Raw genomic sequence first — 72,089 nt, 5'->3', positions numbered from 1 at the left:
ATAGTGGAGAATGCGAACACCAACGCGGAGGGAAAGGAGACATAGGGAGAGTGAGAGGGAGGGAGGGTTAGGGAGAGAGGAAGGGAGGGAGAGAGCGTGAGAGAGAGTGGAAAGGATAGAGTGAGGAAGAGAGAAAAAAGGGGTAAAAAGAAGGGGGTGGGATGGATGAAAGGCAGGAAGAGTGAGGGATTTTTACAATGTGATTAGGAAGTAATGGGCTCAAAGTAATGCCTCCGCAGCTCATGGGAACTGTGGAAAAGGAAAAAATGGAGAATTTCCACGAAGGGAGATTCTTCATTCTCCTTTCCCTTTTTAGTGAAGGTCAGACGCTCAAGTTAGTGCTCAGATACCATAATTGCACTGCTGAGTGGTCGTGGTGGCCCACCACTGAAATGCATGAAGCTTGATTTGGTGCCTAGCACTCACTACAACAATAAGTCTTCTGTCTTCCCTTGCGATAAATACTGCATACAAATACACACACACACACACACACACACACACACACACCGACTTAATCAATTGCCGGCAGGTCCAGGTGGAAACGCTTCAGCATGTAATGGCCATGTGGAATGCAGAAGAGTGACCCCTGTCGGTTGGGGCGCTTCACTCAGCCACAAGAGAGAGAGAAGCACACAGCCCCAGCACTCAAAAGAGCATTTTACTCCCAGCTCAACTTAATGAGAGCCCTGGACAGAGGGTTTAGGTTTACACTGGGTTATTAAAGAAACATAACCAGGGCTCTCAAAGACAAATTGAACCAGCATGCTAATACATGCTAATACAGTTCAGCCCTGTCTTAAAAAGACTCTCACTTACCTTAATGCTTCATAGCAGAAACATGAAGTCCTGTAATTCCTCTGTGTTGACAGAGAGGAACTATAGTTCGGAATACATCACTACTAAGGTAGTTTACAGTGATGGCATGAGCAATTTCTGGACAAGTGGTCATGTAGCCTTCTAAACCTTCAGGAACGTTTTGGCAAACAAACATACTCTGCTGCAAACTAAACTGTTTTAAACTAGAATCAGTGTTCTCATTTGGAAAAATATAGCATTTGCGTGCCTTCTGATCTCTCCTTCGGGCTTTGGTTGCTATCTTCTGGTTTCTAAAACACATGCAGTATATTTGTCCAGCAGACTTTGCACTAAATTTAAATGTTAAAAGAAAATAAAACTTAAAATAATAAGAAAAAAGCTTAATTATTAGTATAAAAATAAACTTAACAATTACTATTCCAATTTTTATATAGCACATTTAAGAAATAAACTTCATTTATGATGTTTCATGATAGATTCCATATGTAGTTCTGGAGAGCAGTGTGATACACTGAAGGGGTTGTGTTCTCTGGGTCGCAGATATAATTAAAAAAATGGAAATAAAGCTTGAAAGAAAAATTAGGTGTTTGTGGAAAGAGATGAAAAACCAAACAGGCGCTGTAAACATACGATCATTTATTCAGACAGATCAAAGCCTGTAAGTGCTGTCATAGTTTTTGTGTCCTTTCTTCTAACAGCTCAGCGTGCTACGGTCAGCATGTGTTCACGCAGACTTCAGGATTACGCAAGGCTCAATGACTTATGGGGTGAAGTAGTTCACATAATGACTGTTTGTGGCCTGTTTGTGTAGTGGGTGTTTTGATTTTAAATAGGCATTGCTGATCTGAGCCAATAACATTGGCCTAGACTGTGGTATAGAAAATAAATGATGAGCACATAATGGCAGAAAGATTTCTGGAAGTACAACTTCATATCAATATTCATCACATACTAAGTCAGACCTGTACATGTGGAGGCAAACTCATTATCCTTGACCTACATATAGCTGCATTACATATATATTGTGTTGACTACAATCTAGGTTAAAAAATAAAACTAGGGGGTGCTTCTGCGATATCAAAATAATCACCAAAGCAACCTTACATTACCTCAAAAACAACTAGAATCAAAGGCCAGACATTCCAACAAGAAACTCATACTTACTTTTTTTTCCAGTGCGCTTGACTACTGTAATGTAATGTTAAGGTTACAATTACAATTAAGATTTAGGATTAGGGTTAGGGTTAAAGTAAAAGTCAGAAATTAGGATTAGGGTTAGACTAAGGTTAGATTAGGGTTAGGACTATGGTTAGAGTAAAGATTAAGGCAAAGGTTAGGATTAGGGTTAGGGTAAAGGTCAGATTAGGGTTAGGACTAAGGATTTGGGTTAAGGTTATGTAAAGTCATCTTGCTAGTGCTCTAGTTCAAAGGAGAGCAGAGCACATTACTGTAAAATCCCCACAAATGCTCGTTTTCTTATAGAAATAGATTTTAGGATTAAGACCAGAATAATAACTAATTATTCTTAAAAGAGAATAAATTCAGCAGAGTTTCATGGAAGCATTAATGTACATCAACTAGAAAAGTCTAAACTAAAGATTCTGGAAAATGGGCATTTAACCAGCGTCAAGAAGAACCCTGTGTCCCCCAAAGTTGCTATTTTTAAAATCAAGTTTGTGTCTGTAATTAACAACAACAGTTCAGTTTATATAGTATCTTCCACAAACACAGGATGATTAATGAATCACATCTTCATTCAATCACCACAGAATGCATTCCTTGATAGTACAGAATTCAAGATGCCTTTGAACCAGACTACCACTAAACTTCAGGAATCAATGCTAATGCCAGTATTGCAGCTAACATATACCTACAAGTAAAACTGTAACAATTGTGGAATTTATTTAAATAATTAAAGTGAGACACTGAACATGAACGGATAACTTAGGTAAACTTAGGTAAACAACAACCTAAACCAGACAAAAGACAAAGAGCAGACAAAGCAGAGCTGTGCAGGGCAACAGAAGAACTTACGAACACAATGACTGACAATGAAGGGTAGAACAGAGAGGTTTAAATATACTGAAACATGGAGGTGAAACGAGACGCAGGTGGAAACATTGAGGACAGGGGCGTGGCAGACAGAAGGGAAACCAAGGAGACAGGGAAACAAGGCGGGGCTAGGGCAGATGACATGGGACTGGGAAGGAGGGCGGAGCTGGACATGACAAAAACATAAACACAGACATAAATAAACATACAATGTAAAGTACAACAACAATATATTTCAAACTGCCTTGTGTATGAAATATGCCATATAAATACATTTCCCATGCCTACACTTTAGTGTTCACTGCAAAGCAAATAATTTTCATAACGTGTAACTGTGTTACATTCAGCTACATAATCTACAGGTAAGATAATACTGTTAATCTAATGGGTGTCCAGATGCATGGACTTTTAAAAGAGTTTTATATCTAAAATCACTTTTGCTTTTTCTGGAATAAAAAATTAAGGTACAAGTCTAATGTTTCCTTGGAAATGTCTCGCATCACTGTCTGGATTACACTCATCCAATGAAAAAAGTGTATGATTAGGTAGTGGAACCTAGGGGGAAAAATGACAAATATTCTCAAGATAAGTTCCTGACATAGGTTGTTATCTCATAGATAAAGATGACCATTATCATACTTTCTCCACTGTAAGGCATGACTTTCTTTGTGTAGTTCTCTGCATAGATACTAGTATCTTTGACTAAATTCTCTTTTGACTAACCGTAAACTTTAGGGTTGAAGCCAGTAACCTGGTGGACGAGTACATGGACATTACAGTATCCCGTGGAAGCCTGCATCTGCCACATTTATTATGACCAGCATACCGAGCATTCCTCTGCATGACACTCCGGTTCGACTCTGTTTCGTCTATTTATGCTGCATCTGGTTTAGTCCCTATCGGTGCTTTCGCCTACATGCCTACACCTCTTTCTTTCACTCAAATGTGCTTCTTGACCACACCCCTCAGTGTTACCTTCCCAGCTATTCCATGTTAGTTTGTCTATGTTATGTGTATATATACAGGTGCCAGTCATAAAATTTGAATCATGAAAAAGTTAATTCCATTCAAAAAGTGAAACTTGTATATCACACTCATTCATTACATACAGAATGAAGTGTTTATTTCTTTTAATTTGGTAATTATAACTCAGAACTAATGACAACCCTAATGACAAAATTCAGTATTTGTCACATATGGCCTCGCCTCCTCCCTTGGCTGTCACTCCGGGTTCCCTTGTGTCTGTGTCCCGTGCCTGTTTATCCCGCCCCGCTCGTTTGTCTCCGTGACTCCTTGTTGGTTACCACGCCCCCGTGTCATTGCCGTCACCTGTCCCTAGTTAAATGTCATTGTATAAAAGTCCCAGTATTTCCCCAGTCTGGTATCCGTGGTTTTGTCTACTCTGTCGGTTTGTGTTGTTCACGCTGTTCATTGTACTCTTAGTCCTGATCGCCCGTTGTTCTCTGTTCGCTGTTCTGTGTTACCCTGCCTTGATTGTGTTTTACCTGGTTCGATATGTCCCTGTATTTGTCCCACCTTGATGGCTCTCCCGTTACGACCCCTGCTTGTTTCAACGACTCTGCATACGGTATGTCCTTTATTAAATCTCGTTCGCCTCAGCGTTTGTGTCCGTCTCCTCGCTCCGCTGCACATGCAGCGTTACATAACCACAGATCATACAAGGACACAGCGAGGGAGCGAGACTCCGGTGAGTTTGGTCGCTGTAACGAGTTGTTGGCTGCTTCAGTACGGTTTAACTCATGTGTTACAGCGCAAACGAGCCGGAGACAGGAATACCCCTGGCGCTGTGGGAACAAGGAAGTCTCGTCGCAGACCGAAGAAAGCGCAGTCTCTCACAACTGGCTTTCGCGACGAGACTCCTATTGAGCGCTGTGAGTCTGCCCCGCTTGGCGAACACCACAGGGGTGAGCAACCTGTGGTGCAAGCAGCGGGCAGACGGAACGAGCGCACAGACGAGCTTTGGCTTAACCCTCGGTTGGCTCTCGATAACCACTGCCAGCTCCCGACGCCTCAGAGGAGGCGGAGCCATCATAGAGAGAGCCACTGAGGGGCGTGTGTGTCTGTGTTCTTCCAGGCTCAACCCGGACCCCGTGGAAGAGGACCTCCCTCCGCTGATCCCAGAAGCTGCTCCCCGAAGGCCCCCCAAGAATTTTTTGGGGGGACGCAGTAGCCACTCGCCCCAGGAGTGGCCGGCTCGGAACCCGGAGGACGTCAGCTTGGCGGACACGCCCCCCGATGACGTCAGTATGGCGGACACGCCTCCCGATGACGTCAGTATGGTGGACACGCCTCCCGATGACGTCAGTATGGCGGACACGCCCCCCGATGACATCGGTGCGGCGACTCCGCCCCCTGAGGACGTCGGTGCGGCGACTCCGCCCCCCGAGGACGTTGGTGCGGCGGCTCTGCCCCCCGAGGACGTCTTCTCACGTCTGCGGCCTGTTCCCGTGATTCAGAGGAGGTCGTCCACGCCAGTTCCCGTTCCCGCTGCCCGTCGGCAATCCACGCCAGTTCCGGTTCCCGCTGCCCGTCGGCAGTCCACGCCAGTTCTCGTTCCCGCTGCCCGTCGGCAGTCCACGCCAGTTCCCGTTCCCGCTGCCCATCGGCAGTCCACGCCGGCTGCTGTCCCCGCGACCCAGGAGGGGTCGTCCACGCCGGTTCCTGTACCCGCGACCCAGGAGAGGTCATCCACGCCGGCGCCTGTACCCGCTGCCCGCCGCCCAGCCGCGCCTGTTCCCGCTGCCCGCCGCCCGGCCGGCCTGTTCCCGCTGCCCGCCAGCGGACCCCGCCTGTTCCCCTTGAGACTGTGCTGCCCCCTGTTGGGCATGGACTTTGTGTGCCCCCTGCTCTGCCCTGTACTCCTGCCTCTATGCCCGTGTTCCCCTTGCTCCCGTGTTCTGTCCCTGGCTTTGTGTTGGTCCCTGTCCCCGTGGTGGTGTCTGTTCGTGTCCTTGTGCCCGTTCCTGTGCCTGTGTCTGGTGGTGTCATCTCTGTCCCGGTCCCCGTGTCTGTTCCCAGAGTTGTCACTCACCTTGTTCCTGTCCCTGTCACAGTCGTCCAAGCCATGTTTGCCTCTGTGTTTGCCCCGGCCCTGTCCCCTGGCCCCGCTCCCGTGTCTGTTCCCAGTCCTGTCTCGTCCGGCCCTGCTCCCGTGTCTCCCCCTGGCCCTGCCCGTACTACCGTGCCCCGACCCAGCTCCTGGCCAGTCTCTGCTTCCCTGTCTCCGGTCCCTGCCGTGCCCCAGGTCCCTCGCCCTGTCTTGTCTGGTCCTGTCCCTCTGGTCCGTCCTGTGTCTGCTGTCCCTGTCCCTCGCCACGTCCTGTGATTCCCTGTCCAGTCTGCCCTTGCGTGCCCCGGAGTGGCACGCCTTGAGGGGGAGTAATGTCACGTATGGCCTCGCCCCCTCCCTTGGCTGTCACTCCGGGTTCCCTTGTGTCTGTGTCCCGTGCCTGTTTATCCCGCCCCGCTCGTTTGTCTCCGTGATTCCTTGTTTGTTACCACGCCCCAGTGTCATTGCCGTCACCTGTCCCATGTCATTGTATAAAAGTCCCAGTATTTCCCCAGTCTGGTATCCGTGGTTTTGAATAATACTATATATATATATATATATATATATATATATATATATATATATATATATATATATATATATATATATATATATATATAAATATATATATATATATATATGTGTGTGTGTGTGTGACGTTCGGCGAGGGACGAAGGGCGAGACACGAAATCCTCCTTTTCCACAGACGTCACGTTTATTTTACAAATATTACGCAATAGCGCATGGAGAACAAATGACACAACGTGTAGACTTTAGACAACGACGAGCACAGGACACTGCGCGAGCGCACATTAAATAGACAAACCACATTAGCCCCAAGTGATTACGAGACAAGCCACAGGTGCACGTGGACTACGTAAACACACGACCAAAAGGGAGGGGCCGGGGTCCTCAACGTGACTATATATATATATATATATATATATATATATATATATATAATCTTATTTTAAATAATAATATATATCTTAATAGTTATAGTTAATTAACTCAAAACACCTGAAAAGGCCTTTAAATGGTCTCTTGGTCTAGTTCTGTAGACTATACAATAATGGGGAAGACTGCTGACTTGACAGATGTCCAAAAGATGACCATTGACACCTTATTAGCAGGGCAAGACACAAAAGGTCATTGCTAAAGAGGCTGGCTGTTCACAGAGATTAATAGAGAGGCGAAGGGAAGGAAAAGATGTGGTAGAAAAAAGTTTACAAGCAATAGGGATAACCGCACCCTGGAGAGGATTGTGTAACAAAACCCATTTAAATATGCAGAGGACATTCACAAAAAATGTACTGCAGCTGGAGTCAGTGCTTCAAGAACCACCACGCACAGACATATGCAAGACATGAACAAGAAACGTCTTGGCCTGGGCTAAAGACAAAAAGGACTGGGGTAACGTTCTGCGTGACTCAAAGCATGGAGGCGGACACAAACGCTGAGGAGAGCGAGATTTATTGAATGGAATTCCAAGTCGTAATAATGGGCAGGGGTCATATTAGACAGGCAGTCCAGACGTGAAATACAAACAGGCATACTAACAGGGAACGAAAACAACAAGGCAGGCTAACTAAGGAAGGACAGGCAAAACGTACGGATAACGGAAAAAAACACAAAAGAGTGAATTCACGAACAGCAGTAATCACAAAGAACAGGAATCCAGAAACGGCAGCGATAACAAAGAACAGGCATGAACTAAATAATCGACAGAGGGAGACACAGGGACTATAAATACATAGAACTTAAACAGACACAGCTGGAAACACTGACGACAAGGGTGTGGCAGACAATTGGAAACCAGGGCAACAGACAAGCAGGGCGGGACTGAGAGAAGAGAGGAGAGGCACAGAATCCATGTTGCTTGAGATCCAGTCATGGTTTGGGGTGCCATGTCATCTGCTGGTGTTGCTCCACTGTGTTTTCTGAGGTCCAAAGTCAACGCAGCCATCTACCAGGAAGTTTTAGAGCACTTCATGCTTCCGGCAGCTGACCAACTTTATGGAGATGCAGATTTCATTTTCCAACACGACTTGGCACCTGCACACACAGCCAAAGCTACCACTACTGAATCATGGTATTGTGAAGAGGAGGATGCAATATGCCAGTCCCAACAAGAAGAGCTGAAGAAGAGCTGAAGGCCATATATATATATATATATATATATATATATATATATATATATATATGTGTGTGTGTGTGTGTGTGTGTGTGTGTGTGTGTGTGTGTGTGTGTGTGTGTGTGTGTGTGCCACAGACTGATTGACTCCATGCCACACCGCATTGCTGCAGTAGTTCAGGAAGTAGGAGCCCTAACTAAGTATTGAGTGCAGTACATGCTCATACTTTCATGTTCATACTTTTCAGTTGACCAGCATTTATATTTTTTTGTAACATAAGTATTATTCTAATTTTCTGAGATAGTGAATTTGGGGGTTTCGTTAGTTATGATAATCGAATGAATGAATGAATGAATGAATAGCCAAGGTCACTTTATTAACACAATTTTAATACACAGGTGTTACAGGACCAATCATACACACGGGAGAGAAGCGGCAGCCAATTGCATACAGCATACTCTCTACTGGAATCCACAGCTCCCTGGGGAACTGAATCAGGTGCAGGAAGGGGAGAGTGGACAGACCCTAGTGACAGAGCACCAACTACCACTGGGCATACAAGCACACACACATTCATGCACAGACACTCAGGCAACTGTTTTATTGAACATGAAGGGACACACAGTCACACACTTAGGGAGAATTTGTCAGGGACTGCCAATTTACCTCACCTCCATGTTTTTGGACTGTGGGAGGAAACAGGAGACCCCAGAGGAAACCCACACAAACACATGGAGAACATGGAAACTCCACTCAGATAGGGACTTGAACCCAAGACCCCAGTGCTGAGAGGCAAATTGTAGGAAGACAACTCGACACAGAGGGATCCAGTTGCAGAGAGATGTGTTTATTTACACCAATTAGGACAGGATGGTTTGAACTGGGAAAGAGCAGCGAAGACAACTGGTGAGGTGACCCAGAGAATAAAGCAGGCGAGTGTCAGTCCAGGAGAGCAGAACTCAAGATCCGTGAGGGGGACAGGCTGGATGCGTAGTCTATACACAGGTCAATACATAGACAAATCACACAGAGAAAGAAACGCTCGGTATGCGACATGGTCAGCAATACTTTGCAAAGAGGAAGTGCAAGTTTAAGACTTCCATAGAGCAGGAGTGATGGTAATGAGGTCCAGGTGTGTGTCTAATACTCCGGTGACAGAGATCTGACACCACATGTTGGTGCTGCTCCTCTAGAGGAGACGATGGAGCTAGAATGGTGAAGGTCTGAGGAGCAAGTCGTACTAACCACCAATCATGTTAGCCAAATCTAAAGAAATAATGAATGTGTATAACAAATGAGTACAATATACTTTCACTTTTGGAATAGAATTACTGAAATAAGTATGTATGTATGTATTATTATTATTATTATTATTTATATTTTTACATGTCTTTTTCATGATATAAAAATTTTAGGGTTAGGGTTAAATCTAAGTTTATGGTGTCTGTGGTTGTTGTAAGTCTGTGTTTATGGTGTTTTACAATTTGAGATACATATGTGTGTTGCTTGAGAGTTTGTTGTGAATGGATGGGTGAGTTTGTGTCTTCATATATTTTGGTAAGTGTAATTCGTGTACTGTGGTAAGGGGTGTCACTGTATATTTCTACCTCTAACCCTGAACCCTAACCCCTAGCCCTAGGGTTTTATCACTGGCCTGTTTAACTGCACTGTGGCCCAGTGAGTTGAAAAAATAATTTTTCCCTTCCTGATGTTCTGTGGCACACAGTTTAAAACTCATTCAAGCTGCTCGGATTCCACATGCATTGTGTTCTCCCCTAACAGAGATTTCTGGAAGATCTGGAGTGCCTAAATCTCTCCCAAACCACTGAGCAAACAAAGGCTAAGTAATAAATCCTAAATCTGATTTTGGTATCTGCAGTGGGCAGCACATACTCTCTACCCTAGTCCACACAGAGCTGTACTGTGCACTAGCTTTTTTTTCTGTCAGTCAGTCTGAATCTAAGAAACCATGGACCAGTGTCTGTTTAGAATGGCTCAATTTTACTAAGACTTCCTGACAAAACTGCTTACAACTATCTTATATGATCTAAAAAATCACAACTCCTTCCCCATCCTTACAGAATACCAAAGCTTCTGTAATCATAATCCAACAGTATCCTTGCTGGTCACAGAATGAATGGTTTGAAAACAAAGGCTAGAATACATACGGTGTACTATTCATTAAGGGCAACACATCTTAAATGAAACTGACTTCAACTGAGTGTGCCACATTAACACTGGGTTAAGGACATACTATTTTCTATGGTGAAATGTGATTTAGAAGACATTTCCAGTCCAGTAAAAGCTGAGAGGCAATATAGCTTTATAAGTTTGTGCTCTACACCAAACACTCCTATCGAACACTCCTACAGAATACTCCTGAAACATGACAGAAGGCTGGGGTGTGGTGTAGTATGTGTGCGGGAATAGTGTGTATGTGTGGGGTAGTGTGTATGTGTGGGGTAGTGGAGGTGTGTGTGTGTGTTTGTGGGGTAGTGGAGGTGTGTGTGTGGTAGTGGAGGTGTGTGTGTGTTTGTGGGGTAGTGGAGGTGTGTGTGTGGTAGTGGAGGTGTGGGTGGGTGTGTGGGGTAGTGGAAGTATGTGTGTGTGTGTGTGGGGTAGTGGGTGTGTGTGTGTGGGGTAGTGGAGGTGTGTGTGTGGGGTAGTGGAGGTGTGTGTGTGGGGGTAGTGGGTGTGTGTGTGTGTGGGGGGGTAGTGGGTGTGTGTGTGTGGAGAAGGCTGAGAGGAATGGTAGAGCAAGTCAAACACATGATGGAGAGGGTAGAGTTTGCATTGCCCATACCAACCAGGCCTCTATCTCATTAACACACCGCTGAAATAAAACAGACCCTTTTTGGCTCACAGCTATGAAGAAAAAAAATTATCATAGTGATGATGTTCCTCAGCCGTCAACAGAGCTGCGATAACGTTGTTTGATGATGACTTTCCCATGAATGTTAAGCAGGAGCATGTAGCAGTGGAAAGGAGCTTATCAGAGACTAATGCCCATCTCTAATTCCTGCCCTTCTTGAACTAGCCATTTTCTAACAGCGTTAACTGTCAAATTTACATCCCGTCTTAATGCCAGTAAAGAGGGCGAGGGATGAAGAGTAAATGACAGCAATGTAATGAGGAAGGCATCTCTCTCTCTCTTTCTCCCTTCTTCACTCTCCCTTTCTTTCTCTCCCTTCCTCTCTATCCCTTTCTCTCTCTGTCCCTTTTTCTCTTTCTCTCACCCTCCTGTATCTCTAGGCATGACATTTTGCACAATATGGCCTCCTCTTTTTCTCTCTGTTTCTGAACTAAAACGTAGAGTTTACCTGGTCATTGTGCAATAGAGATAAACTACCTAAATCTTTCATGATACAAAATAGTGAACTGACTCAGTTGCTGCAACAGACCTAATGAGAGTTACAGTCATTAGTTAAATTTTTTTTTATGTTATAGTGTGAATAGCCTGATGTGTGTTACGGTTCAACAATTTTACAGTTTAATGAGCCGCAATAGGCAAATGAAGAATCACACTAATGATGAAATTTGTATCTGTTATTTGACCATTAATTATTCCTTGACACTGAGATAACTATGTGTTTATGCTACATGTATATGCTACTATCTGACATATGTTGTCTTTATTAACAAACAATACCAAAGAATTTGGTCTGTCTTTTTTATGCCTACTAGTTATATTTGAGTTAATTTGAAATACGTTAATCTTAATCTAGGCCTGTTCCTGCTTCCTGTTCACAACTGGATCATTTCTACGTGCAATTATAAAATATCTTGCAATATATTGGTAAAACTTTCATGGGACATGTTTAAATACACGGTTATAAACACGATTAAAGACACGGTTACAAATACATGCTTCTAAACATTGTTAAAACACAGTTAAAGATATTGTTAGAAACAACAATAAAGACATGGTTACAAACATTGATTAAAAAACATGATTCACACAGGGTTAAAGACATTTACAAACCAAGGAAATGGTTAGACAAACAATTAAGACATGGTTAAAACTATGGTTAGAGCGACACAAATAAAAAATTACCTGCTTTATTTATGTATTTGTATATATTTGTGAATGCTGTCATTCTTCTGAACACACTGTTCTACCATTTGTTACACTGCGGATAATGTCTGACGTTGGTTAACCAAGAATGAGCAGGAACAGATGTTAGCGCTAGACCTGAATTACTGTTTATGATAACGTGTTCACATTATCGTTAGGGTTAGGTTTTGAGTTAGGCTTAAAATTAAACTAGGAGTAGAATTCGAATTGTTGTTTAGATCTGAAATAAAATTAGATTTTCTGACACTATTCCAACAAATGACAGAAACCACAGAAGAAGTGATTCCTGAACTTGGACAGAGAAGGAATAAATTACACCAGTCAAATTAATTATGCTAGTTGCATAAATTACACCAGTCTTTAGGTAACTAGCAATGGAAGGTGTTTTGGTGCCTGTCAGTCATCAAGAGTAGAAGCGATAAAATATGCGCACAACAGCCCCATTAGTCAATTCATTTTGTTTCCTGACACTAATTATTGGATTGGGCTTGAATCCAATTAAAACATTTTAATGAAGCCCATTATTGTGACTTACTCATTTGACTCTTTTAAAAATTCAATGTTTTGACTCTGCTGCTAACAAACAAACAAACTTATAAGAGTTTCCATTTTATTCACCATCAAAGGCATTTGGATGCTGACAGAGGAGACAATTAAAACAACAGCTGATGCAACATTACAAACTGCTTAATGGCAAAGTAGGTGCATTTTTACAACCAGAACAACAAAATACTCAATATTAAACAAACCATCCAAATTAAATTAATACCAAGAAATCAATTTGACTAAATATAAAAAACATGAAATCTAAGTGTGTTTAAAGGTCTATTTCTCACTGAGTTGTGTCCTCTAGAGGCAGTCAGAGGCTACACTGAGTTGCCTTTTTTGAAGTTCTCTTCAGGATTTGCCTGGGCTGGGATCATACAAAATGCTGTATGCATCATGCCGAATTATTGCATTGTGCAGTTGTGACCTGCTACGCCAACATCTTGGAAGTAGCAAATAGGGACAATATAGTAACTAAAAATATAGAAATATAGTAACTACATAGGGACAAATGGTATGTATGAAGAGATGAACTTGTCCAGAAACATATAAACACAGGTGGCAGAACTGTACTGATGACATCATAGTGCCACTACTGGAAAAATACTCATGACATCACATTGCCACTACTGGCCTGTACTGATGAATTGCGTTTTCCCCACTCAATTCTAGCTTTGATGTACCTTCACCCACTGGAGGTGTGCTTTCTTGTTCTTCTTTGACATCATCAGCATGTGGCATTTTCTTCAGCTGTTGTAGCCTTTTCATGACACAAATAATGACAGTAAATGAAGATTCTCACAACATTCATGCACAGCAGCATTTTCAGTGTCATCTCAGTTTGCTTGCACAGTTCTTACCTTTGTTTACCCCTCTGAACCACCTCATGCTTTTTCACAGTATATTAATGGCCACAGGTATTTCTTTCCACACCATTCTCAGTAAACCTTTGAAACTTTTGTAATTGTAAAACCCAGGATGACAGACACTGGGAGCATGCCTCATTTTGTGCCCTCTACTGAACACTAACTTAGCTAGAAATACTGATCTAATCATTTTACATGTCATGTGACATATGATATAGCAGTGATGTGACGTGTGCCATGTTCATCAGTTCATCACTTCATCAGTGGCTCTTTATGTCTGATTGGACTCCCATTCTCTATGTTCTGAATGTTCTTTATAAAACACCCCTATGAACACAGTTCCAGACATGGTTATACCCCTTATATATAATAAAGATGACTGTATGTACTAGTTCAAGAGATTCAAAGAAGCCTTTCTATGTTACTGGTAGGAATATATTTGCTGTGAGCAAAACACTATTCCATTCTATCTACAATGATCCCTGTTTCATTTCAAAGGGTTTGTTCTATTTTAGATCATAATGAATTATTGGTAGAACAGCACTGGATTAAGGAAGCAAATAGTTCAATCCAAAGAGTTCAATCCAAGTATATCAAAAGTGAAGTGTTGTTGTTAAGGATTAACCCACTTGTGCTTTACTTCAGTCACGGATGAACGTGGGTTAGAGTTAGGGATAGGGTTAGGGTTAGAAAACAGAAGTGATCTTATTTATTTCTTTATTTGCAAAGCAGGATGTGAAATGCCTTCTAATTGTATCACTTGTGAGGTGACAATTACTGTGTCAGTCTTCAGTTAGAACATGTACAGTTCTTGCAGAAAATGTCATGCTCTGCTCATGCAAATGAGACAAGGTGAACATTTCTCCATGTAATTTAAGATGGCATTTAAGCCTGTTATTCCTGATATTATCTCCAAAATGGATCCATCAGGTAATATTTCCCATTATTCAAAGGCATTATTTTATATCAGAAAAAAGTAATGGAATGATTACAGGCCCTTGCACACAAATTAACAGCAAAACGTGAACATTTACCCTCTCAAAATGACAGCATGAACAGTTTGAAATTAATGCAAGAAGATTTTTTTTACTCCCTTTAAACTCTTGAAATAGGGTAGTGTGGAATTTGATACTATATATACTAACATGGCCAAGACTTGGAGGCCAATTCAATTTGCAATTCTCTTTCATCTTTAATGATACATATCTCCTCCTGTTCATATTTTGATTTCCAGTCCACGAAAGGGCAGGGATGCTATTAATAGGATATTTTTTCAGGAAACTAAGGTAGAGAAATACAGGTGCAATGGTTACCTGCTCTCACCTGGTTTAAAATCAGGCATGTAAGTGGAGTTGGGGAGAGGAAGGATGTTTCATCCAGACTGCCCCCTAGGGGCCATTACGGCACTCTGATTAAATCTGCTCTCCTCTGATCAGAGTGTGAAGAGATTCAGACTGAGCTACATTTCACACTAATCTATGAGCCTCCAGTAATGGACTGAAAGGCAAAATGTGAGCGATTAAAATAAAGAAACACCAGAGAGATAACTGTGGACGATGAAGCTGAACACCAAACACAGAATGAACTGTTTTTATTTAAATGAATTGTATCAGAATACGTTCAAGCTCTTACTCAATGCCAGCAAACGTGGCCAATATAACATCCACAAATGTCATACCAGATGCAGCTTAATACAAAATGTACTACACTGGTTTGGCAGACAAAAACATTTATTATTGTAATACAGTCATTGTTGGACTGTATTTCCAGCTACTTGCTAGATGCACGATAGAAATCATTTTGTGTTGTACATTTTAATCATTATGTGTTGTAACAGTCCCAGACACCTAAATAATATACCATGACACCTATACATAATATACAATGACACCTATACATAATATACCATGACACCTATACATAATATACAATGACACCTATACATAATATACCATGACACCTATACATAATATACAATGACACCTATACATAATATACAATGACACATAATATACCATCAGTACAGTGTCAGTAGTTCCAGATGTTTTATTTATGATGTTGTTGGACAACACTGACATGTTGGCTGTTATATCTGTGATGTACTGCATTGATGCATTCCCTCCTGTGTGAGGAAAAATATCTCCTTCATGTGATCTTAATCCCATGCAGATCATTTATTAGACATAGGTGAAATACAGTAGTTCAAAAAAATGCCACACATAAGATGTTGTTGGGACACTCAGATGGTGAGTGCCATGTTTGTGCAGAATGATATCTGAACACAAAGCCCGGTTCTGTATGAGTGTGCAGAATGATAACTGAACACAAAGCCTGGTTCTGGTACTGTGTCAGTGTGCTGCAGATCTGTCCGGCCACATGTCTGGCATTGGGATTTACCCATGGGCACTGTGGATTTGACACTAGAGTGCTGATGAATCTCATCTGTTTAATGTGTTTATGGTTCTGCTAAGCCCACAAAGCTTATTGCTGTTCAATGGACTGTCTCAAATTTAGCCGCCGCCCCCTTCCCTCTCTCTCTCTCTTCACTGTTTGCTTGTGAGTGTAACAGGGTTTTTGCATTTTAGATATAGATTTGTTTTTTACTTGAAAGTGTAGACATTGTAAAAATATGACACAGTGACATCACAACTAAAATAAGCAGACACTGGCATAAAGCCTCCTGCTTAATATCATTAAAACATGAAACAGAATGAGATAGGACACATGGATAACAGATGGACAGACTGAACTACATTACTGAGTGCTGGAACATCATACATGAAGTGGGCTTGCGATTACCTCTCATAGCCACTCCTTCTTTCCTACCAGTTGGATTGGTTGGTGTTAGGGTTGGGGTTAGTGTTAGTGATGGGGTTATTGTTAGTTTGCCTGTACCTTCAACTCGCCTGCTTATTCTTACACCACCAGCAGGGACTTCATATAACATGAATGAATTAAATCGTTGGGTGAGCAAATCATTAAGTATAATGGATCGAGAACTAGTAGTTTTGTTTGAAACTGTGACTTTAGAAAATGTATAAATGCAGTGGCTGGGTGGAATTATCCAATGAGAACATGTACCATTAAAATGAACAACCCCACATAAGATGTTTCCTCTCACACAATTCCAAATTATACTCACTGTCAAGATTAATGCTGCACCCAGTGCTGAGGTAGGGGTAGACCCAGCCAACAGAGTTAGGAGTAAGGGTAGACCCAGCCATTAGAGACACAGTTGAGTGCTCTTATACCAAACATCTTTAGTAGGAGGTGCAGATTGAGAGGGACTGTGTGAACTCTCATTTGCACCAAGAAAAGTACCAATTTCCTCATAATTAATCCCATTTCACATCAAAATTATCATCCTTTGTTTATTTTAACAAAATATCTATTTGTAGCTGGTGTCCAGAGGATGTTAATGATCTGATTACTAAAACATCTAGTATTTACTCTACACATACTCTGGTTTAATAAGTCACCTTTTCATAATCTGATCTGTACATGTAGGTGGCACAAAGCCCTACTTTTTTTTTATTTTTTTGCTTAAAAATGCAAACAAAAATGCCACCACTAATCATCATTAAAGGTGCCGCTCTGGACGACGGCTACAATGTGACATTCTGTCAGAGTAAATATGGTTTAATAAATGAATTAGCTTCATAAATAATGGCTGTAATGACATTTTAAGGGACAATAAGTCTGAGCGTTGTCAGGAAACAGTTGATGTATGAGTTTCATGCCTCAGCAATTCCTCAAAATGAATAGGCTCTGGGAGATAGCAGGGCCATTGCAACTTGCCTATTTCCCAGAATTATCTACTTGTTGTCAATTTGCACAGTGGAATTACACATGCAAATTGCGCTGCCTGCACAAACACCACTTGGAGATGATAAAAACAAATTAACAAAGGCTATAGAAGGAGGATTTATTTCACTCGCTCACCCAGGTCAAGCAATACATGTATTTGACGATTGTGTGTACCCAATTTTGGTGTAATTATATCTGCAAATTATTCTTTGTAATCTTATTATTCTTTCCCCAACCTTCTCCTTACACTCATAATTAGCTTTCTTTGCTTTTCCCACAAAAACAGTCCAGCCGGCTGTTCTGTCAGTGTGGGGCTGACCCAGACGGATGCCCCGTCAGACTGGTGCTGATCTGATGAGAGCGGTGTTCCCTCTGCACTGCTGCGTGATGACGGTAAGGCTCACATACACAGGGGGGTCAAGGGTCAACAATTATTAAACAACTGAGAACAACAGCATTGCAAATGCATAACGAGGAACTGCACATGGCTGGTCAACAAAGTCAAACCATATACAGTCACCCCCTAATACGGTTCATCGTATTCTGAACTAAATGAGAAATCCAGAGACCTCCAAGTTGGCCATTAGATATCTCATTTACTTTGTACACACTCAGTTAATCTGCTGTAATGAATTCTGCCCCCCCGAGCCAGATCCAGATGACTTAAAATTATTACCATTTCCTCAGATGTGCTGTTTCTCATTTGAGGCTCAACTCCGCTGGCTGGCACAACCCAGCCTGTCACACTAAGATACTAATAATTAGGGTTTTAAGATGATTAGTTTATCTCACTGCACTTTACTGCCTCTTATCCGCCATAGCCAAAACTTAATAAGGGGCTGCGAGTTTTAAACAGCCAACTTGAAATTACCAAGAAATGACAGAAATAATGAACTGGATCCCCAGTCAATGAAAAGTGCCACTGTGAGACAACAATAATTCAACTGTGAAATAGAAGCACGATGTGTGGTAATCAATAAAAAAAATAATTTAGAATTGCCATAAAAGCGACAGTAGTTCATGTAGCACGCACATCATAGGTGACCACATTACCTTAAAAGTTCATTATGCCATCCCATGTCACAAATGTAATGAGTGTAGAAGGAAGCATCAATTTGCAAAGGTCACATGATGAGAAAGTCATAATATACTTGGGTGACTTAAGCACATAAACTGTAGTTTGGGTCAAGCAATCTAATAATTTAAGAATGTAATATATGTAAGTCTAAATAAGGTCAAGTGAAGAGATTCTTCTGGGCTACCTTAGTGGGTATGGCTGCACTATACATGCAGGGGGCGTGGCTATGGTCTTTATTAGAGAAAAAAATCATGACATTTGAAAGATCTAAGACTAAGAATAACTAAATATAAAACCTTATTTGCACAATGTGCATATTATGCAAAGAGTAGACTGCTGTCAAATGCAACTGGAACTATACCTTAAACCCTGGTCTTCCTATAATGCTTTTCTGTGTTGTGTGTGTATATACACACACACACACACACACACACACACACGCACACACACACACACACACACACACTATTTCATGTACACTTTGCTTGCACAGCTGATGAAGGACTTCTGACCGAAATGTTCTGTTTCTCTGGAAACTTTGTGGACCTTACTACAATTTCTCTCTCTCTCTCTCTCTCTCTCTCTCTCTCTCTAATATATATATTTCCCCTTTTCCCCCAGTGCAATGCAATTAAAACGTGACAAGCCTTGAGGCATTATTCAGCACATGGAAATTATATTACGATAGATTGTATTTATTACTTTAAGACAATACACACGAGCTTTCCCCCCTCTGTAACAGGGCAAGGTAAACAAATCGTTTAAGTAAATAGGTTTTGCAATTAGGCACAAAGCTCACCCCCCATTTAGCGACAAAAAGAACACTGATGTCATTTGATATAAATAAGCAGTTTAAGAATCGGTGTTTCCAGCCTCCAGTGCCACAGGCTAGACAAGATTTGCATGCTAATCATTTAAATGATAATGTGACGCCCTCAGCTGTTTGAATAAATTTAACCAATCATTTCTTAAAAACGCTTATCAACACGAGGAAACATTCTAAGTTTTATTTCATAGTTTATTTCTATTATGAATGAAAAACATCAAGAAACATCGTTCGACACTTAAAAAAAACCTTGAGCGACATCAACTTTCATCGGTCTCATTCAGTATGACTTATACAGGCTCAAACGTGTGACCAGTTTAATGTATTCATAGTAAGAGAAAATAGATTATTGTACAGATGTGATGAGGGTGTCGTTTCAGGTGGCTCTCAACACCTGGAGCCCTTTAGGAGCACCTGGGGTTCATGCGTAGATTCAGCCTACCTTTATAACACAGTCCCACTATCAGTGGCGCTGCAGAAATGATCTTGCGTAATATAAGGTGTTAATGTTTAATAATATCTCCTTCCTATGCTATTCTATGAGAGGTTCTCACACTCGCTAACATATATTACAAGAACGAGCTGTCGGATTCGCTTTATATAACTACGAAGGATTTAAAGACGGACAGAATATAACAGCTGTATCGACGAATCGGTTTGGTTGTTACTACAGATTGGCGGAGCCCTTTCATCCAATAGCATCACTCCTTATTAAAATACGGAAGCCATCGACAATAACAAGTGTTACAAAATGATGGCCCGTGGTGTTATTGTAGATTGAGGATTACGTATCAGTGGGCTGAAACTACACATTCTTCCAGCTAACATTCAAAACAATCAGTCTAACTATAGCTATACTTGTATAGCTGGCTTCTCAATGCAACTAGGAACAGAATTACAGAGGTTTCTTCACTAGCTGCTACAACATGTACAGCGGACTACTGCCGAAGGGTCTGGATGAGACGGAATTAAGTGCCGATGAAGACGATGATGGCGGCCAAAACACTCAACGTGAAACTGACAGACAGGCCGAGACGACTGACCAAATTACCGGTTGCGCATCGTTGTGTGAGTGTGTAGTGTCTGAGCGTGAAGAGCGGTGCAGTAGGGGGCACGCGCAGGAGCACGCGCATCTGAACGCCTGTGCACCCGCAGTACGTCCAGATTTGTGGCAGGTGGGTAGATCCGTTTTACCATGTATGAACGTTTGTGTGTGTCGTCGGGGGCGACAGTGCAACAGGCGTAACATGCAAGCTTTGAGTAGTGCAGCTAGTGAAATGACATGGTCCAGTTATTTTTTTTCCATGTTTCAGTGTAACAGTCAACAGAACCGAGATTAAAATATGCATTAAAACATGCACACGTTTTACACAATAGGGTTAGGATTACTGAATTTTAGCTAATTTACATCTTCTTTAATGTCTAATCATCTTTCCAGTAGCCTAATGCAGACAAACGTACAATCCTAGTTACTTTTAGTTGGATAACATCCAAATTGTCATTGTAGAAATTTAAAGCCATTCAGAAGGAAAAGGAGGTCCAGAAGATGAAACGGCCTCAACGAAAAACAAAGAGGAAAATACATAAACAAAAAGGTAAATGATGTGTGTCTAGAAGAAAACAGGTATATATCTTTTATGTGATGTTTGCAATTGCTATTTTTCAGATTTATCAAAATATTATGGCTAATTATAGTCTGTAGAGATATCCTATGGCTTCAGGTTCCTTTTCCTCTTGCACACAGGTGGGACAGAACAGGATGATTCTGAAGAGAAGAGGTACAGTGAGGACATGTTTGTGCAGAACCAGATCCTGAGTAATAGCGTTAATGTAAATGTGAGATATTTTAAACAGGTATCATGGTTCAGTCTAGATTCAGTCTTTGCCCATCATTACCGTTCTCTGAGAGAAGTTGTAGCCACATTGTGAACAAGAGAATAAGGTATGGATCTAACACACCAGCCAGGCAATGGGTCTTCCCATTTGACATCAGGCTACTGTCGCAAATTCATCTCTGGTCTGATAGTTCTTGCACCTCACAATACTGATCTGATTTTAGTATCCCTTTAAATGTTTGAAATATGGATGGATGAAGCAAATAACTGAAGGCATGAGTTTGTGTTACACTTAATATATCTGTCATAAGCACTTATGGAGCATGTAAACAGAGTGCACGAGGCTTGTGACTCAACTGATAACTTTAAGAAGAAATTGTGCGTATGACCACTCATTTTAAATCTAAATAAACAGGCTTCTAAAGCTAAAGAAGTAGTTCAGTTAGGTTTTGGACAAAATTTATGTGCATTGATCAGGTTTAAGAATGGAAACGAGGTATTAACTAAACCAGACCTCGGCATTGTATGGCCCACTATCTCTGACCGGCCCTCATGAGATCGTGCTAGAAATCAAAAGTAAATGTGTGACACATACTAAACTGTGATAAGTGCATGAAATAAAACTTCAGCTTTCAAGAAATCAGCTCTTAGCTCTATATGTCAGCTGACAGTAACAAAGAATGATTGATACATAATGCAGTTTTTAACAAGGAATGGACTTCTAAAAATTCACTTACAGAAGTAAAATTTAAAGCTGTGTGCTTAGTTTGCAGAGAACAATTAGCTGTGTTTAAGGATTACAGTTTGAATCACCATTACGAGAGTAAACATGTAGAGACGTACAAGAACTTGTCTGATGAAGAACGGGGCACGGGTGTCTGAAAATTTGCTGCAAAGGTAGCAAAGATTTCTTACAGTGCTGCACGTGTCCAGGGATGTAGCAGTCAGGACCAGCTTTGTGATCCCACAACACTGCATGAAACCATCAGGCATTCTATAATGCGGAGTTTGTCCAAGGATGTTTGGTGGTCTTTGCAGTGCTAAATTGTCCTGAGAAAAAGAAAGCGTTTGCAAATGTATCCTTCTTCAGGTCAACCGCAACAAAACAGAATGAGGGGAATTTGGATATTCAGCTGCAAAACAAAGCAGATAAATACTTTTTTGTCTTGGTTCTGGATGAGAGCTGTGGTGATACAGCTCAAATACTGATCTTTATACATGGAGCTGTGGTGATACAGTTCAGTTACTGATCTATATACATGGAACTGCGGTGATACAGCTCAGTTACTGATCTATATACATGGAGTTGTGGTGATACAGCCCAGTTACTGATCTTTATACACTATATTTCCAAAAGTATTCGCTCACCCATCCAAATTATTGGAATCAGATGTTCCAATCACTACCAACTTTCTGTAGAGTCAATCACTGCAGACATTAAAACTGCATGTGGCCTTCAGATTAGAATGGGTTTCCATGGTTGAGCAGCTGCATCCAAGCCATACATCACCAACTGCAATGCAGAGCCTTGGATGCAGTGGTGTAAAGCACGCCACCACTGGACTATAGAGCAGTGGAGGTGCGTTCTCAGGAGTGATGAATCATGCTTCTCCATCTGGCAATCTGGTGGATGAGTCTGGGTTTGGTGATTGCTAGGAGAACGGTACTTGTCTGACTGCATTGTGCCAAGTGTAAAGTTTGGTGGAGAGGGGATTATGGTATGGAGTTGTTTTTCAGGAGTGGGGCTTGGTCCCTTAGTTCCAGTGAAAGGAACTCTCAATGCTTCAGCATACCAAGACATTTTGGACAATTCCATGCTCCCAACTTGGGGAACAGTTTGGAGCTGGCCTCTTCCTCTTCCAACATGACTGTGTGTCAGTGCACAAAGCAAGGTTCATAAAGACATGGATGGCAGAGTCTGGTGTGGATGAACTTTACTGTCCTGACCTCAACCCGATAGAACATCTTTGGGATGAATTAGACCTGAGACTGAGAGCCAGACCTTCTCAGAGCTGTGGTGATACAGCCCAGTTACTGATCTATATATGTGGAGCTGTGGTGATACAGCCCAGTTACTGATCTATATATGTGGAGAGTGGTGATCATGCATGTTTGCATTATGCATGTCTGCATTATGCAGACACTTTTACCCTAACCCTAACAAAAGTGCTTTGTCTTGTATTCATGGAATGCATCCTAGCCAGTACAGTAGGTTAAAAATACTGTTGAACTAGAATACTGCTTATAGAACAGGCATCAATGCTTATACCTAGAAGTGCAAAATAAGGTCTATATGAGACAATGATACGTGCTTTGACCGTTGTCATCATGTCATCATGCTGCTCCATTTTTGGCTTTGTATGCAGGCATCAGGGTTTTAAATTACTAGAAGCCAGTGAAGGGAATGCAGTCGTGAAGTAACATGAACTTTGGGAGATTGCTGATGTGTGACAGACAGATGAAGAGTGCTTAGTGAAGGAAGCACAGGATTACAAATGAAACATCTACCCAGCTTTTCAGTGGGTCCTCCAAAAGAGAACAAATACATAAATGTTATAAAAAATAATTTAACAAAGTGTTCAAAGTGGTCTGTCACAACTGGTTGCTACCGTTGTCTCCTTTTGCAGGCAAAAGGCTCATGTGAAACACTGGAAGGAACTAACACAGTATTTTGGTGCCAATGACAGATTTCAGCCCCCTGCCTGTAGTAGGCCTCCTCTCAAGGTAATGCTGCTTTTTGCCATCTTAATGTGTCACAGCTTTGGATGTCCGAATTCTGCACCAAAGCCAAAACCATTTTTATGTACCTTCTTTCCTCTGGAGCTTGCAGTGATGTCATTGTTCTCCGCATGAAGCATGAGTGACAGTTTGAAGACTCGTCCTTTCTTCTATGTGGCACTGAGAAGACCCGGATAGAAATAATTCTCTTTAATGATGAGATTACCTTAATGATGAGATTACCTTAATCTCGTGGGGATGTTGCGATGGAGTCTGTTCTCTCAGTTTGAAGATTTTGAATGTGAGGTGGATTTTCTATTTATTTATTTTTACAATGAAATATCTGTAGTCAAACCCTCCTGCACACTGAAGTCAATAACAATTGTAAGATGTTCTAATTTAATGCTGAGAATGAGAATCGAATGCCCATCCATTTGTATTTTGAGTACTAGTCAGAGAAAGTGTTAGTATGAACTAAGCATAGGCAAGACTGTCTAGAATTAACTGTGTGGGGCTACCCGGGGAATACAATTTGGAAGCATTGATTTAAGATTTGTAGGTGACATGATGATTTCAACATTTCAAAAATCTCAGTGCTCAGTGTTACCTACCCCTCAGTATCTTACTAAAGTACCCTAACCCTAACCCCTCAGTATCTTACTAAAGTACCCTAACCCTAACTCTAACCCTTCAGTATCTCACTGAAGTACCCTAACCCTAACTCTAACCCCTCAGTATTTTACTAAAGTACCTTAACTCTAACCCCTCAGTATCTTACTAAAGTACCCTAATGTTGTATTTAGTCACCTGCATGCAATATTCTTCACCTACACACACACACACACACACACACACACACACACACACACACAGACACACAGCCTAGTTAGAAGGGAGGAAAACGGGTATAGACAGGGAGCATTTGGCCAACTTTGGTTACTTAATCATAATCAATTACTGGCATTGGAGCATCTTTACCATAGTGAGGACATATACAATAAGACACACAAACAGAGCGGCAGTCTCTCAATGTGAAACGAAGTCACAGCGCAAAGCGCATTAAGTAAAGTCCTGACAACTGTGCTCCACTCAATATGGCTCAGTGTGCAGCACTGGTGCTCTGGACATGTGGGTTTAGTGCTAGCAGAGATTAGAGAAAGGAATACGAGTCAGATGTGTGGGGCGTGTCAGTAGGAGGGTGATTGGGAGTGACTGAGGGTGTGTGCATGAGGGAGTGGCCGAGCGCGTGTGCCTGAGGAAGTGGGAGTGACTGAGGGTGTGTGCGTGAGGAAGTGGGAGTGACTGAGGGCATGTGCGAAGGAGTGGGAGTGGCTGAGGGCATATGTGTGAGGGAGTGGGAGTTGCCGGGGGGGTGTGTGCATGAGGGAGTGGGAGTGGCTGAGGGCGTGTTCATGAGGGAGTGGGAGTGGCCGGGGGCTGTGTGCATGAGGGAGTGGGAGTGGCTGAGGGCGTGTTCATGAGGAAGTGGGCGTCTCCCTTGGTTTGGAGGGACTGGCTCACCGTGACAGTTCCAAAAAAACTCCCCAAAAACATCTACCATCAATTTTGTACGTAAGCATGTTGGTATAAACAGAGGTTCACATTCATATAAAATAAAATATTCTTAAACATGTTATGTTAATTAATAATATAATTAGATATATGCCCTATATGAGAGTGAGCCCTATATGTATTAATGTTAAAGAAAATGTCCTGGAAATAATAGCACAGTTTAGCAATTCAAGCTAAACAAACCAGGAAGATAAATAAAAAATCTGGGAAATAGAAATTGAAATATTAATACAGTCGGGCCTACTAGGGTGTAGCATATGCCTTCTCTGAATGCCTGATTTGACTTTAGAAATGAGCTATATAATATTTGCCATGTGAACCAAAAAAACTTTAAGAGATGTTCTAAATATGTGAAATCAGTTTTAGACAGACGAAACTTGCTAATCTCGGTAATCTGTATGGCTAGGCTGTTAAGAGGGAAACATTCATGATCATTAATATCCAGAAATGATCTTGACAGTATCAGGAACACATAATACTGTCTGACAGTTGCAATAAGAGGCCATCTGCATGGGAACCTTGTTCTGAGTTTGAAGTTCAGAGATTACAGCATGAGAGAAAAGATGATTTGCTTTGTGCCTCATGAGAGTGGAAAATGCTGTGAATATAATTTCTTGGTTACTGATACTTTGGGTCAGGATTATGTCAGACAAATCCAGGAGATGTTTCAGGACAAAGCCAATATTTCCTAATATCATAAATGCTCCATGCAGCTTTTTCAAATGCTTTTACTGTGTCCAGGGAACACGCTACTTCTGGATTTCCTTAGCCACAGGATAGTATATGAGATTAATGAACCAAGGACATTGGTGACATTCTCAAACATATTTTGAGTATTGAAAAGCAACAGGCATAAGTAACATAAGTAGTTGGACGTAGTAACATAAGTAGTTAGACTCCTGCCGGTTTTGCTTTGTGGCTAGTCTCCCATCCCCTGTGTTTTATGCTCCATAGTATGACTGCCACAAGCTGAGCAGATGAGTCAAGCTTAGTGTGGCATGTTGCTAACTTGCTAATGACTTACAGCTTAAGGTTTCCAAGTGGAACTCGTGCTTGTGAAATTTGATTTCGCATTACATTCATCAGTCTTGTGGAAATCAGGGCCAGAATGTATTTGTGTCACTGATGGGTTCTCTTCAAAACTATAAGACAGTTGTTGCTTAGAAACTCTGACAAAATCAGAACTTTGAATAGTTTGAACTGCTGTTTGTTTGTTTTAACAGGACATATTACAGTTCTGGAATTGGCCACAAGGGAACAAAGTCATTCCATTGAACAGTTATGCAATTCTAACCAGGCAGACATATATGTGCCAAGTTCCGTGCTGAACGGTGTCCATGTGGAGATGCGATTTGAGTGGTTACTGTCTGTCCTCAGAATTGTCTGGCCATTTACTTATCATTACTTAAGATTGCCTACTTATGATGTAGCTGTTGGCACTGGTCTGTAGTTAATATAAAACTGGATAACAAACTATTTAAATGTAAATGTAAATATTAAGAAATGCTATTTTCCACCATATTGGTATGTACCAACATTTTTACATTGATTCTCAGCCTTTTTGTGCAAATTAACCTTTTTGAGGTACATCCAAAACAGTGCACAGCTAGGAGGCGCTTTAACTATGTCTGATTATAATGGCCTTATATAGCTATATTTAGGGGGCGCTGTAAGTTGTAATTATGTTTTATCATAACGGCCATATACAGCTGTATGTAGGGGGCGCTATAATTATGTTTGTTCGTAATGGCCTTATAAAAACCAGATACCAGATAAAAACATACTTATTTGAACTGGCTTTTGGTTAGTGTAGGTACCATAAATCTAGCCTATTTTTTTTTTTTTTACTTATCCTTTACTTATTCTAATTTTCTTATTTATTTTCTTTGTTTCCAGTTTTATTGGTTTTTTATTATTATCTTCTTTAACTTTTATCTATTAATAATTTTATCTTCTTTATTTATCTTTATATTGTAATAATTTTAATTTCTATTTGATTTCATTATTTAATTTCTATTTTAATTCCTTTAAAATTTTATTTTTAATTTTTATGTATTATATTTTGTGTGCAATGACCTTCCCAAAGTGATAGACCTCGGGTCGTAATAAGCTTCTTCTTTTCTTGTGTAAAGCACTCTGAATTGCGTGTGTAAGAAAGGTGCTATATAAATACACTTGCCTTACTTTGCCTTGCCTTATATGGCTGTCTGATCATAATGGCCTAATAGAACTGCATGTAGGGGGCACTACAATTATGTCTGGTCATTTCAGTTTTTCCCAGCCACCTTTCCCCATCTTCAGAGAACAATAAGAACTTTATTGACACTGTATGCAGTGAAATCAGAGTTGAATATATTTTTAAGATATTTATTTTATGTTTCTTTCAATTTTGTGATTTTTGATCTGTAAGCTCTTCTAGGTTCAAGCAAACAATCAGAAGGTTAAGCCAATGCTTTGTGTTTTTTTCCTAATTTCCTGTAGCCTTCCTGAAAGATTATTTTTGCTGTAATATTCAATCAAATAATGTTTTCATTTGTGAGAAAAAAATCTACATCTTTGGTGTAATGGCAGTCACTTTAAAAACGAAGGCCTCAGGGACTTTTAAAGTTGCTCTTTGATTTTTTTCTTCTTTCTCCCCTTCTATTTCTGTTTGAAAATCACTTCATTTTATGTCTCCCTCTCTCATCTCCAGTCAGGCCTGGAAAGGAGCATAGAGAACGCCATCGCTGAGGGGGACTACAGGGAAGCTGAAGAGTTGAGTGACAGGCTGGCTTCTCGCGAGGTATGTCACGCTGATCAGCCATCTTGGAGGTGGTTGGGGAAGCTCTGACTGTGACAAATCAGTCTAATGGGTCCATAGCCGCGTTGCCCTGCAAAGACACAGACGCGGCTAACTTGAACATGCAGCACGCAAACAGCCCTGTGCGCCCCACGCCTGCCCCATCCAGCAGGGGCGGAACCTCTCCAAGCCCTTTTTGGTGGGAGTTAATGGAAGCCCCTCCCTTGCACACCCGCTACAACACTTCTGGCTCTTCTTTTAATGATGGGCACAAAGCTCTCAAGCCAAGATCCAAAAAAGCTTTCAAGGCGTGAGTTTGGGCCTTTGAAGTGTACTTGTGACTAAATGTGAGGCCTCCAGTTTTAAAGTGGCACATCTTAGAAAGGTACCTGGGATCAAGCAGTTCAGCTAATTTGGCTGAAAATGTAACACTTGCACATGTGTGATTGCTGTGAGAAAGACATTCCTGGAGTTGAGGCCGTTATAGCAACCGGAGCTTTCATGTCTCCAAACTTCAAGCTTCAGTGATCGCTAAAAACATAAATTGTCAAGTTAGCTATAGGGTTAAGGTTTTGATGCTGTCATATCATTTGTGCCAGTGACGTTCATCATCACTTGTAGTAAACTGAACTGAGCAAAAAAGGACTGCAAAGAAACTAGCCTTATTTTATAACTAGCCTTATTTTAACATATAAATATTAACTAGCCTTATTTATATTTAGCCTGATTTTACCATATCTACATTAGCAGTCACTCACATATTTCATATACAGTTTTCATACACAGTTTAATTTTGTGAACACTTAGGAGCTCTGACATAATGTGCACAGTACAGATTAAATGGTTAGGGTTAAGAATGCCACAGGGATAGGATTAGGGTTGAAAATGCCACAGGGTTAGGGTTAGGGTTGAGAATGCCACAGGGTTAGGATTGAGAATGCCACAGGGTTAGGGTTGAGAATGCCCCAGGGTTAAGGTTAGGGTTAATAATGTCCCAGGGTTAGGGTTAAGAATGCCCCAGGGTTAGGGTTAGGGTTAATAATGTCCCAGGTTTAGGGTTAATAATGTCCCAGAGTTAGGGTTAAGAATGCCCCAGGGTTAGGGTTAGGGTTAATAATGTCCCAGAGTTAGGGTTAAGAATGCCCCAGGGTTAAGGTTAGGGTTAATAATGTCCCAGAGTTAGGGTCAAGAATATCACAAGTGATTGACCAGTCTGAACTGGTGAAACCACACTGGAATCATGTCTTATATGTAGTCCTGCCTCTTCCCATAAGTAAACAGCTAGCAGTTCTGTTGTTTCCAGCTGTATCTTGCTCCATTGTAAATTTTGTGCAAAAGAGAGGGAGTAGTCATTGCATATAAAGTGGGCATATTTGTATAAAACATATAAAACGTATTAATTTGATCACTTATTTATGGTAACCCAAAATAGGAGTCTATGGTATAAAAAGGGTTGTGATGCCATATATATACAGTACATAAACACTCTTAAATTCTGCCCTAATTCACTTTACCCTCATAGGCATTGTTTTAATTGTAGTTCCACTGCTGGACTACAGAGCTGAAACGAAAGACCACTAGGTGAAGCAGTTCTGATGGACCACCATCCACTACAAAAAATTTTTCAAGTGTGAACAATATAGAATCTGTAATGCCTGGATACCTATGAAGGCAGTACAGAATTTGAGCATTGTGTGTTCTACTTTGACAATATGCCTGGGTTATAGATTTACTAGCCTGCAGTGTAACTGTGATAACATATACACTAACACCAGCTCAGCTGGAGGGGAAATAAGGAGACCATGCGGATTCAAGTTTGGACTCACTTTATTACATTAGTCATAAACACAAACTGTAGAAAAGCTTTGAAATGCTCACTAGATAGTTGGCAAGACCTTGTAAGGTCAGAAAACACAGAAATGTGTATAATTATGAAGGTTAATAATAGGAATGAACCCAAGCACAGGTGACAAACAAGAAGTCAAAAGGTAAACTAAATCTCTGGTGAGGGCTCCCTCCAGTGGCTGGGGCCAGTATGGCAGAGAGCTAATATAATGCCATTGTACCTTGACTGCAGTCTCCTTCAAGGTCAAGGTGAGGTGAGCTGGGTGTGTCCACTGGAAGTCTGTGATGAGGGTGGGGTCAAGGATGTAAGGGACCTGGAGAATCAAGCAGGGGCTGAATCTCCTGCATGGAGAGAAAAACCACAAGACATGGAACTCTGTATATGGAACTTTACAGTGTGCTCCAGGGTTCATTTGCTTGATTATTTTAAAGGGATCTATAAAATGAGGAAAGCTTTTACCAGGCCTGGTGAAGGCAGAGGTTTGCCTGGTGTACAGTAGTGCAGTTTCCACTGTCATCTGCTGAGAGGCTCACACACACACACACACACACTCAGGTATGCATTGCTCTCTGGAGGCTCTCTCTCTCATACACACACACACACACACACTATATCAAAGGTCTAGTGGCTGCACATCATCCAGTCATCCACTGCCAGTATGTCTAAGGCTTCACTCATATAGGAAAGAGTGAGTGTTAGGTTTTTGGCTAGGGTTGTTTTCAAACAATGGTCTGAAACCTGTAGGTGCACTGGCTCACCAACTCCTAAGGAGGATTTAAAATGAGGAGGAGGTAAAAAGAGCTGAAGAAGGGGGAGGGGTTAAGATTGGGGTTGGACAAAGGGAAAGGTAGGATGCAGGCTAGATAAGGGGAAAGGCTAGGTTTAGGGCTATAGGAGGGAAAAGGGGTTAGGATTTGGAGTTAGGTGGGGAAGAGAATTAGGTAAGGGTTAGGGTTAGGGCTGTTGGAAGGGGACAGGGAAGGTTAGGTTTAGGAGTGTTGGTGTTAAAGAGTGATGGTTAAAGTGAGTGTTGGGGTTAAAGAGTGATGGTTAAAATGAGTGTTGGGGTTAAAGAGTGATGGTTAAAGTGAGTGTTGGGGTTAAAGACTGAAGGTTAAAGTGAGTGTTAGGATTAAAGAGTGAGGGTTAGGGTTAAAGACTAAGGGTTAAAGAGTGGGTGTTAGGGTTAAAGAGTGTTAGGGGTAAATAGAGGGTTAAAGAATTAGATCTTGAGCTTAGCACACACTGGAAAGCCATTAATTCATTAATTAATTTATTTATTAATTCCATTAATTCTATGGATGAGTGTGAGGGAGTTTTGTGTGTATTAAATCCACTTGGTTTTGGATGCAGTAGTAATGCAGGAACTTGGCGAGTGCCTAGTTCAGGGGTACTCAACTGGCGGACCGCAGTCCGGATCCGGACACGAACGCAGTCCTGTCCGGACCCAATCTCATTCCTGATTAACTGGATACGGACCAAAACAAAACCGTAGCATTTATTTCACTCCGTCACGAGTGTTACGTTCGCCGCCACCCCCCCCACCCCCCGCTCAACAACTTGCGTTCGCCATCCCCGCCACACCGGACCTCTGGTCACAGGTATCTGCCAAAATTGAACCGCAGACAAATTTAGTTGAGTACGCCTGGCCTAGTTTAATCATTCCAACAGCCCATTGCTCTGTGGAAGATGGAGCACATGCTGAGTTTTCATGAAGGTGCTGACAACACGCATGGCATCTATGCAGCATTGACATGGTCTGTTCTGTGAGCCTTTCGTATGTGCTCCACAATGTCCAATCTTATGGTGCTGTAATGGAGCATGTGAATAATAGAGGCCTCAGAGCTCTGTGGATGCTGTCAGGGAGAGACTAAGGGTTAGGGGTTAGGGCTCTTGCTGAAGCCTGGAAAACAAGGGGGGAAACAATGGCCACTGAGCTTGGACTAAACTCAGCACACTTTAACATATCATGATTCATGAGAACAGTGTACGGGTGCTCAACCCGCTCCAGCCAGTGTTTCCAGTCTCAAGAGCATATACCTTAACCCCAACCCTCACACTAACTATATGCCCTAACCCCAACCCTCACACTAACTCTATATACCCTAACCCCAACCCTCACAATAACTATCTACCCTAACCCCTACCATTTACATTTACGGGATTTTGGCAGACAGAGCGACTTACATTTCTATACAAGTGAGCAATTGAGGGTTAAGGGCCTTGCTCAGGGGCACCTCAGTCATGGCCTCAGGTCTGGGAATTGAACCCATGACCCTCCGGTCACAAGACCAGTTCCCTAACCACCAGGCCATGACTGCCTACCCTCACACTAACTCTGTATACCCTAACCCCAACCCTCATGCTAAATTTTTATACCCTAACCCCAACCCTCACGCTAAATTTTTATACCCTAACCCCAACCCTCACGCTAACTCTGCAATCTCTAACCCCAACCCTCACACTAACTTTGTATAACCTAACTAAATCCCCAATGCTAAGCCCACATATCCTAACCCTAACTCTACAACTCTACCTTTGGTCACCCTAACCCCATGCTTGGAAATGCAATAAGCCATTTAGAGTGTGGATGCCAAACAATTGTCAATTGAAAACAAATGATATCTTGTTAATGTTGAAATTCTTCACCTAAATATGGACCAATAGAATTCACACTGTGATTTAATGAAATATCATTTTGGAGCAGACGTGGGACACTGCTATGGACGTTAAACATCAAAGTAATGTAATTCCTTTACCATTACATTGACATGTTCAACTGCATGACCTGAAGCTTCTCATTGATAAAAGTTTGGCCATTACTGGCCCACTATCCGATATCTTACTGGCCCACTATACAATATCTTATGCACTACGCTGTTTTTTTATTTACCACTCACTGGATCCTCCTTGCCATCACTATATTGCATTATCATTTTTGTATTGTGATGTCATCGCTATATTGTAATGCCATTTTAAAGACAACTGAATTTGTTTTTCAAGCTGATTTATTTTCAGTTGCTTTTCATTTTCAATGCTACAAATTCAGTTATAGTCAATTTTCATATTTGATAGAAATTGTAGCTGAAGAGACTGAAGCCAACCAGAATCTTAAAGTATAATAATATAATATAATACTATAATATAATAATGCTCATGCGTGGAGAAGGTTAATCTAGTTAACATCATGTAGTAAATTCCCCATAATCAGTTCTGCCCTGTGTTTCTGTCAGGAAGAGTGTGAAAATGTGATACCCATGTTCCTAACATCTATGCCACCTCTATAACCATCAGACAGACAGTGTGCTTGTGACTCGGTCCATTTCCCTTCCAGGAAGTGTTTATGGGCGTAATCCAGACTGTTGTCTCTCACGCTTATCTGTGGAGCATGTCGAAGGGTCTTATCTTTTCTCTCCTAGGTGGATCTAGCTCCGGCTGTTTACTTGGAAAGAATTCTAAGAAATGGCAGATATCAATTCATCATGCTTTCAGTATATGCACAGTGAAAAGCCATTGACAGAATGTGCTTTATTTTGAGCTGTTTTCACTGAGAATAATTGATACAAAAGCCTTCTGAAACATCCTGATGACATGTGAATGAAAGCAAGAGCCTAACTCTGACACCTGTTATCAGTCATAAATACAGCCCATAATAAATGTGAATGCCACTTATTTTCATGACAGTTTGGTCAATACTAACTGTCCTACACAACAAAAAATTTTATGAAAGCTTAATTCAGTGTTCTTAATGCAGTGTTATTTTTCCACATACCCACACCATTGCAGTTAGTTTGGCACAGCTACTCTATTTTTTGGTTGACATTTCTGAGCTTTGTTGCCTATGGTTCCTATAACACTAGTGTGTATAAGGAGACTTTGTGAAGTCTGCTCGCTCTCATCTGCTCCTTGTGTGCGGAGTAGGTCAGGTCCTCACGCCAGACGGTGGAGGTCAGGTCCTCACGCCAGACGGTGGAGGTCAGGTCCTCACGCCAGACGGTGGAGGTCAGGTCCTCACGCCAGACGGTGGAGGTCAGGTCCTCACGCCAGACGGTGGAGGTCAGGTCCTCACACCAGACGGTGGAGTTCAGGTCCTCACATAGCACACACCTCTAATCCTGTATGTGCATTCTGTTAATGAATGAGTTGGACCCTTTTATGAGTCTTTCTGTGTTGAATATTGCTGTAAATGTTGGATGAGTCTTCATGTCATTTGTGCCTCTGTGATGATTCAGTGCAATGAGGCCTCCACGAGCTGCCCACTATTCCCCCATGAGCAGCAGATAAACACAGATGCATGTGGCCTCAAGCCCTGGGGGCAGTTTGGGGGTTAGCGCCACATTTTACGGCCTAATTTCTAATCTGGCCAGTGCTGATTATCGCAGCTCTCTACTCGTTTGCCGAGCGCCCAAGTCTTCCTAAACGGTGTCAAAGATGCTGCCATTTCAAAGTGACAGGATGGGCTATTTAGTGATCAATAATCCCAACTGTGGCAAGCTTCAATTTCAAGGTCCTAATAATGTCTGTATCTATGAATATATAGAATACCATACATTCTAACATGTTTATACAGTAACACAATGTTAAATTAAGGCATTTAATTGAGTGAGACAATGACTGAGAAGTGTGTTTGGAGCTCCCATATTTTAATAATCACTCCTGAGAACTGGGTTAACTGGTCCCCATTGAGTAATATATGTATTAGGGTAAGGTAATGTAATACAGAACCTGCTCATTCCTCCAAATAGTCAATATCACTTTAAAGAAATGCTGTTTGACATGTGGAGTCTACACAAGCTTCTCGGTTGTAAATGGATTGTCGCTGTCATGTTTTAGCCTCTTTAATCAATTCAGAATATTTCGCTTTTTCCCCTTTAATTCGTGTTTTAACGCAGTTTGGTAAAAGCGTTTGAAGATGTGCAAATGTAGCCATCTTTGGGCTTTTATCTTTGCCCAAGTGCTGAAAGCAGCACGGTTGGATAATTCCGGTTGTTTGAGGTCTGCTCAAGAAGCGCATTTCAAGTGTCTCATAATACCTTTAACTCTTTTTGTTTTAGATTTTTCAAAGTGTTTTTAAATCTTCTTATGTTTTTTGAACATTAATGATGAAGTTATTTAAAAATTCTGCACACAATATGTTTACATGATGCAATGCAAACTTCAGCTTAAAGCTTTAGTATTGTGACAGCTCTGGAAGTTTATAGATCTGGTTGTCATCCTGTCCTCCACCTCAAAGGTGTATTGTGAGTAGCTTTCAGCGTCTAATACATTCTGTTAGTTTGGTAGTTTAACTGCTTCGCATGTTCCAATTAAGGAACATGCATGTCTTCATTCTTTGATTATGGTACATTCTTTGACACAGCTTTGGGTTTCACACGGAGTAATTAATTTCCCTAATTAGCATAACATTAAGTGACTGCATTATATAACCGAGTCACCCTCTGTCAGGAGTCTTCACACGATCCTTTATCCATACAGATCAGGTTTTCCACCAGTCTTACTTGTATTTGTCATTCCTTTGTCTTTACTCAATTCCTTTTTTAATATTCAGAGGTATGTATTTCCTGATTTGTCTATTACTGACATATTAAAATGGTTTGGTGAGTCTGATCATGTTTATTAATTGCAGTCATTTCATTCACAGTCTTCACAATGGAGGTGTTCCATATACAGACATTACTCCATAATGGGCTTTGAGGGTAGGTGCAGGGTGGTTGGGGTTTCAAGGTAGGTGCAGGGGGGTTGGGGTTTCAGGGTAGGTGCAGGGGGGTTGGGGTTTGAGGGTAGGTCCAGGGGCCTTGTGGTTTGAGGGTAGGTCCAGGGGCCTTGTGGTTTGAGGGTAGGTGCAGGGGCCTTGGGGTTTGAGGGTAGGTGCAGGGGCCTTGGGCTTTGAAGGTAGGTGCAAGGGCCTCGGGCTTTGAAGGTAGGTGCAGGTGGGTTGGGGTTTGAAGGTAGGTGCAGGTGGGTTGGGCTTTGAGGGTAGGTTCAGGTGTGTTGGGGTTTGAGGGTAGGTGCAGGGGGGTTGGGGTTTGAGGGTAGGTGCAGGGGGGTTGGGGTTTGAAGGTAAGTGCTCATTCCAAGAGACTTCATTTTGCTAAATGAGGAGATGATCAGGTAAACTGTCATGTAGGCAGTGCTAGAGCAGTGCTAAACAAACTGAGGTCCCACTGAACTTGCTGTTAACCTCATTACCTTCATACATGTCACATTATTGGTCCCAAAGAAGCTTGAGTGGGGTGGTCACTGCATTTCACAAGATGTAGAAACCAGAAAGAATTAAATGTAATTAAAGATGAGTATTGACAGAGTAGAAGAAGAAAGTGCAAAGAGAATCAGAGGAAGAGGGTGAGGAAGGGTAGATGAATGCATGAATGCATTGGCTCAGAGTGCTGCCCCTGCTCCGCTGCCCCTGCCCTGTTGCCGCTGCCCCAGACCCTTCACTTTTCTACGCATACAGGATGGTGCCAAAGGGTTTCTTGTGTACCAAAATGTCCCATTGGCAGTGCAGCTTTGTAGTGTAAGAAAGAGAATCTTAACCCCAGAATTGCTGACACATCACTGTAGTGAGGGCGTTAGGGCAGTTGCAACAGCAGGCGGTTGTTGTGGGTTCAGATACTGATGCCTGGTGCCTTTCACAGATGACACCTTGTGAACATTTTTACGGAGAGTGGCATTTCGCCCGAAATTGCATCCCTGAGCTCCCGATGTAAACAGGTTATTTTGACAAATGCACATAATTTTGATGTAACGTGGTCGTATTCTGGTTTCTGGAGTAATACAGCCAACATCCTTTGATCTCTCCATCGCCTCCTCCGGCGACTCTGTTAAGGAACAACTCTCGTCTTTGTTCCTTCAGCAGTTTTATCACCCACTGAACTCTCTGGATGACTCACATTAAATTTTTTGCCCATTAATTTTGAAAAGGGTTTAAAATGGGCACCAAGTCTTTATCAAATGCTCGGGAATCTCATTTGGATTATTGTATTTCATTAATTACTTGACAGACAAAGCATACTTTTCAATGTAGATTTTTGTGCTGTTTAATTAATTAGCATGTTTTCTCTTTTAATTAAAGCTTTTTTTTAAATTAAAGCCCACAGCAAAACACATATATAATTTGTTTGTAATTAGCCCTAATTGGTGGTAGTGGCAGCTTAGCACCCTTAGTTTCTTCCCTTTTTTATGATTGCCATTTTATTGCCAGTCAGTCATTAATTAAACTGTTTTTCTAATTAGCTTATAAAACTGTTGATGGCACGTTATTGTAAGTGTGAGTTCAAAGCACTGCTAATAAGTCTCGCCTACTCAGTAGAGGGGAGATAATGGACCATGAACAAAAGCTTATGAACTTTCCGACTTTTTTTTCTTTTTCCCTTTCTTCCTTGTTCCTTGAAGACGACAGCCTTGTGTATGTAGAATCAGATTATTGTCCTGAAGCACTCAGACTACACCACAGTACTACGCCTAAAACATTCCATTAGATCTCCCTGCAGGCAATGCTGCTTTGCAGGTCTTGCTGTTTGTCAAGTTGGTGATTACAGGAACCTTGTCTTCTTGACCAATCACTAACCTAATTAATTGCATCCTTCCATGTTCCCAGGAAAGACATCCAGTCTGTCCTTTTGTTTTTTGTGGTTGTGTTACACACTGTGATTGTATTAGCACATTGTGTTTGTGTTCTGCTTTTAAATAACATTGTGCTTGTGGTTGTAATCTGCGCTGTGGTGTGTATATAGCACAGTGTGCTGACATTGGAGGGTTCCATGTTGCACTTATTCAGAGTTAATATACTGAGACATGTACAAGGCATTTTGGCCTCGTGATCTAAAATGTTCCTGAAAGAGCATTTTAGATCAAGAGGCCAAAATGCTTTGTACATTTTTTTATACATGGCATGCATTCTGGTATTGTTGTTTCTTTTGTAAAGACAGAGAGTACTATGGAAAGAAATTCAGCAGCTATCCAACACAACACATACACATACACACATACACACACACACACACACACATTTTATTCCCTCACACTCGAGTAAGAGTCCTGGGAGTTTGAGGCTGAGGCAAAGTATTTTCACTCTTCTGGACTGAGACAGACAGACAAACAGGTAGATGGATGGATGGTTGTTCTGATGGATGGAGGGATGGAGATATAAGTCTGACCCAATATTCATGCCAGTCCCATACAGCCCTGCTTGCCAGAGTTGACCAGGGCACATTATTTAGGCTTTATGGGGTGTGATAAGGGAATTAGGTCATTAATCTCTCACCCGTCAAAGTCAGCAGAGCGTCCCGCCGGGTGATTTAGCCATCAGCAGCCATGCTAGCCTTGTTAATCCAGCCCTTGCTTGTTTTAATTGGAAGGTTCTTCACAGGGAGAGGAAATGTAGGAATGCATTTCAGTTAGAGTTCTCCTAAAATTGCACAAGATTCACAGTGTTACAAGACTTTTTTTTTTATAAGCAAGAATATACCAAGAGACAAACAGGGGAAACGTAAAAAAAAAAAGAAGTCTGATTTACTCTAAAGTAAAATATAGAAAATTGTTTTTTTTTGTTTGTTTTTTTTTATTCTGGGTTTTAATTTGGTTTATTTTGTAGTCTTTACCATACAACAGCATAAAGTTCAGCCATAAAACACTGGTTTGTGTAATTTTCTCTGGGAGAGATAAGAGGAGAAAAGAAAAACTTAGTCACAGTGTAGTCACACCATACTGGTGTTCACCCCCCATACTGATGTTCTCCCTCTGTACTGGTGCGCCCCACCCTATACTGGTGTTCTTCCCCGTACTGTACTGGTGTTCTCCCCCGTACTGATGTCCCCCCCCCCCCCCCCCCCCCCCCCCCCGTACTGGTGTTCTCCCCCCTGTACAATGCTGGTGTTCTCCCCCCTGTACAATGCTGGTGTTCTCCCCCTGTACTATGCTGGTGTTCTCCCCCTGTACTGTACTGGTGTTCACCCCCTGTACTGGTGTTCTCCCCCTGTACTGTACTGGTGTTCTCCCTCTGCACTGGTGTTCTCCCTCTGTACTGATGTTCTCCCCCCATACTGGTGTGTGTCCCCCCAGTACATGTACTATATTGGTGTTCTCCCTCCATACTGTACTGGTGTTCTCCCTCTGTACTGTACTGGTGTTCTCCCTCTGTACTGATGTTCTCCCTCTGCACTGTACTGGTGTTCTCCCTCTGTACTGATGTTCTCCCTCTGTACTGTACTGGTGTTCTCCCCCCATACTGGTGTGTGTCCCCCCCAGTACATGTACTATATTGGTGTTCTCCCTCCATACTGTACTGGTGTTCTCCCTCTGTACTGTACTGGTGTTCTCCCTCTGTACTGTACTGGTGTTCTCCCTCTGTACTGGTGTTCTCCCTCTGTACTGATGTTCTCCCCCCCATACTGGTGTGTGTCTCCCCCCCCTACTAGTGTTCTCCCCCTGTACTGCACTGGTGTTATCCCTCTGTACTGGTGTTCTCCCTCTGTACTGGTGTTTTCCCTCTGTACTGGTGTCTGCTGTGAAAGTATTTGTCATCTTGGGTGTCTTTCAGAGGATAGACAACATTAAAGAAAGAGATAAACCCTGAAAAAGTGGATCAAACAAGAGCAAATGGAAAATATCGTCACATTACAGAAAATATGAGAGGATAATTTACACTGACTTTTTTTTCTCCAACTTGGTTCTCGCCACAGGAGGAGGGGGGCGCCACCTGCCCCTCGCCTTCCTGCTCCGCCACGACGCCACTGATCCATGAAATAAGCTGCCGCCGGCTTTGTTCTGATAAGAATGAACAAATCTGCACAATGTACTGCTCTCCGAATCTCATTTTCATACTTGCATGCGGGCTAAAAGGAATAAGCTGTTTGCAAGGCTTGATTAATCAGACATTTGAGGACTGTTTTGTCGTCTCTTTGATCTGTTCTGTCTCCTAGGTAACTTGGTTGACATTAATGTTGAGCCTTTGTAAGGACAATCATGGATTGTAGACTTTTTTTTTTGGTTGTCTTAGGCTTTAATGTTTGCCTCTGTGCATGAGACAGGAGGGTCCGTACTTTGGGAGAAGGGTGGAGCGCCGGGTGGATTTTTTTAGGATGTGGAGGTTGTTTCTTTGTGAATCTGGATTGATTGACCTTTCTGAATTTTAAATTCTCTCCACAGGACTGGAGACTAATTGGGTAATCTGAAAAAGCAGATAAATCTCAGGGTGTAAACTTCAAAAACAGCCAGTTAGTATCACCAACTCCCCTTTACAGAATGCTGCATTTTAGTCATTGATTTTATTTATTTATTTATTCATTTTTTCTGTATATGAAAGCTAGAACCATGCTGAGATTTGTCGACAATTTAATAAAGGTGCGATTTGCAATCATGGCAAGCATGTTTTCTGTGCCTTCCAAACCCTGCCCTGGTGTGACTTATCTCCTGCTGGATCTTCACTAAACATGAACATGATCGCCCATTAGACTTCCCCTTTCTGTGACGCCTGACTAGAAAACATGATTTATGGCTCTTAAAACCTTGAGGAAAAAAATGGTGAGGAATTAAGGAACTGTCATAGTGTGTTAGCTTCAGGGTATGCAGACGCTTGTACAAATCTTCCAAGTGACTGTATAGATGAATGCCTGGAGGGCCCAGCAAGAAGCCTGCTCTCCCAGTCTGCTAAAGGCCTTATCTTAAATCCAAGCAAAGTACCATTAATCTTTTTGAAAGACCTTTATGGCTTTTAATGTATCCCAAATTAGAACATTTTACACCCTTGGTTCCTGAAATATGGTGATAAAAAGCCTTTAGAGTTTAATTTCTCCTGCCTGCTTCCTCTGACCTTCCTAATCCCAGCATGCATTAGGCGATATTTTAGTTTCACTCTTTCTAATAAAGTTTATCCCACTTAATTATAATTGAAACATTTTTCTCTCTTGCATGCTCTCTCCAGGTTTTTCCAGTCTTCATTACTTAAAGGCTTTTTTTTAATCGCTTCTCTCCCTGATTGTATTCTTCAGTATTATGAGGAATTACCCTCCCCTTTGCACACACACTCTACCCATCCAAAAAAAGAAAAATAAAGAATGAGAAAAGGTTTTGTGATTTATTGGAGGTGTTTATCAGAGTTTCTCATGGTTCAGTAATAAGCCTATCTCTGGTGAGTGGGTTGAGGGCAGTTCTCCTTGTGTCTACAGAACTGTCTGCGTTTTCCAGCCCCCTGAGAGTTTCTGTATTATACTGCTCACACATCCTCCCGCCCACGTAATATAAATGTGTTGTCTTCTCACTTTCTGTTTATATTTTTCCAAATGCACGCTGCAGTTTGCAGTAGTGGTGTTCCTTTAGTGCAATGGTGAAGTTCATGGAATGATATTATAAACTATAGCAAATGGTTCAACAGAGGTTCAACAGAACCATTCTTTTGACTGTATGACCGTTCGTTGTTCAAGCATCAATTGCTTAACAAGCTTATGTTCTTGTGGGCTAACATATACATGTATGTCATAACTGGGGGAACCATCACAGGTGGGGAGGAGGCACGTGTGCTCACAGCCCTGGTGTTGGTCTGCAGTCTAGGATGTTCTTCTGCCCCTAATGAAGATCCTCTCCGCCTCTTCCTCTCAATAGCTGGCTGTGAAAATCGCACAGGCTGCTGACAGCCGTGACTTTGCCCGCTCCAAGCAGGAAGAAGCATCACAGGCTGCCCAGAGAAGGAAGAACAGGGTCCCGTGGGGGTCAGTTTGATTACCTCACGCCCTCGTGCAGTCATTACCTCATCCTGTATATCTGATCTTTTACACTGTAATGATTTAATATAATGTGATGAGTGTACAGATATGGCTACTTTATCACTCTGCATGTGTGTATTCACAGCTTTCCCCACACTTTTTAAATACTAGCATGCCTGTTTATGGTTAGGGTTTAGACGTATAAGGGTTAGGATTTAGATGTATGAGGGTTAGGGTACAGACCTATGAGGGTTAAGGTTCAGACGTATGAGGATTATTAACACCCGTCTCATTTTCCTTTCAGTTTTGAAGCAAAGAAAAGGTGGGAAACTAAAAGCAACATGGGCTACATGTGACATCTTCATAGGAAACAGGAGGATTTTATAAGAAATGCATGTAACTGCTTGTTATTTAAAATACTTTGACCTGAATAAAATTACCATGTTGGCCTAAATGTTCATTTGGAGTTTTCTTCCTAATTAAATGCAGCGTACATCATGTTTGCTGTGTTTAGAATAAGTGGGTTAATCAACAGCTTCTGCATAGACGCACTGAGCAGAGAATGAGGAGATTAGAGCATAATGCTGTGCCGGATAATATGCAATAGGATTTGCCAGAGCAAAATGAAATATATTGATTCTAAGGAGGTTTGAACAGCATAAACGAGGCGTTGAACACTTGGAGAGGTGTAGGTTCGCAAATGCTGGTGTGTGATAGTATGTAAAGTTAGCTTTTATCCATGATGCAGTGGACCATGATGCATGCATGTAGATGCATGTTTACACATCACAATTCATTAAATGACTTAAAATTCAAAATTTGTTACAGGATTTTTTGTTTCTTTCTCTCTCTCTAGTGTCAAACCCTATGATTCTTTGCAGGGTCACATTGGACACACCTGAACCGAGTGCAGTGTATTACTACTGAACACCTTATCACATGACTGTGCTGTCACATTACTTCAGTATATTAAGGAATGTGGTTTTATTGTCAATCTTCAAGGTGCATACAATGTTTCCTGTCTCAGCAAGACTGAGGTCATCATTCATGGCAGATAGGGGCACCACAGCGCCCTGTGCAGATAGGGGCACCACAGCACCCTGTGCAGATAGGGGCACCACAGCACCCTGTGCAGATAGGAGCACCACAACGTCCTGTGCAGATAGGGGCACCACAGCACCCTGTGCAGCTGGGCTATGACCCGGCAGCCTGAGGCAGCACTAGCTGCAAAACAGCAATTTTACAGCTTTAAACTATCCATTATAACAGCTGCTTGGCAACTGTGGCACAAATGAGTGACTTTGGCCTGGGGGCTGTGCACACACATCCTGACAGAACCAGAGACGGTGCACTCAAGTGCTGAGAGACAGCGAGAGAGAAAGAACCAAGTTTTTCTCAGCTGCTGTAAAGACCATCTGAGTGTAACAGACAAGTGGGGATTGCTGGCAGGTTGGCAGGGCACTGCGTCCCACATCTCCTGGAAAGAATCATTTGAAAGGAGGTTGTGCAAACATTTTGTTTTGATTAATGTTGAAAACGTGGCTAATATGGATCTATGCCACCACTTTAGAAAGTCTGTCAGTCTAGGAAAATGAGTTAATTAAGAAGGTTCTTTGGCAGTGCTCAGCACTGTTTTACACTTTCGTTTGACACCTCTTTAGTGTTATAACACGGGATGTAAATAAAATATTTACTATTCCTATTCGATTGTGGGTACACAAACATCTGTGCACTTGCTGCAGTGTGAAAGCATCACAAAGTCCTGTTTGAATGGGAAAGAAGATGGAAAGACACTTGAGTGAACCGATCGCCAGGAGTTGGCGAATTACTAACGCTTCATGTATAAACCTAGCGTTTGACGTAACAGTCTCAACAAAAGCTACATCCAGTTAAAATAAGTGGGGGGACGGTGTTCCCCCGCTACACACTCCCACTACACCACTGAGGGGGACGCGTCCCCCCTGTTATAATAAGTGGGGGGACGGTGTCCCCCCGCGATCCCCCCCACTACACCCCTGGTGAGCGGTGTTTATTTACCACTGTTTCTAGAGTTGCCTCTGCATTTCAGCACGATGGATCAGGGGATCGCCTTAGTAGTTGAGGAACCATTCGACGCTGACTTACAATTTGGCCAGTTTAAGGTATCAATTGGGACAGCCTACGTGCCACGTGTCAGGAGCGCACAAACTATGACATACAACACTGTCTATGTAGACAACTCACTAGGTTTTAGGACAGACCCAGAGTTTTCACTTGAGTGCTGTTGAATGTTAACATTTATTATATTTATATCATTGCCATCGAGGTTTCTTGTTCATTTTGAAGCTAATTTGTACGCCATGCTAACCAGTACATCATTCCCATTAATCCCTACTGAACTTTTTCCGAAAAGAAAGCATGTCCATGGAAGTCCTCTCTCAGAAAGCCTAAACCAATTCTCAATCCGTGAAAAACAGACGAGAACATAGACATCCTTCCGCTTGGAGCGCTATTCAGCCACGTAGCGCTTCTATCATCAATAGCATCTCGGCGTTTTAATCTCTCCGAGCATGGTATGATGCCTAGAGCTGAGAGGGAAATCCGCTTTGCTGGGTGTCTGCTGTGCTGTCTTGCACAGTAGCTCCTCCTGCAGGCCAAGCTTGACCCCCTGACCTGTGTTGATGTGTTGTGAAACACAGAGTCAAAACTCCTAGCACACATGTGGAAGCACTTAAGGGAAAAGTGGGTATTGTTAGAAAAAGAATGTCATAACAAAAAAACCCTCTGTGATATCCAATCCTATTAAATGCTCGAGCAAGGACATGGTGCGTTGAAAATGCAGGTTTTGCCATGCAAAAATAGGACACGTGTAGTTTGTAATCCCACTTCAAGGAAAATCTGCACCACTTGAGGACAAAGAGAAAAGCAACATGCAAACTGTGAACATAAGAGGAGAAACAGATGCATCTGATAAACACTCCCCATGCTGGACAACAGTTGATCTGACTGCAGGGCCTTACTCATTCAGATATCCTGAAATAGCCCAAGCAGCACATACCTGAAATTGTACAAAGAAGTAGGAGCTCAACTGAAACATTTTCACAAACGTCTGGTGCAACGCTGGAAGAGCCAGATACACAATACTAGTCACATGCTGCAGGTGGTGAGTCTTGCTGGAAGTGGTTGAGTGGGTTGGACACTGTGAATGTTGTGGGAAGGTAGAACAGAAGCACACTGACCTTCACCTGGTTTAATGACCTGCTTAAGTCTGCATGACCACCTCTGTGATGATCTTCTGTTTTAATTAGTATAATCGCCGCTCTTGAGAGAGAACAGCAGGTTAGTCAGTGGGGCTTGTTTGCCAAGATGCACAGATTAATAACACAAAACACATGTAATTTATTCTTACACCATGCTCATTAAATAATAAGATTGTTAATTGGATGAAATAAAAAAGATTCATTACAGCATAAATTAACATCTCTCAGGAAAACTTGTTTGAATATTTGTGTGGATGTTTTTCCATGGTGGTGAACAATCTGTCTATGAACATTTACACTGCAATAAAGGGGGTAAAAGACCTGCAAAAAGGTATAATTAGGGGAAGGTGGGGGGAGTATCTGTAAAGGTGATGTAGTCAATCCAACAGGGGGCAGATATAATCTAAATACTATATATCAGTGATCACCAGCCTTTTTATGAATAAATTTGCCCTTTTTGAGCCTTCAGTGAAGCTTCTGTCTCGACCTAATACCCTGTGAATGAACCCTTGTCTACACTCCAGGTCTAATCGGACGTCTTTGCTCTTATTTGACGGCCCATATTCAGCCAGTTTTTTTTCTGAGTCAAATTTGAGGGGATGAAAAAACTGGCTAACCTAGCTAGTTAGCTAATAATCATTGGTGCACAAGATAGCAGCTATAGTGAATGTGATAACTGCAGCAGTCATATTACTCATAGTGTAATGAACAGAGCTGAGCAGGTGGGACGCATATGCAGATATGGAGTTTTAATCAAATGAACTAACACAAAAACACATACTATTACAAAGACCTGAGGTGACAAGAACAACTAAACACAAAGAGCATGTACAACAAAAAATCATAAACAACAAACCAGAACTTACAACCAGAACATATCTCTCACAACTTACTACTGATATACAACTACAACATTCAATAACCCACACCAACCAGGACCAAACACAGGACTTAAATACAGCAACTAAACAAGACACACCTGAAGGTGATAACGAGGGGCAGGGAACATGGCAGGGGTGTGAAACCAGAGACAACTAGGAAATGTCAAAATAAAAGACACGCAAACACAGAGAACAAAACTAAAGTCAAGACTGACAAGGGGGGGAGACAGGAACACATGACACATAGGTGTTTGCAGGTGTATATTACATGTTTAACCAGGGTGGGCTGTGTGTAACTGGTGTATATCATATGTTTTTGCAGTGGCAATATTTCAATTTTTCTGCTTATGCTGGGGCTCAGACAGAGAGGATGGACCACACAGTATTTATGAGGCTCTAGTATCGAGACTTTGTATTTAGTAACCAGAGGTGTCAATTCCAGGTTCAGAAAGTAAAGGTGTATATATATATATATATATATATATATATATATATATATATATATATATATATATATATATATTACTGTACAGCAATGATGTTTGTTTCCCAGTTTATTGAGATGCTCTAGTTAGCTATTCATCACGGCTTGTTCTCGCCCAGTGTAGGTGAGCGGCAGTGGTGTAGTCCTAAAAAAATAAGTCAGGGGTCATTTTTGGTGTGGCGGTGTAGCGATCATAAGTTGTTGAGATCGTAAGTGAGGAGTTTTTCCTTGCCACTGTCGCCTTTGGCTTGCTCACTGGGGGCTAGGACTCGGCACTTGTAAAGCTGCTTTGTGACAACAACTGTTGTAAAAAGCGCTATATAAATAAAATTTGATTGATTGATTGAAGTGTTAAGTTCTACAATACTTAACTGGCTAACCTAGCTAGTTAGCTAATAATCGTTGGTGCACAAGATAGCAGCTATAGTGAATGTGATAACTGCAGCAGTCATATTACTCATAGGCAGCCCCGTCGACAGGGGGGGACAACCGGGTCTGTTGTCCCGGGCCCCAGGGCCAGGGGGGCCCATCAAAGAGCCCAGCAATTTATTTTTTATTTAAAGTCTATAATTTTTAAATAATCTTGAAATCTTTCATTAATATAAAATTCTGTACTCAAAATAAACTCAATGGCTAAAATATATATGTTTTTTTTACCTATCTGCATATTTTCCATTAAGTGCATACACCCCCGCATCCCACTGAAAATGGTTTGATCCAGCACCGACCGTAACCGGCTGGTACCCGCACAACAGCGGGAAATACAGTGGTGGATAGTTAAAGTAAATACAGAAATCTGGAGCGCAGAAAAGAAAGGAAAACATTTATCTGACGAATTTCAATGTTGCATTGTGTTCCAGGTTTGAAAAGTGCTGGAATTTAGGCTAAAGTACTTGAAAATGCTTGAAATTGTAACTACTTCGTTTCACAACAAATAGCTGTCTGACTGAACAGTTCTCGTGAAGGCGTTAAGATTGGGCGTTTTGAAAATAAACAACCATTAAATAATGTGATAAAAAGCGAATTATTTCGAGTATATGTATAAATATTTAACTTTATTAAGTTTAACGTGCTGGAAATTATTGAAATGGACCTTTAAAGTGAAGTACAAGTGATTTAATTCCACATTATAAAGGTGTATGAACCCTGCAAACATGACTTTGTTCATTGCGCTGAAGCACGTCGCGCGCGAAGTTACAAAAGTCAAGAGGTGCACGACCTCGCGAATGGACAGCGCGCGAGGCCCTCGCACACGGGCGGTGCCACTGCGATTACGTCATTTTCGCGCGAACCCTCGCGCCGCTCGCGACGCGTCAAATATAAACCAGTCAGCTGTCAGAAACAGCTTTGATGTGTGGCTATATTATATACTATATGACCTAACAGAAGGATTGTCAAATGACGAAATTCAAATGACGTGCGCCAGGGGAAGGGGGGGGGGGGGGGGGGGGGGGCACATTAAACTTTCTTGTCCCGGGCCCTAGCAAGACTGTCAACGGGCCTGCTCATAGGGTTAATTTGATCGTCATGGGAGATAATGGAGAATGATGACCCTTGTTGGTCTAAATAAATGATCCCCAAACCTCGAGGTGTTCATCATTTAACACAACTAGGCGTTAGTGATGGGAATTTCGGCTCTTTTTAGGGAGCCAGATCTTTTGGCTCAGCTCCTCATAAAGAGTCAGCTCTTTCGGCTCCCAAATGGCTCCTTTTTTGGGGGGGTGGCGAACGTACTTTGTTGGCCGGGGGAGTGGCGAACGTACTTTGTTGACCGGGGGGGGGGGGGGTCTTAGAGGGGAACCGCTTCGGTCTTAGAGGGGAACCAGCTCTCATCGTTCACTTAAAAGAGCCGGCTCTTTGAACTGGTTCATTCGCGACCGACTCATCACTACTAGGCGTTGACATCTTTGCTTCCTGTCCAACACATACAATTGATCTATTTTTACTTCACTGTTTAACTAGCTAGCAAAGTGCATACCTAAAAGTGTTCAGTGTAGCAGTAGCAATGATCACCTGAAACGATAGGAATTCACAGATATATTTATATATACAATATAAAGTGGCCTGTTTAGCCATGTCTTTAGCAAGTTAGCTAGTTACTCGGTTAAGTTAGCTAGTTACTTGGTTAAGTTAGTTAGTGACTTTGATAAGTTACTTACTTGGATCAGTTAGCTAGTTACTTGATTCAGTTAGTTACTTGGTTGTTAGTGGTTCAATTAGATAGTTACTTGATTAAGTTAGCTAGCTGATCTTGCACCCTCTTAATGTCTTGCTGTCTCTTATTAGCCATTATTTCCATTTGTTGGCCAAAAGAAAAAGAAATTTGACCTGCTAAATGGTGAGCATGTTATGATTCGGAGAGGAGGGGGATGACAACCATTAATGTTTCCTTAACAAGTGGAAATAAATTGAAAATAAACAGGAAGTGACAGATTACCTCACTTTTTCTACTGTATGTTGGGGGAGTATGTCAGCGCAGACAGGTAACTGGATCAGATGTGTAGTGTGATATCGTGTGAGGAGAAGTCACTGGCGCTATTAAATTATTAGATCAAAATTAGATCTAGTATTAGATCAAATTATTAACCTTTGATATTTCACATTTATGTTCATTAATGACAATACCCAAGTTGCCAATAATCAGACAAATTTCTCAGTTTCCTTAGTTCAGAGAAAATTTCCCAGTATAACTTGCCTCAATAATTTATACCTAAAGACTGTCATAGAAAGTTTTTCGTGAGCCAATCCAATTTATTCCAATCTTTAGGAATGAGGTCAGACAGACGTATTCAGCAATCTGATAAAAAATAAATAAACTTCAACGCAATTCCAGAATAATTTAAAGTACACTTGTTTGATGAGTGCACTGCATCATTTGAAGATAGCAATTCTATTTTACTTGGAGTGCACTTTAAACACACTAAAAATAACTACAGAAACCAAATGAACTCCCAATTAAAACTATGGTATCTTTAAATGAAAATAACTTTCCAAGAACAAATATGCTGACTCTACAGTCATTACACTTTCTCATCTTCAGAGAGTAGTGGCATAATGCACTAAATCCCAGAGAATTATTAATTAATCTAATGAATATTTCATTTCTTGTCATGGACACATTTCAACACGTTAAGACTTCCATCAAAAGCAAAAGTCATTAGAATAAATTAGAATAAAGCTGCCCCTGCTGTGTGTACTGCTCACTCACCTAACAGCACTAACCATTTACAAGTTTAAAAGTAAAATAACTATATAGTTGTTGATGTTGTTAATCTTTTCTGGCAGAACCATTTTGAATACACAATTTCAATCTTTCAGTCTTTTCTCTTTTTTTAAAGATAGTAAACAATATTGCTTATATTTTTTCTAATGTCTGTGCTTTTGTGAATCTCAAGTAGGCAGCTGTACTGCTTTAAATTAAGACCAGTGTGTGGAAAGCTGTCGTGTAGTTCATTTTAAAGCTGTCGTGTAGCTCTGGCTCACTGATCACGACGAATGGGTAGCAGCCGTCAGCTGGGACGCTGGATAAACACACCTGCACAGGATGATTCACTGCAGCCCCAAGGGTCCTGACACCAACGACCCAATCAGAGAAAAACCCTCATCTTGCTAATGAACACAGAGTGCCTGCAAACAGCCTGTGGGGCATCTGTATGTGCCCTGGCGAGCCCACATGACATAATAACATGAACCTGATTCATCTTTTGTACCAGTGTTGTAAAACCAATGAACATTCTCATGTGAGATGGATGACTCCTTATAACTCTCCTTTGGGTCCACTCTAACCCTTCTTGTTTAGGACTTCCTAAACAAAAGACTATGTCCTTGACTGGCAACAAATTTCCTATGTTAGCTTGATTAGACATAACCCATTAAGAGCTTGTGTTGTCATAGTAACCTTAAACACATTTTGTAATGAACCAAGGATGACTTCATCTTTTCTCCTGTAATGGTGATGACCATGTCACATAAAGTACTCTCTCCTGTACTTTAAAAACATAACATTGTGGGAGCTAGAGGATAAATCGCTGTTGACTAAATCAGTCTAACAATGTATGATAAATTTATCTATGATTTCATTTATTTTAAAACGCTGTAAAACCATAAAAAACATAATTATTCAATATCAATAACGTGGCAGTTGTAGTGAAACATGCTCGATCCCCATAGTAATAAATGTTTGTTAGGGTTAGGGGTTAGGGTTAGGGCTAGTCTAAGACAGTGGTGTGCTGTGCATCTTTGCCATCATGCTTTCATACAGAGGACTGAGGAGACCTCTGTAGCATGCCTGGTGAGTGCACTCCGCATACCCCCAGTAAATTAGCTGAACTCTCGAAAGCAATTTCCTCAATTTCTGGCTGCCTAAAATCTTGTCCTGGCATAAACAATAGTGTTGCTCTGCAAAAGTCATCATCAGACCTCTGCCAAGCATAATTTTATCATTTGAATTACAATAGGCTACTTAACACAGCTTAAATTATTTCTTGGCACTATCGGTTCCTTGGCTTGCTTGGTGGTGTAACAGCGAACTATCATGAGCGGGCTGGTTGATGAGGTAGTCCCTTATCACACACCCAGTGCTGGATGTCTGCATGAGAACTACCCTGAACTTTCTTTTCTCTTGCTGAACAGTAGAAACAAAATAGCATGAATTACGATCAACACCCTTCCAAGTTGTGAGGAGCTAGTAAAGTCTAGACTGCCCATGTGGGTCTGGAGTGGATAACCCTGTCAGTTAGAGGACAGTTCAACACTTGTCTCTATAGGTAGCGGACAGTTCAACATTTGTCTCTAGAGGATACTTCAACATTGTAACAAGCAGGGTTTCCATCCAAACATTTTGCAAATGTTATGCGCATTTACAAAATCTCATCAGAAAAAATACAAATTAAGTTGTGTCTCCATCTACCACAATTAGGCAAAGAAACTTTAGTAGATGTAGGCTACCGTGACGACACAGGCTGCCTTGGTGACGTAGGCTGCCGTGGAGACTTTGGCTGCTGAGATTAGGGGCAGCAAAATGGAGAGATTTAATTTGGTCTCATGGCTGTCATGATGTATTTAGTTCAACACTCACTGTCACTAGAGGACAGCTCAACACTATTTCCTGCTATGTTACTGTCATTGTTCCCACTGGTCAGTCATATCTGCAAATAAACTACATTCTTCACCTATCTGAGGGTCACTGGTATTTACTGCAGAAATTCTACATAGCAATAGGCTACATTCTAACAAAATGATATGAGACAAATTTCAGTTAATGTCTTAACACTGACTTGCACAGTTCTGTATATAATTTGACTAAAAACTAATGATCATGATGTCTGTGGAAAAAAAATAGTTTGTTAAAATTAAACTGCTTCAGGACTCAGGGCTGTGAACGTCTGTGTTAACTATCTAAACCATGTTAGGCCTCTGCTGGGCACAGACTAAGAACTAAGCAGCAAGTACTGCTTTCAAAAACCCAAATTTAATTAGTCCATAAATCCCCTGAAAAATTCATGAATTTGCCCCTCATGGTGAGCGATTCAGGTCTGAGGCTTTCAGGCCAGCTTTGGAAAAACAGGGATGCACTTGCATATAAACACAGAGTAGAGAGAAATAAAAGAAACAACTGTTTATGTAAATGGGAACTGCGCTGAAGATGCATGTTTATTGATGGAAGAATGGCAGAGTCTCTCTGCTCAGCTTAGCAGGGGCCCAGCCAAAGGGGACTCTCACCAGCAACTTCAGCCCCTATTCAACTGATTACCAACTCCAGCTAATTAATCAGAGACGAGGAAGGAACAGTGTTCACTGCCCCCAGATTCTCTCGTTCTTTTTCTCCTCCTTTCTCTTTCTCTCTCTACCTCTCTCTCTTTCTCTCTGTCTCTCTCTCTGTCTCGCTCTAAATCCCCTCATGTATTTTTTCCTTGTTTTGACCCCCCTCCTTTTTTCTCTTTCCCAGCTCTGGTTGAAGTGGGGAGTTATTTTCATGCATCATCAGAGCTGGTGGGACAGGAGAGGACGAATAGTAATTACCTTACACAAACAAGGCCTGAGACTGTCTGTGAAGCCAGGTCTTTATTTCAGCTGCAGAAAGAAAATGAGGGTGGAGGGGAGGGGTGTGGAGGGGTGATGTGTGGAGGGGAGGGGTGGAGGGGAGGGGTGGAGTGGGTGGAGGGGAGGGGTGGCCTGGGCACCACGACTTCACAACACAAGTACAAGTGTGCTTCCCTGTGAATGCATTTCTTCAGTTCATGGTAGTTTAAACTGTGCCATAACTGGGCTCAGTCTGACATTATTCTTAATTGTGTCAAAAGTTTTGAGTGCATTAACGCTATCTTAGCAGCTGGGCCGTCTCTGCACCAGTCCTGGGTGTTCAGTGAGATCCCATTGTTTCTGTGTTAGAAAGACGCTCCAGCAGTTTCCCCTTGAGATGAGACTAACACAGTCTTTTCTTTCTTCTCCCGCCAATCTCTGAAAATGCCAAGTGGAACTGGGTGCCCTACTGTTCCTAATTACTGCATGATTAAAGAATGAAATCAGGGATTCCTCTAAAGATGTTTTCTCTCTCTCTCTCTCTCTCTCTCTGTAAGGAGTTTAGATTAATCCCTTTTGGATCTAGCTGAACCATTTCTGCATTCCTCTTGTTCTGTTTATCAAATAAACCCAAGTAATTAGAGACTTTAGATAAGTAGGCTAAATTGGTGGCCCGCCTCATGCCGTCCCTAGCTCTCTGTCCTGATAGAAACTGCAGTGTGTTCTGTTAATATCTGCTGTTATCCTTTCTGAAGAACAATGTCGTTGTGTCTTGCATCCGTTATTATGCACACAGGGGCTTCCTTGACCTTAACAAATACATTCAGTCTTCATTTAGATAACTGCACTGCTCAATTATGCAAACTACAATGTTTTGATTCATACAGTCAAATCAGAATATGTTTAAACCAAGCCCCAGAACATCCATCAGAGTATTTGAATTCTTACATTGGAAATGTAAAGTTTTTAGGCTGCCCTTTTTGGAAAACATCTTATGTTTCAGGACATTTAAGGTTTTCAAAGATGCAATTACTTTGAAACAATTGTCTGTATTACTACTAAATAGTGAGTGTGGAAAATAAATACCCAGACCAGCAACTGTTTAAAATGGTAAATTTTAGCATGGAAATATGCAAGACCATGAGCACCTGAATACAAGATTAAACAGCCAAAGAAAAGCGAAACCTTTCAAAGAGCAGTAGGGCAGTACAGCAGTAGAACAGTAGAGTAGTAGGGCAGTAGAACCATAGGGCAATAGAACAGTAGGGCAGTAGAACTGTAGGGCAGTAGAACCATAGGGCAGTAGGGCAGTAGAACAAGAGAGCAGTAGAACAGTAGAGCAGTAGCACAGTAGGGCAGTAAAACTGTAGGGCAGTAGAACCATAGGGCAGTAGAGCAGTAGAGCAGTAGAAACATAGGGCAGTAGAACCGTAGGGAAGTAGGGCAGTAGAACAGTAGGGCAGTAGAACCGTAGGGCAGTAGAATAGTAGAACCATAGGGCAGTAGAACCATAGGGCAGTAGAACCATAGGGCAGTAGGGCAGTAGAACAAGAGAGCAGTAGAACAGTAGAGCAGTAGCACAGTAGGGCAGTAAAACTGTAGGGCAGTAGAACCATAGGGCAGTAGAACAGTAGGGCAGTAGAGCAGTAGAAACATAGGGCAGTAGAACTGTAGGGCAGTAGAGCAGTAGAGCAGTAGAAACATAGGGCAGTAGGGCAGTAGAACCGTAGGGCAGTAGAACCGTAGGGCAGTAGAATAGTAGAACCATAGGGCAGTAGAACCATAGGGCAGTAGGGCAGTAGAACAAGAGAGCAGTAGAACAGTAGAGCAGTAGCACAGTAGGGCAGTAAAACTGTAGGGCAGTAGAACCATAGGGCAGTAGAACAGTAGGGCAGTAGAGCAGTAGAAACATAGGGCAGTAGGGCAGTAGAACTGTAGGGCAGTAGAGCAGTAGAAACATAGGGCAGTAGGGCAGTAGAACTGTAGAACCATAGGGCAGTAGAACAGTAGGGCAGTAGAGCAGTAGAAACATAGGGCAGTAGAACTGTAGGGCAGTAGAGCAGTAGAGCAGTAGAAACATAGGGCAGTAGGGCAGTAGAACCGTAGGGAAGTAGGGCAGTAGAACCGTAGGGCAGTAGAATAGTAGAACCATAGGGCAGTAGAACCATAGGGCAGTAGGGCAGTAGAACAAGAGAGCAGTAGAACAGTAGAGCAGTAGCACAGTAGGGCAGTAAAACTGTAGGGCAGTAGAACCATAGGGCAGTAGAGCAGTAGAAACATAGGGCAGTAGGGCAGTAGAACCGTAGGGAAGTAGGGCAGTAGAACAGTAGGGCAGTAGAACCGTAGGGCAGTAGAATAGTAGAACCATAGGGCAGTAGAACCATAGGGCAGTAGGGCAGTAGAACAAGAGAGCAGTAGAACAGTAGAGCAGTAGCACAGTAGGGCAGTAAAACTGTAGGGCAGTAGAACCATAGGGCAGTAGAACAGTAGGGCAGTAGAGCAGTAGAAACATAGGGCAGTAGGGCAGTAGAACTGTAGGGCAGTAGAGCAGTAGAAACATAGGGCAGTAGGGCAGTAGAACTGTAAGGAAGTAGGGCAGTAGAACAGTAGGGCAGTAGAACCGTAGGGAAGTAGGGCAGTAGAACAGTAGGGCAGTAGATCCGTAGGGCAGTAGAGGAGTAGAACCATAGGGCAGTAGAACTGTAGAGCAGTAGAGCAGTAGGGTCTCTCCAGTGTCTGTCCTTCAGCCCAGAGCTAGCTCATTACTTTCAGTTGAGTGTGTGGAGTGTTCAAGTCGCTGTCTGTCCTATGATTTCCCACTTATTCAGCCATGAACTGCATTTTAGGAAAAGTGTACAAACTAACCAGCACTTAACCTCAACCAGACTGAGGACCTCACTACTATAGAATATTACCTCAACCAGACTGAGGACCTCACTACTATAGAATATTACCTCAACAAACTGGTAAGTCACAATATATTAAATGTAGCTGGATTTATCTCTGAAATAATCTATTGTTTTCATTCCATTATTATGAGAAACAAAATTATGCAATCAAAGCTCACTTGTGATATGTTTTCCCCAGTTGTATAGAGAATTATCCAAAAAACAGAGGAAGAAAATGTGGAGCTATGGTTTCTGTACACCAACTATTATGACTGGACTGGTGAATTGGGCATCTTAAATTACAACTTGGCACAAATAAACACAAGCTAGGATTAGGCACAAATCTCCTTTTTCAACTTAGTCACCATCTGAAAACTGACATGTTTCACATTTAAAGTGCTCTGTTTATGAATCCAAAAATTTACACATTGTTTCATGAAGAAACCATGGTTTTAAAACCTTTAAAACATTAACCGCAAAGGACGAATCAGAGCTAAGTAGGTCAAAATATGATTTTGCTCTAGTGAAGTGTTTTAAGCTGTTTCAATAATCCTGTTTTTGCAGCTCTCTTCATTTTAACAGCTCTGTCTTTGAATTATGTTAATTCTGAGTTTGAGAGGCCTTCAATCCTCCATTCTGTGAAACACAGTAGTAGTTAATTGCACTGAAATAAAATGCACTCTCAAATGTAACTGTTTATTCTAAAGTACTACAGTAGTCATAAGTACTCTTCATAATATTGGCTTCTGTGGCTTCTGCTAGCTAGCTCAGTACATAGGTTAGCCAGAGCATCTGCAAAATGCGTAAAATGTAAATGTAAAATGTTCATGTGTGTACGTACGCTGTGTGTGCGTGAATGTAAGCTGTATGTGTGTGAATGTACAGTACGCTGTGTGTGTGTGCATTATATCTTTCTATATGCTATGCTTGTTTACCTGTAGACCAGGTATCACCAAATGGCGGACCGCGGTCCGGATCCGGACCCGAACGCCGTCCTGTCCGGACCCAATTACATTCCTGATTAACTGGATACGGACCCAAATGCCAAAAAAATTTTAACGGGAGACTATATTTTAAACCGGAGACGAGTGTTACGTTCACCACCCATTTGAGTGTTACGTTGCCCCTCCCCCCCCCCGCTCAACAACTTTCGTTCGCCACCCCCCCCGCTCAACAACTTTCGATCGCCACCGCGGACCCGGACCTAAGGTCTGAGCTATCTGCCAAAAATGGACCGCGGAAAGATTTAATTGATTACCCCTGCTGTAGACTGTAAACAGGCCCTTACACATCCCTGATCACCTCTGCTTACGTCTACCCACCTCTACTCACCTCTACGCACGTCTATGCACTCTGTTCACTTCTGTTCACCCCTACTCACCTCTACGCACGTCTACCCACCTTTACTCACCTCTGCTTACGTCTACGCACCTCTACTCACTTCTACTCACCTCTGCTTACGTCTACGCACCTCTACTCACTTCTACTCACCTCTGCTTACGTCTACGCACCTCTACTCACTTCAACTCACCTCTGCTTACGTCTACGTACCGATACTCACTTCTACTCACCCCCACTCACCTCTACTCACCTATGTTTACATCTATGCACGTCTACCCACCTCCACTCACCCCTGCTTACGTCTACGCACCAATACTCACTTCTACATTGTCTTCTGGCGCCGTGAGGAGCGGCAGCCTACTGCAGTAGCTCCGTCTTTGTGTAGCCTACTGTTTTTAGCCCCTTTTTTTTACTTTTTCTCTCTGTTTGTTTTTTATCGCTAGTTAGTGATAACTTAGTGTGTCCTATGGACATGGAGTCTGTTATTGTGACCACTTTAAGGACAAGTATTGTTTACAAGAAGGAAGAGAGTCTCCGGCCCTACTACATGCCCAGAGAGCTGTCCCATGCCATTGTTGTTTGTGTTTACGTTCCTCCTCGCGCTAACGCCGAGAACGCTTGTGACGTCGTTCACTCATCCCTCGCAGGACTACAGACTCATTATCTTCAGGCCTACATAGCCATTTCCGGGGACTTTAACAACATCACGCTGGACTCAGTACTCACTGCTTTCCACCAATATGTTGACTGTCCCACCAGGAAAAATAGAACTATTGATCTCCTTTACTCCAACGTAAAGGCCGCATACACCGCCAAATCCCCCCTCTGGAAAAATCTGACCACAACCTGGTCTACCTGCAGCCCCAGTACAAGCCCCAGGTCGGTAGACAACCTGCATCTGGTGGCTCTCAGGGACTGCTTTGAGTCCACTCAATGGAGTGTTCTGCAGGAGCCATACGGAAAGGACATTGAGGGGATGACACACTGCATGACGGACTACATGAACTTCTGCATGGACGTGGTTGTTCCTGTGAGAACTGTACGCTGCTTTGCTAACAACAAGCCCTGGATAACCAGCAGTGTTAAAGGCCTTCTGAACAAAAAGAAGAGGGCCTTAAATATAACAACCAGGAGGAGCTTAGGAGTGTACAGAGGGAGCTCAAAGTCCACTTGCGAGAGGCCAAGGACTCCTACAAGAAGAAGGTGGAGCAGAAGCTGAGGGAGAATGAAGGGTATAAAGACCATCACGGGCTGTAAGCAGAGGGAGAACAGTGCCACACACAGTGACGTTGAGAGAGCCAATGGTTCAACACCTTCTATAACCGGTTTGACTGCCTTGTTCAAGACCCTATGGCTCCAGCTGACACTTCCTCCACTTCCCCCCTCATCTTTTCTCCTGCTACTTCAGTCTCTGTCTGCCTGGACATTAACACCTCACCTTCTCCCATTGATATTCATGCACCCCTCCCATGGGCAGACGGCACAGACAGGACAGCCCCCACTTCACCCTCTTCACACCCAGCAGACCACTGCAGCCCCCCTGTCTCCCCCTCCACTCACCTTCACTACAGAACAGGTCAGAGGTGAGCTGAGGAGACTCCACACTAGAAAGGCAGCTGGACCAGATAGGGTGTGTCCCAGACTACTGAAGTCCTGTGCGGCTGAGCTTGGGGCCCCCCTACAGCACATCTTCAACCTGAGTCTGCACTTGGGGAGGATCCCCACACTGTGGAAGACATCTTGCTTGGTTCCAGTACCCAAGAAACCACACCCCAGTGAGCTCAATGACTTCAGGCCAGTCGCTCTTACATCACACGTCATGAAGACCCTGGAACGTCTGCTTCTACACCAGCTCAGATCCAAGGTTCAACATGCAATGGACCCCCTACAGTTTGCCTACAGAGAAAAAGTGGGGGTGGAGGATGCCATACTGTACTTTCTCCACCGGACCCACTCTGACCTGGACAGGAGGGGTAGTGTACTGAGGGTCATGTTTTTTTACTTTTTCAGCGCCTTCAACACCATTCAGCCACTCCAACTAAGAAACAAGCTGGTGAGGATGAAGGTGGATCTGCACCTAGTCTCCTGGATCACCGACTACCTCACTGGTAGACCTCAATACGTCAGGCTGAAGGACTGTACATCAGAGACTGTGGTCAGCAGCACAGGAGCTCCACAAGGGACTGTACTCTCTCCATTCCTCTTCACAATCTACACCTCAGACTTCCAGTACAATTCTGAGACGTGCCACATGCAGAAGTTTTCGGACGATACTGCCATTGTGGCCTGTGTACGAGGAGGGCAGGAGGAGGAGTACAGACACCTTGTGGGTGACTTTGCGGCATGGTGCAACAGGAACAACCTGCTGCTAAACACCTCCAAGATCAAGGAGATGGTGGTGGACTTCCGTAGGACCAGACCACCCACACAGCCTGTCTCTATTGAGGGGGTTGAGGTGGATAAGGTTAAGACCTACAGGTATCTCGGACTACACCTGGATGATAGGCTGGACTGGTCAACCAACACGGACTTCCTGTACAGAAAGTGGCAGAGCCGGCTCTACTTTCTGAGGAGGCTGGGGTCCTTCAACATCTGTAGGAAGCTCCTGCAGATGTTCTATCAGACTGTAGTGTCCAGTTGTCCCTTCTACGCTGTGGTGTGCTGGGGAGAGAGTGTCAAGAAGAGGGACGAGATGCGACTGGACAAGCTGGTCAGACGTGCAGGGTCTGTAGTTGGTGGGGAGCTGGACTCTGTGGTTACGGTGGTGGAGAGGAGAACACTGCACAAACTGCTCTCCATCATGGAAGATGATGGTCACCCACTGCACACCATCATTATAGACAAAAGGAGCAAGTTCAGTGGCAGGTTCCTGTCACAGAGCAGCTCTACAGACAGACTCAGGAAATCTTTTGTCCCGAGAGCCATCAGACTCTTCAACTCCTCCCAGTGGAGTCAGAAGAGGGAGGGGGACAGATGAGGAACGAGTCTCTTCTGTCGCACAACAGTTTGTTTATGTATTTATTTAATTGCTACCTGCACTACTACCTTACAGTACATCTGCCCTTCTGGACACTGGTCATTTGACTGGTTGTCCTGAACATTTTTATTGTATGTCCATACATTACGTACATTGTCAGTACGTCCACACCCCTGGTCACTTTGACACTTTGACACTTTTACAGTACATCCCATACATTTGCACTACTGTACATTGCACATACCAGTTCCAGTCTTACTAAATTTCTCTTGTACTGCACTACCTCCTTTCTCTGGTCAGGATACCTGCACACTTGTATTGTATAGTCTTTGTATTGTTTGTGAATGTCATATACTGTAAGTTATTTTTAAATTGGTTGTGTGTGCTTTTGTGTCCATTACTGTGATTTGTTATTGTGCAACTGCTACTGGCTGCTAAATTTCCTTCGGGATCAATAAAGTATCTACCTACCTACCTACCTACCTATCTACACACCCCTACTCACCTCTACTTACTTCTATTCACCTCTACTCACCTCTAGGTGACTAGGATGATCTGTCATCTTTTAATTACAATACAAGTGTGATTTCAACTGGTAGGTTTGTAGTTTTGTGCTATATGAGACGCTTCCCTATGGTTCTTTATGTATTACTGCTGTTGGAATTCACATACAGTATCTGCTCTTTCAAACAATAGTATATTCTGTTAAAAAAGCATTGTTTGCATTTTTTAAATGATTGCACTTGTTCATTATTTACTATATTTGAATAAATGTATTAATGAGCATAATTGAGTGGCTCTATTATGAACATTCAAATAAGATATGAACACATTATAAATAATAATAACTGCTTCTCCTTGGCATGCTTGTTAATTATAATAATAATTTGTCCCAAGCAGTGTCAGTTTCTATGGCTGCAATATAATGTCAGCATCTTTAATCTAACCTGGATTTCAAGGTGCTGCATTACATTGTTTTATTTAGTGAAATTTTGTGGCTGAAAGTGTCTCTCTCTCTCTCTCTCTCTCTCTCTCTCTCTCTCTCTCTCTCTCTCTCTCTCTCTCTCTCTCTCTCTCTCTCTCTCTCTCTCTCTTTGAGTTTCTTAAACCATGTTTTCATACAACTCATCTTTCTCCTTTTCTGACTTTTCTCCCCATTTAAGATGGGCCTGGCATGCAGCTCCTTAGTAATTAGATCAGGAATTACAGTGTGGATTAGGTAATGCTGAGGGTTGCCAGTTCCTCAGACCATGGTAGCTATTTCAAATTTGTCCACACAACACTCCTTTTTCCGGCTCCCTCTCAACCCCCCTCTCTGTCTCTATCTCTCCACCCCTCTCTCTTTCTATCTACCTCTTTTACTGTCTCTCGCTCTCTCTCTCCGTCTCTCTCTTTCTCTCTCTCTCCCTCTCTCTCGTACTTGCTTTGCATGATAAAACAGCTACAGGAAGAAGAACAAACACTGCTAATCTCCTGCTTGCTGGCAATACATTACAAAAGGGGTAAGACGGCACTGGACTCCCACATGGTAAACACTCAGAATTCAGCAATTGTCCATTACCTCTAACCCTAGACGATAACAACCCTCATTAATTAAACTGCGTGAGCAAGTGTGGTTACATGAATCAGAATCCATCATTGGCCCCCACGCCAACAGATCTGCCATCTTGAAATAGTCTGACTTCCCAATGCCCACCTATATTGCTTCTAATATCTTCTGTAATATTTGTATCCTGTTCTAGGGTTTAGGGCAGGGGTAATCAATTAAATCTTTCCGCGGTCCATTTTTGGCAGATAGCTCAGACCTTAGGTTCGGGTCCGCGGTGGCGAACGAAAGTTGTTGAGCGGGGAGGGGGGGGGGGTGGCGAACGAAAGTTGTTGAGGGGGGGGGGGGGGGGGGGTGGCACTCAAATGGGTGGTGAACGTAACACTCGTCTGAAAATAAATTCTCCGGTTTAAAATATAGTCTCCCGTTAAAATTTTTTTGGCATTTGGGTCCGTATCCAGTTAATCAGGAATGTGATTGGGTCCGGACAGGACGGCGTTCGGGTCCGGATCCGGACCACGGTCTGCCATTTGGTGATACCTGGTTTAGGGTTTAGTCATGGAGTGCTTCCTTAATTTGTTTCTCATGTTCTCTTTTCCCAGGAAAGAATTAAGCGCTTTGTTGCAACATGTGTTGTGAAAAGCGCTATATAAATATATTTGATTTGATTTGAATTATCAAGTTACATTGTTTGGATTACAAGTATGTTGCAGACAAGCTGCAATGATCATAAAAAATCACTTTGTTCTAAGACTGAACAGAGAATCAGGTTAAAGACAATTGAATGAATCACTAAAGACCTCCCAGAAATCAATTTTAAACCCCTTTTGGTTCAGACTTACTTTAATGACGCTATTTGAGGTTAAACATGTAATTTGGAAGATACATCAACATTCCACACTTAACTCCCATCTTAACATCACTGCTAAATACACAGTGAACAGTTGTACATGTAATGTGGAGGTCGAAAATAGAACCCAAATGCCAGCCCACTAAGAAGGAAATCCTCAGCCAAAAACGAATGCGGGAAAAGCACTGAAAATAATTAACTTCGTACACGGAGTACGGGGGAAACCAGGGACTAAAGGCTTGCGGAAAACTCAACGCGACTAAACAAACAGGAAAACACAAACCAAGGACGCCAGGGGATGTAGCTGGCTCTCTGACTTTGAGAGGTAAGAAACTCAAAATCCTTCCCGAAGTAACCAAAAGCCCGACAGAGAAAAAAAAAAACAGTAACGGGAAACTTAAAGGCCAGCGAGAGTGGCGCAGGAGTGAGAATGCTCAAAACAACAGGGACAACAGGGAGAAACAACTCCGAATGGAGATTCAGACGTGGTGACGAGACACCAGAAAACGCAAAACGTTTCCAACAAAGTAAGAAACTGGTTGTGCGTTCATATCAACGACTACAAACAAGTCAGCAGTGACAACCTGCAACTGCGCTTCCTAAATAGGGAAACTGACAGATCATCACAGCTGATTGCACTGACCGGAATTAGCTCGAGCTTTCCCCGGTGGCGCCGCCCTGGAGACAGCCCTGACAGTACAGTCAGTACAGTACAGTACTAACCCTAACCCTAAACAGTCCATACAGTTGCACACCAGTTCAAACTGTTCAATACAGTAAGTACAGCTTCATATAGTTAGTACAGTTCATACAGTCTGTAAATTTTAATACAGTTCACACAGTTCATAGTTTGTTCCATAAAGATTATTATTATTATTATTATTATTATTATTCATTTTGACTCTTTTTGAGTATTTTTGATTTCTGCCAGATTCCACAGAATAGTGCTGTGTTCACTGAAGTGGGTTAAATGATATGCAGCATGTTGTGATGGGAGCACCTCCACATCACAATAAATGTGTGTGAAAGGCCCACAGTGCAAACACACCTGAGCGTGTGTGACACCTGGGGATTGTGGAGAAGTGTGAGGAAGCATAGACAGGCATAGACATGCCCATCATCATGCAGCACTGGGGTTTCTTCATGCAGCATTGTTAAAAACTGACAGTAATTTAATTAACTCTTTCCTTCCTGCAGAATGTTCTACACACATCTGTGGCTGGATGGGTGCATGGCAATGAGAAAAGAAATATTCATCTCCATATCTACTAATCAGTGTTGTCAAGGTTACGCAGCCATAAATGTGCACTCAAGCAGGCCAATGGGAGAGTGGGGCTGAATAAAGATGACCAGATACAGCAGGTAACAGGTCTGTCAAAATGCTGCTGAGAAAAGCAAAAGCCATGGTGGTTTAGTTAAACTACCTGAACATGGAGGACAGCATCCTGCACATGGCATTATGTGCTCTAAAGACCTGAGCGTAGCACAACCAACAATCTGGACAGGAGGCCCAGAGAATGATGTATCGACTCATACTGGCGTGGGGTTATTTGATTGCTATTTTACTTTAAGACCCTTCAAAAACACAATAAAGTAACCACATACCGTAAAACCGTAACCTTTAGAATCAGCAAACACACAAGTTCCAGCTAAACTGGACATTTATTCTTACTGAACTTGGAGAGAACAGGTCGATTATGTTATGTAATTTTGTGATATATCTTCTTTTGGGATCAAAAACTAGGTCTTCTGAAACATTTTATTCAACATTAGAGATGGTGTTCATTAACCGAGTAAAGGTCATGTGTGTATACGGCATATTCAACATCTGCCTAGTGCTTTCTGTCCACTCAAATAAAACCCCACAAAAGAGAGGGACTGGGTGCATGGAAGCTTTTTGCCTCCTGCTGCAGTGGTTCAAGGGTTATAGGCGTTGTCTGCTATTCCCAGTTGGCCAGAGATAATTGGTCCAGTTGTGCGAGGCACAAGCCCTGGCTTGTGGAGCATGCGTGTGCATACGTGAGTGCCTCTCTGCCTCTCTGGGTGGGCTGGAAGAGGTCAGACTTGGTGAGGGATCTGGTGTCATATAATTTTACTTTTTCTGGAGCAATAGGAACCTGAACCTCCATAGACGAGTTGCTCAAGCACTGGGTCATCTGCTGGTTAAGCCTGTGAGCTGAGCCCATTAGCTGAGTCTGTGAGTGGGTCTCTGAGTTTGTCTGTGAGTTTGTCTGTGAGTGGGTCTGTGAGTGGGTCTATGAGTGGGTGTGTGGATGTGTGAGTGAGTCTATGAGTGAGTCTGTTAGTGGGTCCGTGAGTGGGTCTGTGAGTTTGTCTGTGAGTGGGTCTGTGAGGTTGTTTGTGAGTGGATCTGTGAGTTTGTCTATGAGTTTGTCTGTGAGTGGGTCTGTGAGTTTGTCTGTGAGTGGGTCTATGAGTGGGTCTGCGAGTTTGTCTCTGAGTGGGTCTATGAGTGGGTCTGTGAGTGGGCCTGTGAGTGGGTCTGTGGATCTGTGAGTGAGTCTGTGAGCCTTGCCATCCTCACGTGATTATGCTTAAAAAAGTTATGCTAATAATTTGGGATTGAGAAGCATGTATATTCAATACATATCATAATGAGAGATCATATATATATATATATATATATATATATATATATATATATATATATATATATATATATATATATATATATATATATATATATATATATTCTCTCATACAGATGATGAGGTTAGGACAGTATGAAAGATATTCTATAATTCTTTCTTTATTTAATTTGATAATAAAAAGCTGCAGTTTTGCAGACTAATTTTACTACTTGTCCCAGTACTTTTGTCTAACAAATAATCATTGACTTTATAAATAATTCTGACAATTTCATTTTATTGCCAAATTTCTAACATCAAAAGACAGCTGGAGGCTCTATAGTGTTAACCATAAATCACTGAATCACTGCTGCCACATTCAGCGAACCCACAGTGTTGAACCCACAGTGCTGAACCCAAAGTGCTGAACTCACAGTGTTGAACCCACAGTGTTGAACCCACAGTGTTGGACCCACAGTGCTGAACCCACAGTGTTGAATCCAGTGTTGAACCCACAGTGCTGAACCCACAGTGCTGAACCCACAGTGTTGAATCCAGTGTTGAACCCACAGTGCTGAACCCACAGTGCTGAACCCACAGTGTTGAACCCACAGTGTTGGACCCACAGTACTCAACCCACAGTGCTGAACCCACAGTGAACCCTCTCTCTCTCTCTCTCTCTCTCTTTCTCTCTTTATCCATCTCTTTCCCTGTATCTCTCTCCCTCCCTGTATCTCTCTCCCTGTATCTCTCTAATATTCTGTATATCGCTCCTGCCCTCTGTGTTCTTAATAAGATATCTGACAACAGTTTGTCCAAAGTGCTGATCGTACCTCCACCACGGGAATTTACCATGAAGGGCTTTGAGAGGGAATGGGTGGATAAATAATGGGGAGTCTCTGGGGAAATCAAGGCAACATGCAGATACATGTTAACCCTCTGGAGAGGCGTCTCATTGAGACTTGAGAGGGATTCGCCAAATGCTGATGTGCTGGAACCACAGATGCTGCCCCCGCAGGAGGGCCAGGGGGCGGGGCTTGGGACCTGTAAGAAATAATGAAGCAATTAGTCAGACAATTATGAACACCTGTGATGATGATTGGCACACTCCGGTGCATCTGTGTTTTTCCCATCACTAAAGATGTCTTAATGTTGCTAAGTTAACCTCTAACAAGGGCCACAATAATTAGAAGTGCCCAAACCAGACTGATACACACCCTCTTCTCCCTAACTCTCACACACACAAACGCACACACACACACACACACACACACACACACACACACACAGGCGGTTTGCATTAGAAGGAGGAGATTGTCCTGCAGAGGGGTATTGCGTCATGTATTATTGAAGCTCTCTCTTGTATAAACACAGCTCCAATAAATTGGGGTTTCCATTTTTCCGATTCATTAGGGTTAATGCAGCTTTAATTAGTATGTGATTTGAAGCTTATTAGATGCAATTTTAAGGTCCTCCCCTGGACCTGCAAATGGTACTGCATGGGATGTATAAGATAAAAGGCCTGAGTTGAATTAGCCACTGTCACAGGCCACAGGCTGCTGGCTTCTTCTACATCCACTGTAACTGCCTGTTTATTTGTAGAAGTGCTTTCAGTCACATTAGACCTGGTTAATGAATAGCGGCTTTCTCTTCTGGGATTGCATCAGCAGTCCAGCCGACCGGACAGACATATCTGTCAGATTAGTGCTCCATAATGTGACGAAACTGTTCAGATGTCAGCCAGTAAGACAGATATTTGAAGGCAGATACACCTTCTGCTAGATCTTATTACAGTATGGCCAAAAAGGCTTCTGATTGTCTCTGTTGAGTCATGACTTCTGTGACTGGTTGACTGTACAGGGGAGAAATATTCAGAATATTTGTGATGTTTATGACAGTCATAAAAATACAGTGAAGGCGTCAAACATTTTTACCAGTGTAGTTTATACCAGTATAGTCTTTATACCAGTATAGTCTTTATACCAGTATAGTCGATACCAGTCTAGTCTTTATACTAGTATAGTCTTTATACCAGTATAATCGATACCATTATAGTGTTTATATGAGTAGTCTGGTATAGTCCTTATACCAGTATGTTACATAACACCTTAGTAATCTATGAAACATTTATATTTACAATCAAATTAGGATGCAGATGATATTAATTTTAGCCATTTCCTAATAATAAATCAGCCAATTAACTCACTGTACCCCCTAATACCTCCAATCTTCCATTATAACCAAAATATTCTATATTGTATATTTTACCATGCTCTACCACAGTGTGTCCACTTTATACTGTTTTAACATTTATACTGTTTTCAACACACACAATAAAACAAAACAAAACTGTAAAGTAGAGCTCTGAGCAACACACACAGAACAGCAGCTCCGCCAACATGACATGCTTACTGTTACTGTACAGGAATTAATGGTTAACATGCTCTTTTTGAAAGCCTTGTCACACACAGTCATTTATTCTGAGTAGGAGAAGACAAGAAAATGCTTCGATCAGAAGAGGTCAGGCAACAGGTGGAAAACTTCTGGCTTGTAAATTCTCTGGAAAAGAGATATTCACTTTCCCTGAGTTCATTTGTGTGTGTGTGTGTGTGTGTGTGTGTGTGTGTGTGTGTGTGTGTGTGTGTGTGTGTGTGTGTGTGTGTGTGTGTGTGTGTGTGTGTGTGTGTGTGTGTGTGTGTGCGTGCGTGTGTGCGAGCACATAAGTGTGTGTTCTTGCATGTGTGTGAATTGCCCCCAGAAGTGAATTAAATGTTCCCATCTGTAGCACTAGACACTCCAGCCTGCGAGATCTGAGATCGATTTTCAGTACTTTGAGAAGAAAAATGCACACACAATAGTTCACTAGGGATCATTTTTCAGTGGGATAATGGTAAGGTGCTGATGTCTTCTGGGTGATGTTTTCACGCATTCTCATGTGCTCATATCTCTGTAGCCTTAACCGCACTCTCATGTGCTCACAGCTCCGTAGCCTGAACCACACTCTCCCGACACCGTTTGACGTGTCCTCACAAGGTTCCACTTCCAGACTGTCTGCTCCACGCCGCCCAGGGCAACCTGCTCAACATTATGCTGCTGATTGTTTTCAATTGCTCGCTTCAAACTCAGCGTGGCCTGTACCACCTGTGAATAAATGATGAAGCAGCCCTCCTGTCCTCTGGTGTAAAGTACGCAGAGAGGGGTGTGGCCAAGGCAGGGGTGTGGCCGGGGAAGGGGTGTGGCCTATGAATGCAGAGGAAAGCAGAAGGACACTCTGTTGTTGTGACTAGAGGTGATTCTGAACCCACAAACAGATTTGCTTTTAAGACAGACAGACAGACAGACACACACACATACACACACACACACACACACACACACACACACACACACACACACACACACACACACACACACACACACACACACACATATGTATATGTGTATATATAAGTTGAAATGATCAGACAGAATGAAAGGCAGAGGGGTGTGATGAACAACTCGGTGTGTTGTTTTGCCCCCATGGTCTGTTCTGTTCTATTTTAACCCACTCTAACCACTAGATGGTGTATGATAACCATAAAGAAACACCTAACTATATGCTTCCTGAACCTGGTGGAGTTAAAGGTGTGTGTGGGGGGAGTGGGAGAGAAGCGGGAACTGGTGAAGTTTAGAACATTTCCCAGTCAGTCTGCCCTTTTCATAGGTTTCTTATTCCTAAAATGAAAACACTGTGCGCACATTGTGCTGTAATCACTTTTATAGTTGCCTTTACAGGTAGGAAATTCTGTTGTGTGGGATAAACCAATAAAAGTTATTTGTAATTTACACCTGTAATTACACCTGGGTCTGGGTCTGTGAACTGGGTCTGTGTCTGTGAGCTCGGTGTGGGTTTGTGAGCTGGGTCTGGGTCTGGGGTCTGTGAGCTGCATCTGGGTCTGTGAGCTGGGTGTGGGTTGGTGAACTTGGTTTGGGTCTGTGAGCTGGGTCTGGGTCTGACAGAGTGACATATTTTTCAAATGTGACAAATTTGTCTCATCATTGCACATTGTTTATGACATTTATGCATGGTTATTCCATCTTCATCTCAGAAGATCATGCTCCTCAGTATTATTGTGACATTTACAGTTTATTATTTACATATTTACATATTTTATCATTTCCAATTTATTTTATACATTGTTCACTTTTAGTTAATGGAAAATAATATTTTGTAGTATGTTCTACATAGAAATGACTTTACTTTTGTATTTAGCAATATAAATAGAAATACCATTGTTGATCTAAAGAACAGCTGGCAAGTCAAGGTTAACCTGCATTAAAATATAATTACCATAAATTATGTTGATATCTATGCCATGTTAACTTGGATTTGAATGTCTGTGAATTTTAAGTACATCAAAAAATGCTAAGTGCTATAAATTTGTGACATTTATTACTGAAACAGAAGATTTTTTTTTCTTTCCTCAAAAATTTAAGTGAATAATTTGCAAACATAAATAAATTAAATACCAATGTATATACCAATGTACCACAATGACATATACAAGACTGATGGAAGATACAGCAGGAGTCTGAATGCAGGGTAAACATATTTAACAAGCGTAAACACTTGAATTCTATAGTAAACAATTTTTTACTAAATATGTCCAAATTCATATAATAATAATCTGTTGGAATCATGACTTAATTTACTTTGTGAATCAGAATAAAATGTGTAAGTGGATCTAATACAAGCTATTAATTTTTACATGAAACCATTTAGCAATAATCTCATGGTGAGGGTGTTGGGAGATGAAGTGGACTTGTTTGAAATGTAAGAATCGCTGTTGTTTTTTTTTCAGAATGGGAGGACTGCAGTGGAGAGAGAACGTTTTTCTCCACCTGCTCCTGTGTGAACTCAGGGTTCAGGAAAGGGTCACTCTTCACCGCTATGCACTTGAGAGATCCATCTCCTCAGGGCATCACAGAATAGAAACATAAGTCTGCTTGTCCATCGCACACCCTCACTTACAGTCATACACCCACAAAAGCAGATTCATAAACCACATAGGCCTGGTAATCTCAGGCCATTTCAATGTAAGTGGTGCGTTATTTAGTTCCCTTTTGTGGAGTGGAGTGTTAAGAGAGTTGCTAGGTGACTTTTTTGGGGGAGTCGGTCGCTGTGATGGGAGGGGCTTATCTGCCACACTCTCAAGGTGATCAGCCTCCTATCTTTGTTATACTCCATAAAAGACACAAAATCAAACATTTGATACTTTCACTTTCTTCAGTTTAAACAAACTGTTTTTAGATGAGATGGTTTGGATTTATTGTAAGTGTGAGATATATATGGGAGAGCATAATCCCTGTCCAATCATGACCCTTCCAACCTGCCCTTCTTTAACTCCACCCCCATCACCCCCATCACTCACTTGACCTTTCATCTGCCCCCCCAAATAATGAATGTCTGCTGACGAGCTCACAGTTGCGACCTCGGCCATCATCCCACTCTACTGGAATGTCATATCTCCCCCCAGAATCGTTCAATCAGCATGCTGGGTGCAGAGTAAACAAGAGCAGTGATGAGAACCCAGCGCAGAACTGCTCAGGATGTCCATGTAATAGACAGACAGGCTTATGATGGGTAAATACCACCGCGCTGTAACGGTAACCCCTCCCCAGCACGATCTCAGCTCCCCTGGCCACGGCCTTTTGCATTGAGCAGAACAGGTAGGACACTGAAGGGAGGAGAGAGTCTCTAGTTGCAGCCAGCCCCCCCCCCCCCCCCCCCCCCCCCAGACACCTCCACCTCATCATCAGGCCTTATCTGGTTGACCCCTGAAGAAAGGGTTATAGTTGGGATTAGGATTAGGTATAGAAAGGAACTTCCCGCCGATTGTAGTACACTTGCGACCTGGATCCTATCGCACTCTGCAGATCCCACCTGGATCTAACCCTAACTCTAGCTCTAACCCTAACCCTAACTTTAACCCTAACTCTAACCTTAACTCTAACCCTAACTCTAACCCTAACTCTAACCTTAACTCTTAACCCTGGATCCAACCACACCCTGCACATATTTACACCAACACTGGCACTAAACAAGGAATCTGGAAGACTCAAACCCACTGATGAAGACTCAAAGCCACTGATGAAGACTCAAACACACTGATGAAGACTCAAACCCACTGATGAAGACAGCTCATGTCTGTTCACGCCATCTGTGTTTCTTTTATAAAATTCTTTAATTAAATCTAAAATTAAACTAATGCTAGCTCGTGTATTTTTATGCTACCTCATTGTATTTATGCTGGCTCATGTATATTTATAATTTATACATTTTTAATAATCAAACTTTTTATGATTTAAGATTTTAAAATACTATTATACAACCATTTGATAAAACAGTAAGGAAGATTTTTACATAGGTGAAAAGAAGATTTATATTAAAATCTTAACAAATTAAACTTCGATTATGTCAAATAAAACTTTTTAACAAGCAAAAAGAATTTTCTAGGAAATGTATGAACCTGTGACCCCAACCCTAACCATAACCCCGTCCTGCATGTTAAAGTGCTGTTATTTTAAGATGAGAAGAAGTTTACTGTCTAGTGAATAGAACATTGAATATATGGTAATATTAAGGTTAACGGGGAACACAGTTTATATATGAACATATTAGAAGAAACTTGGTATGTATATAAAATGCAAAAACTAAATGTAGTAAATACCAATTTGTCAACATTATATTAAATTACCACTACAATTCAAAAGATTAGTTTAAAGATAAACTAGTTTAAAGATAAACTAGTTTTGCTTATATTTCTTTGAGTCTCAGAATATTTTTAGCTTATTTATGTATTTATGTTTAGTTTAAACTGTAGTTTATGTATATGGTCAATTCCATTAAATGATTTTTTTAGCAAAATATATTTAGAATTTCTCAACAAGAAAATGTTTCTCTTTAAAGAGGAAAAGGCAACAGTTTTATCGACTTATTTCCAGTTAGGTTGTAGAGAGGTGCAGAATGATGCGGGCATGCAGACTTCTTAAAGGCTAATTATGTATCATATACATTACCAGGCCAACATACACAGGAGGAAGGACCGACACATGATAGCAGGAGCTAAAAGAAGCAGACTGCGAAGTTTGAAGCCGCTGTCTTTGAAACACTCTGCACTTCCTTTTTCTCTGGCTGCCGTGTCAGTTCCCACACTGATTGGCCTTGGACTTCTTTAGAACTTCCCCCATCCCAGCATGCTTCTGACACACATGCTTCTGACACACGCTCGTCTGGTGTCTGCCTGTTGTTTCATTGCATCATCAGTGGTTAAGCCTTCAGAGAGCCCCTCTTGAAAAATAACACCTGGATTTAAGGTTTGTAATGGTGTGTGTGTGTGAAAGAAAGAAAGAAAGAAAGAAAGAAAGAAAGAAAGAAAGAAAGAAAGAAAGAAAGAAAGAAAGAAAAAGGAATTTCACTGTACCTTTTCTTTAATGCCAACCCACAGGTGCTCCCTGGTTATTGGTTAGTTTTGTTGGTAGGGATGAGTGATGGCTCTTGGCTACTCTGCCC

At 42.0% G+C, this 72,089-nt stretch overlaps 1 protein-coding gene across 1 annotated transcript; it reads left to right on the top strand.

The window, feature by feature from the left end:
• The first annotated feature begins 19,984 nt into the window (after positions 1-19,984).
• fam204a (family with sequence similarity 204 member A) lies at positions 19,985-42,397 on the top strand. Its single transcript, XM_076974280.1, has 7 exons — positions 19,985-20,448; positions 20,781-20,868; positions 21,018-21,051; positions 23,736-23,832; positions 28,091-28,180; positions 41,622-41,728; positions 42,027-42,397. Exons 1-7 carry the CDS (start codon positions 20,200-20,202, stop codon positions 42,076-42,078), a joined length of 717 nt encoding a protein of 238 aa, XP_076830395.1. The 5' UTR covers positions 19,985-20,199; the 3' UTR covers positions 42,079-42,397.
• The last annotated feature ends 29,692 nt before the right edge of the window (positions 42,398-72,089 follow it).

Source organism: Brachyhypopomus gauderio, chromosome 15, assembly GCF_052324685.1.
Source record: "Brachyhypopomus gauderio isolate BG-103 chromosome 15, BGAUD_0.2, whole genome shotgun sequence".
Taxonomy (NCBI): domain Eukaryota; kingdom Metazoa; phylum Chordata; class Actinopteri; order Gymnotiformes; family Hypopomidae; genus Brachyhypopomus; species Brachyhypopomus gauderio.
Note: the sequence above shows the minus strand (reverse complement) of the source record. Positions and strands in the feature narration are given on the sequence as shown.

What these genes read in the sequence shown, in the direction of transcription:
- fam204a (XM_076974280.1), top strand. Translation starts at nt 20,200, where the DNA reads ATGTACAGCGGACTACTGCCGAAGGGTCTGGATGAGACGGAATTAAGT. An exon ending in ACAGGCTGGCTTCTCGCGAG is followed by an intron (nt 28,181 to 41,621) that starts GTATGTCACGCT and finishes TCCTCTCAATAG; the next exon opens with CTGGCTGTGAAAATCGCACA. An exon ending in AAGAACAGGGTCCCGTGGGG is followed by an intron (nt 41,729 to 42,026) that starts GTCAGTTTGATT and finishes TTTTCCTTTCAG; the next exon opens with TTTTGAAGCAAAGAAAAGGT.